This window comes from Chanos chanos, chromosome 4 (genome assembly GCF_902362185.1).
Source record: "Chanos chanos chromosome 4, fChaCha1.1, whole genome shotgun sequence".
Classification (NCBI taxonomy): domain Eukaryota; kingdom Metazoa; phylum Chordata; class Actinopteri; order Gonorynchiformes; family Chanidae; genus Chanos; species Chanos chanos.
Window position 1 is genome coordinate 50,548,076 of NC_044498.1, and position 70,471 is coordinate 50,618,546.

Here is a 70,471-nt window from a genome sequence, read left to right on the forward strand (position 1 = left end):
TCATATTTCCTTGACCTAAAACTATAGTAACATCTGGAGACTCATGCAGAGCATTCAAAAATGTAGCAACACACTTTTTTTTTGTTTGTTTGTTTTTTTACCCATTCATACCTTTCAATACCTGCTCACGCATTTTTGTCCTGTGTTCGAGGTATATTTTAGCAAACTACAAGCTGGTTCATCGTCACCCCTTAGACTCTAATTTCTGTTTGCTGACGGAAAAACGACACATATACAACATCTCGTTTATTTCTTCTCTCTGTTGAAAGTATCAACCTGAGACCGACACAGAGAAAGACATTTTCTCCCTTAGACAGCTGGACCACTCTAAAACACTAAAGAGCTCTTTCAGATCACTGAGGGTTCAAGACCCCTGAAATTCCACGGAGAGTTTATTTGCTTTACAGCCTGCTGGCAAGGCTGGGCTTTCACTTCCAGTCTTAAGCTTAAATGCAGCTTGAACGAGTTAATACTTAAGTCCTTTGTCATATCTAAGCAATTTACTTCTAGTAAGCTATGGAATATGACTCTCTGTGATTGATGATTTTCTTTGACTGACAGATCATCTTTAGGCTTTACTATATATAGGAAAATACCCAGCAATGGGAGATTATTCAGCAATGGGAAACTGGGGGAAAAAAAGACAATAAAATGATTTATTTACTTGAGTGAAGCACAATGAATGCTTCACAAAAAAAAAAAGATTTTCTATAATGGCTAAAGCAAAGAGACAAAGATACAGATACAAGTTTTATTTTCAAATGCTCTTACATGACAATAGATGCATTGACTTAGGGCAGGCTTGACCTTTGGTGACCCTGATGCTGTGGAGACTGAGAGAGAGAGAGAGAGAGAGAGAGAGACTGTTCTTTCCTTATCTGGTGTTCTCCTATTCCAGGTCTAACTATAAATTACCACTTCAACTATATGGTGAATGCCACAAAGTGGTAGTCTACAATTCTAACACTTGGTGTCAAACCAAACTACATCACGAGTCGAATTCCTAACGTTATGAATCTTTCAGCAAGGCTCACTACTTCCAAAATAACACGGTTCTAAAAAAAAAAAAGGGAAAGAAAAGAAAAGAAAAGAAAAGAAAAAGAAAAAGAAAAAAAAAACTGGGTAGGACGTACCCAGCTGTTGCCACAGTTCTGTTTTCCGATTAAACGTCATGTTCTCCAAACTGTAATCCAACATCATTAAAAGCAACGTACGTTCACATGGCAACTTCTCATTTGTATTTGTATTAAAAATGTTTCTGTGGTTAGGCCAACGGTCGCTAAGATAAAATGTATGTAAAAACCTTTTCCACTGTTCGGATCTGTCAAATGAGTAAATTATCTCCACAAAGCATATCATTTAGGAAAAGACACAATTTTCAAGCCGTCAGTGAATGATAGTGTGCACTGGAAGTAAATCTAAACCAATTACGTGAGCTTGTTACGAGCACAGCCATCAAACTGTCAGGTTCTCCGGCTCAACTGAGATCTTAAAATATTCAAGAACCACTGGAGCATTTGACAAATCTGATGATCTGCTCAAGCAGAAACGGACATCACTCTGTTTATCATCCTCATACAAATTACGCTAATGGCTGCTTTCAAAAGCCTTAAAGTGGCGTTACACCAATATGTGAGCAGGATATGGAAGGAATAATTTTATTAATCCGGTGGCGTTCAACAATTTAACTTTTTTTTCTGAAGGGGGTATAGTCTTTGGGTATAACGATGCCATCTGTTTGCCAATGTTACCCAAATTCCTGTGTTTCGGTTGGACTGAGCCACACATATTGGAGAGGAGAGTCAATCTGTTTTTCGTTTCGGCAGATTTTGCACTTCACAGTCAGGTTACTGAACACTACAACGCTAAGGTTAGGGACATGTCCAAGTCGTGTCGTTTGCTAAACTGAAGTAATTCGGTACCGTTTAGAGTGTGTTACATACTGTAGGGACGTCAGCGTCAGTGCACGCAGAGGTTGTGGGCTGCGGGTCTCGAGGGAGCGTCTCTGCTCTGTGTTTTTGTCTTGTTTCATTACTGAGTGCTTTGCGGTTCAATAGTGCATGATAACGTCTCCTGGGAGACAGACGCTGTTTAGTGTGAGTTACCCTTAGGAGATAAATCCGCTATCACCGATGACAAGCTTCCTGGCGCTGCCTAGGCCTGCAGGCTGGTGAGCAGGGGTTGGTTTGAGGATGGAGGGGGGAGGTGAGGTTGGTATGAGGGGTGGAACACACTTGTCAAAGGAACATCACAACAGTTGCAGAAAACGTTAAAGGGACATGGCATCAACTGGTTTCTCCCTGAAAACGGGAAGTGTTTCTCCATATTTGTACAGAGCAAATTCACCGACTTTTTTAACACCAGCGAATTTTAAGGGTCCAGCGCTGGTCCTGACCATACCAGAAAATAAACACTCTGATTTATACAAATGAATTTACCGTCAAGGCTACTTAGTCTGCGTGACTAGGGAGGATATTTCAAACAGATTTTGAGGGAAATAGCGACTTAGCCGCTGATCTGAAGGGAGTGTGGTGGCATCTAATAAAACGCCAAGTGTAATTTTAAAATGGAAGAACTGTTCTCAGTTGCATTTGCACGTTATTACAAAGTAGCTACTCATACAACACAGGGTAAGTACACTTTAGAGTTGTCTGTTGAGTAGTTCATATTATGTTATTGCAGGGGCGTTAGGGCAATCACTAAGAGGTAATATCATCATCAGCTACTACAAAACGCAACGGATTTTAACCTGAGGAATATTTTAAGGAAAAATATCAACAAAGGTTCAGATTTTTCTTCTTCATAAAAACAATGGTAATTGTTTTAAATATCTCTTTAGTGACGACTGAAAGCTTTACTTTAAGCTGTGCACTGCGTGGGTTATTAGTCTTCGGTCCAAGACTTGTCACTATGAAGTAGCTGCAGTGTAAAAAAAAAAAAAAAAAAGAAGAAGAAGAAGAAGAAGAAGAAGAAGAAGAAGAAAGCACCTTAAGATGAATGAGAAACTCTGAACTGTTCTGACGTGGAATTTCTAGTGAAACTCCTAAAGCAGAAGGGGGCTGATTTTCAATTCAAACCAAGTCAGATTTTTTTTTTACTATTTTTACATAGAAGTTCAGAGTCAGTCATACGTCTTCGCCGCTGGTAATAAGGATTTCGTTGTACGACGCTACGAAACCAATAAAACGCCAAATCACGCAGTGGAGTCTTTTATCACTGAAACTGTTGTTCTTATTAACAAATTAATGATTTGCCTGAAGCCTGTGTTTTCCATAAAGGGAAGTCGTACCTTAGACCTCGTAGATCCACTGAAGCATACACCTCATGAAAGGGTCACTCGCGGGTCCCTTTGCATCCCGCATGGTCGCGCAACAGCACACACTGTTCTTTTGTAGGCAGCGCAGAGACCCCAAAACCCAGTCACTCCTCGTGTGCAACTTAAGTGCTTTATATCAGACTTATTTTTTATCTCATCATTTACTTTTGCTCCGAATGTGACTTTTACACCACCTTAGATCGTTTTCGTTCCCATGAATTGTGCGACAAATTGAGTCTTCGGAAAGTTTAAAAAAAGTTAACTTTCTGTCTAGTCAATGAAGAGTGACGCAAATGAACTCAGTCTTCTTTTGATGCACTGGTTCTACAAGGAGACGGGACGGCTGATAAACATGTTCCCTTTTTCGAGGTATAGTTCCCGTCTCTTGTGCTTGTTCCTATCTTGAGACCAGCGAGTAAGCATGTCCACTCCTCAATGCTCTCTACGTTTTGGATATCCTGGAAACGTGGTCACGTGATTAAAAAAGACCCTTGTTGGGAGTACGACTGCTCACAAGGGTTTTTCTGTTTGAGGAAAGTGCCTCTAGTCCTACCTACGTGGATGCTGTTTTGCGGAAAGCCGTCACGGCTCGTGGATGAGAGATAAGCATTGCCTGGTTTGCAACAGCCCCCTGTCTGTATTCACCTTTTTCTGAGTCTTTAAACATATTTTAAATTGGCACAGAGAAAGATTTCTCCCAGTAGCTGAGCTTGGCAACATTTTGAATTGTTTAATAACACAAAATTAACCAGCGAAGTTGGTTATTTTGGGTTGAGAAAATTAGTCTATTCGGTTAGGATAGCCAATCTGAATGACCATATTAGGTTAATAGTGAAAATTTAAATGTCAAATATTTAATGGAAAACACTTTTGAAGTTATGGGGCGTTATGCGGGTAAAATAAGCAGTCGTAGATATATATTGTAGCTCTAAGTTATTTCAGATGTTTGCGCCTCTTATATGAGATTCCCTGTGCGGGGGCGTACGGGTTCTGCTTTTTGCGATGAAGTTTTGCGGAGTTTATACTAATTAACCAGATAAAGGTAATGAATGACGATTTTATCTTAAAGAACATATGTGCTCTCATATGCAGTCCCGGCTTTTGTGCAGCATATTGTCTAAACTGCAAGACCTCCTTTCTGCTGTCATTTTTTACTTTTTTCAGTCAGTGGTTCTCGCAGAGATGGCCGTCAGTACACATTTATCGGACGTTTGTGCACACTTCAATACTGCAACACACCACTTGGGGGCATTAATGGATCGAGTTGTAAACATTACCAATCATGTCTGCCGCCTCAGTTGACAGTCTGTAGCCTATTGCCCAGATTACTCATGGTAATGTGTTAATATGCACTTTGTGCTGAGTTACGTTATTCTTACCAGTACTTCCCATTTTGAGGGTAGGGAGGGGTAAACAGTAACCATGAAAACATCTATCTGTTATCCGGGAGGATACAACAGTAACATTGACTATTCAAACTATAAGTTCATGTGTGTTGAGATCTGAACACCGATCAGAAAGAGACTAATAAATTACTGTCTGTGTAAGTCTCAACTGATAGCACAGTGCTGAGTTTGCTCACTTCATTTAATGGATAGAAACTAGATTCCTATTTTTCAACATGAACTCTGCTTTGTAGCTCCATTACCACAATATGGACTGTAGACAATGTGTCATAACTGTTAACAGTTCGCTAAACTGGAAGCAAGCCCCTGTACAAGTCTTTGTGTGATGTCAGTTTATTAACAGGTAATGTAATATAGAGGATTAATGAATTTGCTTTGCCTTTCTAGATTGTTCTTTGCAACAAATCTTGTGTTGCACATCTGTTTCCAAAGTATGCGTCTCCTCCACCTCTCCCTCAGTTTGACCTTGTTCTGTCTTATCTGGATTATTCTGAAGATGTAATAATATCTCAGGAAGAGACATCATGATGTTTGGCCCATGGTTCTGCTTGTAATTGTGCCTTCAGCATGTCACAAACATTTCGCAGGTTCTCAGCCAAAGTCTGTGTGAGGTCAGCCTGTTTTTCTTCAGTACAGTACTTTCAGTACTTAACTCCAAACTCATGTTAAGAAATCTCCCTGTTAAACAGGACAGCTGTTAACACTGGCTAACTGTCAAACTGAAATGCTACATGGCTTTTTTTTTTTTCAAAACATGACAACAAAGTTGTACATAGGTGTTTACAGGGTCAACTTCAAGACTACTTCTCATGGTAGTAATTTTTATTTAATTAAATTGTTTAATCTTTTATTTATTTTTTGCTTTCTTTGCACTTTTGATCACAGCTGTTTAGCTGGATTGTTAGGTGAGGGTTTCAATATTGAAGTAGACCAGAGAGTGTCAACTGAAAAACCCTGTAACACAAGGCTGTTATTCCCTTTGAATCATGGATAAATATGTTCTAAATATGAAACATGGGTATTATAATGAAAACAGCATATACAAGATTAAGGTTACCAGAGTCCGGTCAAGAGCAGATGAGCTTTTAAAATACCTTTTTTTTTCTAATTTCCAAGAGAAGTGTGTTAACATATAGGTCAATTGTGCATCAGTAACGTGGATTATATACCAGAATCCATATTTCTGAAGTATGAGTGAAATATGTGCTCATGTGTTTGTTTTGAATATTTCCCATGGGTGAATCTAAACCACCCCGTGACAGAGAGAAAGACATTTAACCTCCTTACCATGCACAGATGAGATTTGTATGTAAGAAGATGACAGGAAGTGTGCTCTGAAACTATACACAACAACAGTAAAAATAACAACAACAACAACAACAACAACAACAACAGCACTAAAACAGTCATATGGTGAAAACGCAGTGCAGTGCTGTAACACTGCGTTTTGTTTTTTGTTGGGGGTTTTTTTGGGGGGGGGGGGGGGGACACGTGGGGGTGTTACCGAGGTGTGTGCTGTCCTTGGTCTGCCCGGCCGTCAGACGCTGCTCCCCCTTCTCTTGTGTTTCCCAACACACTCAGCCCTACACGCGCTACAAGATGACGGAGGATTAGAGTGGGTTAATCTGCTTGCCTGCCATCTGCCTGCTGCACACACACACACACACACACACACACAAACTGAGACCTAAGAGCAAAGCCACTGTGAACAAATATCAGTGAAGGTAACGTGGCAGGTCTAACACTTTCACCTACATCTCTCTGCAGAGGAAAAAAAACATTATATTTCATTAAGTGAACTGTGTACTGTGTGTGGAGATAAATGAAATATCATCACACATGCTCTTTTATGATTGTCTTCATGAGAGAGTGAGAGCATCTGAATCATTTGCTTCATTAAATAATTAAGTAATTAATTCTGAGTTTGTATTTATGGAGATTAAGTGTTTTTTTCTCTGGGCTTTTTCCCTTATTTTTGTGGGAGACAAACACAGAGGAATCAGTGGACATCTTTACTGGGGGGCTACGTTCCTCGCTAGGCAGAGCTTATGTTTGCAGTGGGGTGACAGGAAGATAACAAAAAAGAAAACCTTAAAACATTTTCCTTTGTTATTTATTTGTTTGTTTGTTTGTTGAGCTAAAATATAATGGTTCTTCAGTTGAGGCTGTGGCTGGTTAATAGCTGTTGTTGATGGCTGAGGGTGTTACGTAACTGTGAGGCTTAACTGTGGAATTCTCTTCTCCTCGTAATGGCAGTGGGACAATCAGTCAAACTGATCTGCTTATTTTCCCAAACGGAAAAGCACTCAGGTCCAACTGTGTGGCTCTGAATAGGACAGGACATGAATTTATACTCATTCTGTGAGATCATAATGTTTCCAATAGAGTTCAAACAAGGTGTTGTGCTGTGCAAACCACTCCTTCAGTGTTAAAGCTTTAATACTAGTAGATTTATCTTTATAATGATATAAGCTCATTTCTGAAAGCATCTTACCCTTGTCCACAAACCGAATATTGTTCTCTTGGGGGAACTCAGCAACATGAGAAAATTTACATAGGCATTCGATCAATTATTTAAATCCAAAAGAGTCCAAGGACTGGAGACTTAAAATGTGGAGTTCTTAAAACTTAAAACAGTTCCCATGTCCTGTTTCCGTATTTTCCCGACTGCGCTCACATAAATACTATATATGTCTACTATATACAAAAACGTCTGTTATACCAATATGGTGATACAAGAAGAAGAAGAAGAAGAAGAAGAAGAAGAAGAAAAAGTGCTTTATTTGTCACACACACACCGAGCAGTGAGCAGTTAAATGAAGCCTCTGCATTTAACCCATCCTATACACCAGTGAACGCATACACACACACACACACACACACACACACACACACACACGTGCGCACACACACACACATACACACACACACACACACACACACAGACACACACACACACACACACACACACACACACACGTGCGCACACACACACACATACACACACACACACACACACACACACACACACACACACACACACACACACTAGAGCAGTGAGCACACACACTATGAGCTAGGAGCAGTGGGCAGTGGGCTCAGGGACCAACTCCAAGTCATTTTGCCGGTGCCTTGGTCAAGGTCACTGACAGGAGTATTAACCCTAGCATGCTCCGGAGGAAACCGGAGCACCCAGAGGAAACCCACGCAAACATGGGGAGAACATGCAAACTCCACACAGGACCGGGAACAGCTGGGATTCAAACCCGAACCTATGAGGCAGCAGTGCTAACCACTGAGCCACCATGAAGCCCATGTTAATATACATGTTGATAATCTTATAATGTTAAAGGTGTGACAACCAGTAAATTGCAATGTACTGGATTCCATGTCCAATACACCACTTTCTTTTGTCAAAATCACTAAAATTAATCAAATTTTGTCATATCAGCTGTGCTGAGTCACTTATGATGGGCAGTGTCCTGGCAGAGTATGGACTTTCACTACAGAAAGAAAAGGAAAAAAAAATACAAACTTTTCCATTGTGATGTTGACCTTCCTGTGGATCATTAAAAACTTGCATGAATTTAAGAAGTATAGCATCATTTTACAGCCCCTCACCCCAGAATAGACTTACCACCTATATTTTACTATGTCATTCAACATCCATGAATTTTACCTATGCTCTGCTTACCTGTGAGGTTTTTTCTTTCTTTTTTTTTTTTTTTGGTCTGTCAGAACTTTAAAATAGCCTGTTTCTTTTTTGCGAGTGGAGCATTCTAAACATAGACACTTCTTTGACATGGTTCCAGAGAGCCTTGGGTGACAAGCCCTGTGTCTCTTGCCTTGGCTAACCTGTATGGTGCCAGCCTATCCATCCTGCCACTACAGGCGCATCGCTAAACTTGTCAGGCACAAAGCACAGACCATCTAACCCTTTTTTAACCTCTCTAGAGCTAAATAATTTCATTATAGAACATGAAATCTCAAACAAAATGACCGAGGGTCATAGAAAACTCAATGGTACCAACTCTCAGTCTATATGTGGAATATAGCTCTCAGGCTATATATATGGAATGAAACACATTATAAAGGTTGGAAGTTCTCAGAAAAGCACTCCTGTTTTCGCTTGTTAAAGAGAGCATGTTTTCAAATGCCCCATTAAAATCTTGAAATGAGGTGTCATGACTTCGAGTGTAGCGTACAGCACTTTGAGTTAGCCTTCTGGCTGGCACTCAATTGCTCTGTCAAAGGTGAACACGGAACGATGGAGTCTAAAAATGCTCCTCGGGTTAAGACGTGTCATTGGATTAGCCTCCTCGCATCTGCTTTAGCTAGCTCCCATCCGCAATAAACACTCTCAGAAGGTCTCCTGCTTAGCTCCTTCCTGTAGCGCTCTCCTCAGTTTGTCGCAACTTGCTTTTGCTCCTTAGGATGAAGAATGTTAAGAGAATTCATATTTCACTGCTTCTTCTGGTAGTACAGTTCTGCCTCGGTGAGTGCCTGCTTTTCTGTCTCTTGTTTCTCTCATTAACGCCAAAGACCCCTTACCAGTTCGTTTTCAAGTGAGTGAACATATTTGGAAGTATGTATTTCTCCTGTAGCCTACTGTGCTCTGATGTGAACTTTTATATTACATCTGCTTGTTCTCTTTCTGACTTTGCTCCATCTGTTTACCTGCTCGGCAGCAGCATGTGAGTATGTCAAGTGTAGTGGCTTGGGGGGTAAAACAATCACAAATAATCCTTTGACGAAATTTTAATACATGTTTTTTTTGTAAAAGCAAAAACTCCAAAGTGCCAATTCCTGAAAAATGAGACTAGCATATGAATGGGATGGATGCATATTGTTAAAACACTGGTTATTTGTGTGGAGATGACGTAAGTCTACCTTAACGTAATCCTATCCTGGTCAAGTGGATTGACAACTGAGGCCATTAGAATCAATACATTCAGGTGCACAGACTGTGGGCAAATACTCTTACTCTTTCTACCTTAAGTCTTACAGCCACAAATGATAGAATAGTAATTATTTGTATGTGAATATGAGTTCACATAAACTCACATCGATATTTATTCCTCCGCAGCACAAAGTGACTATGCCCCGTATTTCTATGACAACGGGCCAAACAGCAACAGTGGGAACATGGCATTGTTCAGTCTGTCAGAAGATACGCCGAAGGGTAAGAATTTTCACAAAGAGAGAGAGAGAGAAAAAAACAAAAAACATTTAAAACACAGTCACACGTATAATGAAAAAAACACCATCACTCATGTAACGATCACACCAAAATCTCATTGTGCATGGTGTAGGAAACAGTGGACCACTACTACACTGGAAATCAGGAGTATAACGTTTGAAACTAGATCACGTTAACCAGCTTTAAGCAGACTAAACAAACGTGTGTGCACACAGACACACTGACAACTCATTAGAGGACTTAGACTGTTTGATGTCACATGTTGACGTCCGCCCCCATTTGCTGGCATTAAATGGCATTAAAATGGCGGCCGCGTCTACCATTGTCAGCGCAACTCCGGTGCTCTGGTAATTCTCAGTAAAAACTGTTATATTTACATTAAAAAAAAAAAAAACCTTGTGTGGTTGAACAAATTGATTTGACCGGCTGTCTGTTGCCTGTTGTTTGACCCACAGGAACACAGATATATGTTCTGAATGGTACTGACCCAGAGGGCCATCCGGTTAAATATGGACTGTCCTTTGAGCCAGGATCCAAAGAATATTTTCGAGTTGATCCCAAAACCGGAACCGTAACTCTGGTAGAGGAACTTGACAGAGAGGTAAACGGCACAGAACGGTTTAATTCAGAGAAGTAAAAAAAAAAAAACTAAGAGCTTAAAACAGAAAGGATCAGAACTCATAAAATAAAGACCATTGATTCTCTCTTTTGCTGTTTTTTTTTTTCTTTTTTCTTTTAGGCTCAAGATGAAATTGAAATCTTTGTTAGCATTTCAGACGGCCTTAATAAAGTAAGTGGAGCGTCACAGAGAGACATTCTGGTCCTTTTAATCTCTTTATAAAAGCTGTATGATGAAGTTTGTCCAGCTGTTATTCATTAATGAGTATGGTGAGTTGGTATTTCAGCAGGGTTTTGTTTTGTTGCTATGGTGTAAAAGATTCTCTTAAATTCAATGACATTCCAGGTAGTTGAGAAAGTGCGGGTTTTCGTAATGGATGCCAATGATGAGAGACCACAGTTTCAGAACATGCCCTCAATCGTTGACGTGCCAGAGGTGACAGCTGCTGTTTACATTACTTTTATATTCCACCCTGTTGTTTACATTACTTTTATATTCCATCCTGTTGTTTACATTACTTTTATATTCCACCCTGTTCTTTACATTACTTTTATATTCCATCCTGTTGTTTACATTACTTTTATATTCTATCCTGTTGTTTTACATTACTTTTATATTCCATCCTGTTGTTTACATTACTTTTATATTCCACCCTGTTGTTTACATTACTTTTATATTCTATCCTGTAGTTTACATTACTTTTATATTCCATCCTGTTGTTTACATTACTTTTATATTCCACCCTGTTGTTTACATCACTTTTATATTCTATCCTGTTGTTTACATCACTTTTATATTCCACCCTGTTGTTTACATTACTTTTATATTCCACCCTGTTGTTTACATTACTTTTATATTCCATCCTGTTGTTTACATTACTTTTATATTCTATCCTTCTTTACATTACTTTTATATTCTATCCTGTTGTTTACATTACTTTTATATTCTACCCTGTAGTTTACATTACTTTTATATTCCACCCTGTTTTTTACATTACTTTTATATTCTATCCTGTAGTTTGCATTACTTTTATATTCCACCCTGTTGTTTACATCACTTTTATATTCTATCCTGTTGTTTACATCACTTTTATATTCCACCCTGTTGTTTTACATTACTTTTATATTCCACCCTGTTGTTTACATTACTTTTATATTCCATCCTGTTGTTTACATTACTTTTATATTCTATCCTTCTTTACATTACTTTTATATTCTATCCTGTTGTTTACATTACTTTTATATTCTACCCTGTAGTTTACATTACTTTTATATTCCACCCTGTTTTTTACATTACTTTTATATTCTATCCTGTAGTTTGCATTACTTTTATATTCCATCCTGTTGTTTTACATTACTTTTATATTCCACCCTGTTGTTTACATTACTTTTATATTCTATCCTGTTGTTTACATTACTTTTATATTCCATCCTGTTGTTTACATTACTTTTATATTCTATCCTTCTTTACATTACTTTTATATTCTATCCTGTGTTTTGGGGTGACATCTGCATTCCCCGATTACTTTTCTACACGTTAACCTCACTGATAAACAGCTCTGTATGGAATTGTATGGTACCCTTTGTAAGAACTATGTGCTGTGTGTCTTGTATGCAGAACACAGTGTCTGGGAGCAGTATTTACAAAGTGCAGGCGGTGGACAGAGACACGGGATCAGGGGGGTCCGTCACCTACTTCCTCCAGGTAACATCTGGCAGTAGAAAAGCCAAGCTTTAGAGACTTCCTGCAAACCCACAGGTCATCAGAGGTGCCTGCCTAAGTGCTTGTGCTACACAAAAAATGTTTCTCTCTCTCTCTTTCTCTCTCTCTCTTTCTCTCTCTCTCTCTCTCTCTCTCTCCTCTCTCTCTCTCTGTGAGAAAGCCCTTAACAGAAAATCCCTCTAAAATGGAAAGATTGAGAGGGTAATCTGGTCATGATGAAAATAATAGTGCCATATAAGCACATTTGATGTCTAACTAAATAGCACAGTCTGATAGGCTGCTGTGCCTTGCTTGGTGCTTTGGGATTAAATTACAATTACATTTGTGTTAGGTACTAAGGGCTTTGGCATTGCTTGTCAGATTGCCCGAGATGGGTATTAGTACCGAATGGCAAACAGCTGGCGGTCAGTGACACAGCACTGAAGGACATCTGGACACAAGAGATTTTACCTGCCTTTTTGTTTCCACTCACACAGTATAGCCAGAGTACACTGGCACACATGTCTTTTCCAGTATACACTCAGGAATGACACTGACATCGTCTATGGAGCAAACACTCTATGTATAACTTTTGTAGATGCATTAGACAAAAAAAAAAAAAAAAACAACAAAAAAAAACATGTTGCGTCAGCTCCAACTACACACTTAATCCTCCAGAATAAAATAAAATATAATACATTTCTGCCTGTTTTGTGGTATCTAGAGCAACGACCCTAACAGCAAGTTCGCCATTGACCGACATAGCGGAGTTCTGCGAATAAAACCAGGTCAGGTCCTCGACTATGAGAAATCCAAGACACACTTCGTCACTGTGGTGGCAAAGGTGAGAGAAGCAAAGGAACTGATTTTTACCAAAATGGTAGATGGCCTGTTTATTCTTTTCTTCACATATCACAGTGTCTTTGAAAAAGTGTACGACCTTTACAAGTCAGTAAGATTCAACAACACATCTGCTCAGCTGCTATTCATTCACCATATTCAGTCTCAAAATCGGTTCAGTACCATCACAAATATGATAATGGATTCTAATACTCATTGGCTCGTAGCTTTGTGGAGAAATACAGTTTAAAGAGATGTTATATCAATCAATAACGTGGAATTACATGCACAGAATATTAATTTCCAATTTTATCAAAATGTCCACTGTCTTTAGGATGGAGGTGGGAGTTACAAAGGAAGGCAGCAGGTGATGTCATCGTCTGCTACCTTAACGATTAATGTGATTGACTTTCAAGACACCCCTCCCATTTTTGTGGGTACACCTTACTTTGGCTACGTTTATGAAGTCTCTTCACTGGTAAGAACTCATTACTTTTCTCTCTGAGTCTCGAACCTATGTCTCGGTCATTTCCAAGTGCTCTTACTGTTTAAATAGCTTCAGTGTAAGATGTTGCACTTACATTAGAGGACTGCTGGATTTTGGACACTGCCCTGCACATCTAATCCCTGTTTTATATACTGCGTGGATCTGGTTTAGTGAGCTAGCTAGAAACCCAGATCTGTTGAACTGCACAGATGTGCCTGTGTAAGTGAGCAGGCTGTGATCTAAAGTGATCAGCTTATTAAGATTATGTTGTGTTACTATATCCATGACCTCAAGTCCAGGACTTCACATCGTATGTAAACAACATTTTAACAGTCCATGTGACAACACACACACACACACACACACACACACACACAAAAAAAAACAAAACTGTGAGCTGCATTTGTCCAGTAGTGTCCTCAAATATTTTTTGTTTGTTTGTTTGTTTGTTTTTCACAAAATTAGTGAATAATATTTCTTTTGTACATAATTATACATTCTTTATTGCCAAGATGTTCACTTAGACAAAAACACTTATGACTGGATTTAAGTGCTGCTTTGTGCTTGATTTTGCGTGTGTGTGTGTGTGTGTGTGTGTGTGTTTTTGTAGGGGTCTGAAATATTCACTGTTTTTGCCAAGGATGGAGATGTGGGAAATCCTAACCCAATCATTTATACAATTGAATCAGGTATTTTCCATCATTTCCCCGTAATGACCAAAAAGCCCTAGGAAAGGGACAAGTATGTGTTAATACACATGCCAATTTGACCAAGCACTGATGTGGTAGCATTATTATCTGGTTATGTATGTAATTGTTCGTTTAATTCAAATTCAGTGTTGTCCATACTCCACTTTAATGTTTTGTGCTGACATGTTGTCACATGACTTGTGTCAGTACAGGTGCAGATGGTGCCTTCAACATCAACAAATCAAGTGGATGTATTAAGCTGCTGTCCTACCCGGCCCATCTAAGGAAAGAAATATACACCATAAAAGTCAAGGTATGTTCTATGCTTTCATTTATATGTTCAAACCTTTAAACTATTTTTTTTAAACTGTTTTTTTTTTCCTGAGAACGAATTGTTAAGTTGAAGGATGTTCTCTTCTCTTCTCTTGATCTCTCGTTTGTGACAAGGTCTCTACCATAAAGCCAATTACGGTCAACGCTAATCCAATTACAAAATCAAACTCTAACCAAAAGGATTTAGAGAACTGGTTGGTCACACCAGCTAAACATAAGAGGGCTAGAGCATTCCAGTCAGACCAAATAGTCAGAGTGTTTTTAAAAAAAATCAGTGCTCTCTCGTGTTGAGGACGGGACCATGATTTGTAACACAGCTCTGCTGTGGAGACTTAGAGATGCTGAAACATTTGTTTCAGGCTTCAGAGGTGAATTCGGAGGGATACCCCATGGACTTCGCCCTCACAACCGTCACCATTCGGGTGGTTGACCTGAACAACCACCCCCCCACCTTCTTTGGAGATAATGGGCCGCAGAACATGTTTGAGTTGACCATGTATGAGCATCCTCCAGAGGGAGAGATACTGAGGGGCCTGAAGATTATGGTTAATGACTCAGACCAGGTGGGTTTCCCAGCATTCCTTGCTGCCTGGAAAAGGGGTTTATTTTTAGTAGTACTGGGAGGGAAAACAGAACATTTGCAATAAAGGAAATTGAGAATGGATCTAAATATCCAAATAACTGATTTCTTATGGATTTTTTTTATCACGCATGTATATTGTATTGCATACATATGATAAAAGCAACTTAACCCATGTAACAGAGTGATTGAATATATCTTATGGAGTATTTTCATATGTTAAGTGTGTAGAATATTAGGATCAGATTAGTGCATATTACGTATAAATGTATATATATATAAATCTCTATAATTTATATATGTAATTCTTGGTCATAATAGAAAATGTTCTTTTTTTAATGTTACATAAATAAGAAGAACCAGTCAAAACAAGCAGGTGTTGTGTTTTAAGCTTCTGTCATATTATGCAAGCATTTTTTTTTCAGGTTAGATTTTCAGACAGATAAATCAAACAAACCATTTGGATAAAATATTATGGAATTAAAATTCACCTGCGCTGTTAAGTAACGGTTACGGCATCGTTCAGCAAACATGTGTATGCAGCATTAATAAAGAGTACTGTTTGTTATTTGAGTTAAATTAAGCTGCTATATGTAATCTAAGATTATATTGTGGTTTCCAGGGAGCAAATGCAAAATTTCACTTGAGACTGGTGGGTCCTGGCCGAATGTTACGGGTCGTCCCTCAAACGGTTCTTAACGAAGCGCAAGTCACCATCTTAGTGGAAGACTCTGCTGCAATAGACTATGAAAAATCACAGTTCCTAACATTTAAGGTAATTGACTTAGTAGTAGTACTAGGAATTAACTACTTTTTTTGCGTAACATCCCCAAATTATTGCGTCAATAAAACTGCACAGTTGCTGCGAACATCTGGTTGATGAATACAAAGTAAGCACTAACTGAAATAATTTTGTTCCCTTGTAAGCTTCTTGCGGTAGAAATCGACACTCCGGAAAGATTCAGTGCCACTGCTGACATCGTCATTCATCTATTGGATACCAATGATAACGCTCCCAAATTCTCCTCGGATTTTTATATCGCACGCATTCCCGAAAACTCCCCCGGTGGCTCCAACGTCGTGTCTGTCACAGTGAGTATAAACGGCCATAAACCTTCCACTACAAATCCACCAAAAATAGACAGATTAGGTAATAAACGACATACATGTGCGTCATTCGTTACAGACTGACAAGGTAGCAGTTTTTTTGGGGATAAATCGCTGGGGTGAAATTTTAATATCCTTAAATATCAAAAATTTGAGGAAGGATAAGAATCTAAAAACATGCGCCATACACAAGTGTTAGCTAAAAGGCCTAAACCGAGGTAAGCCGCCAGATGCTGGTCATTTTCATTCTGTTGTGTAACACTAATGTCCCAGATGTGTGTGTAGCTTTTCTTTTTTTGTGTGGGAGCGTAGCACATTCACTGTAGTTACGCTGCACTGTGTAGTCATTTGGTTTTTCCAGAACTATCTATGCTTGGACAAAAAATTAAATAAATAAATAAATAATGGACTCATTTTGACAGTCGTCTGTTATGCACTCTCTAACATCATGGTTTGTGCAGTACTGAAGCCTGGTTATTATGGCATATTTGTCTGAAGTAGAGTGCTCTTCACCAATGTATTTAACACGTCTGTTGAAACTAAACGTATCGCCAACCTTCAGCTAAATATCCCCACCACAGCTGTACTGAACTCAACATAGTCGTCTGATCCCAATAAGCTCAGTTGTTTCATAATCGTAATAAAGAATGCTTAAGATGGAATAGATGTTCCACAGATGCTCTAATGTTTCTAATTTGAGAGATACCATGAGTGTGTGTGTGTGAGAGTGAGAGAAAGAGAGAGAGAGAGAGGAGAGAGAGAGAGAGAGAGAAAGAGAGAGAAAGAGAGAGAAAGAGAGAGAGAGAGAGAGAAAAAAAGAGAGAGAGAGAGAGAGAGTTTGTAGATACGGTCACAACTGTGACCCTTGGCTCAGTTTGAACTTCATCAGTGGATGGAGTGAGATCGGCTTCTCTTTGCGACTTATCCTCCGGCCCGAGTGTGAATGCACCAGGCGGGGGGGGGGGGGGGGGCGGTGGGGGGTGCTATCTGGACCCCTCAGGCCACTCCAATCAGATATAAATCACCCAGCATGGCTTGACCTTGGCCACAGGCAAACTGTACAGCCATTTGGGTAGGGCAGGGGATAGAGTAAGTCCGATTAAAATGACACACTACGTCATAACGACGGTGACGTTTATTTTTCATTCATCCCTGAAAATCATTGGGGAGGGCTGTCATATTACGCGATGCTTGCCGTTCGCAAGCCCCTCTTTTAAAACTGTTTCTGCAGCGGTGATGTTTATTTTTACCCAAATCTCCTTACATTGTCTCACAGGCCACAGATCCAGACTCAGGCCTTTGGGGTGAAGTCAAATACTCCATCTACGGCTCAGGCGCAGACCTGTGAGTAGAACTGCTCTTGTTCTCCTCTCTGTCCCTCTCTGTTCCACCTTTTTTCTTTCTGTTATTATCTGAAAAAGTTGTAGAGACCAATAAGCGATGACCCAAACCTGGCGTGGAGCCCGTCACCTGGAGTAACACCGTATAAAAAAAGAATGATCATTTAAGCATGGTCATTAAAGCTCAAACACACAATCCCAACTAAGCATGAGCAAAACACGTCCTTACATCACCTTATACAGTTGTCAGGCTTTCATTCACTAGACAGCAAGATGTTCCGTAAACGTAACAAAGTTCTAAGATCCAGTCTGATTTTCAGCGTAAGAACGGGAACAGGTTCTTGATTGGCTTTGAGTCTGTGATTTGGCAGGAAAATGTGTTGACATTTCCTAGTTTTTATTTCAGAAACCCAAGATTTCCTCATGTGCCTCGAGTATTTCAAATTCAGGTTAGATCAACAAGTGAGGAGAAAGAACCTGTGCACTATCCCGTTTGGATAAAAACAGACCTCAGAGGAATTCTCAAAGACCTTAAAAGACCTCACAATTCTCCTCAGGTCTGTTTTTGACTGAATAAATATGGTATGCAGGTCTTCTCCAACTCCCGTTCAGTACAAACTGACTCACCTAAATCTATCTCTTAGCACAGGCGTAGCATCCAACTTTGTATATTTTTTACCCTTTTATTTAATGCACATCAAAATGTCAAGCTTCAGTCATTATGTGAATGATTTTTTTATGAGTAATGATAACTAATAAATGATAACAGCAGTAAAAATAAATATATCAACAACACACATAAACTGAAAAGGGTCGAGTTCATCACCTCAGGGTGCTCTAAGTCCTCTAAAATAAATCTCAAAGTAAGACCAGGGGGAATCTGAAATTCCTTTGATTCATATCTGCTGCGTCGATGTTGTTTTTGGACTGGACTCACAGGCTCCTCTCTGACTAAGGCATGTGAGTCCTACTGAGGATTTTATAGGATTTTGTTTCATTTTGTCTCTATCCCGCCCTTTATTAGATTCAAAACAGGGAACATAAATCATTGAAGTATTCTCATAGTCGGGCAGGTTCTGTCCACAGTCTGCTCTCTCTCTCTCTCTCTCTCTCTCTCTCTCTCCCTCTCTCTCTATCTATCTATTTATCTATCTTTCAATTTCTGTCTTTCTGTCTCTGTCTCTCTCTCTCCCTCTCTGTCTCTGTCTCTATCTATCTGTCTCTCTGTCTCTCTGTCTCTCTGTCTGTCCCTCTCTCTTAGTAAATCTTCTTTTGACCTTTAAAAAATTTATACCAGAATGAATTCATACCCTCATATATTCACAGGATGTCTTGTTGACTTGGATGATACAATATGCAAATACAAACCATATGAATTCAGAAGAACAGTGCCTTTAGCCAGCTTAAAGACAGCTTAAATTGGCCACTTGGCAGAACAGACATGTAAAATCTGTCTCTTGTTTTTTTTTTATTATTATTCAGTAAGCCTTTGACTGAAGTCTCCAGCTGGTCTGGAACCCCTAAACTCAGGGGCTGATCTTTGCCTAATGCAGACCCAGAGGGTCCAAACATATAAAAAAAAAGTTTTTGATGATGGCAATGAGCTTCTTTAATACTTGCCTGTTCTCTTTGACTTCCACACCATTATAATTGAGTTTTGACCCTACTGAATGTTGTCTGATTATGTAAGTGCATGTGGTATCAGGCTTTTTTTAAATTCGTTATGAAGATGACAGTGACTCTGTCTAATTGTCTTAAAATGAATTTCATTGTATTCACGCATGACACTGTCAAATATTGGTCATTTATCCATATGCTTTCTGTTTGGTCACTCAAAATCACTTTCTTTATCGGCTCTCAATAGAATCACTAAACACTGAATGAACATTTTTTTTTTCTTAAATAAGCCACACCATTTAATATGCATGTAAAATAAGTCTTGTGTAGTCTCTCTAAAGCCACGGACTGAGACATTTCTAGACCAAACTGTTACTCTGCCCACACACAACACAAACAGGCATCTGGGCCTCTTTCTTGGCTAAGCCTCTAATGAGATTTGAGGAGGAAATAGATTGTTCTCCTGCGCATGTTACATCTTCAGTTAACCAGCATTGTGCCATCTGAAACAGAAAGGAGATTCTAATGGGTTATGTCTACAGTACACATAAAAAAAAAACGTCTGCAAAAAACAAAAAGAAAGAAAGAAAAGAAAGAAAGAAAAATGGAAATCGACTACACAGTTTGGGAAACCAAGCAAAATGTTTTCTGAGGGAGATATTTTAAATCTTAAATATGCAGCCGTTAAGGATATTAATAATAATAATAATAATAATGATAATAATAATAATAATAATAATACTGTAGTTAGACTAGGGATGAGGTAACTATATATGAGGGACATTGAAACTGGCTGAAATACTTTGCTCTGTTTCAATACTCAGCTATACTGAAAAGACCAGGTCTGACCCTAAGGTGTATAAATGCATTCCACTGACATCATGTGCTCAGATTTGCTAATCCAGATTTATTTGTTAGGCCGTAAAACCATGTCTGTCCTAATCTCAAATTTCGTGGATGCGTATGAAGTGGCCGTCCGCCCGCTGGCCGCGCTCGCTCGTAACCCGACTTTTTTGTTTGGACAGGTTTCTCATCCAGCCCGATTCTGGAATCATCTACACTCAGCCGTGGGCGAGCCTGGACGCCGAAGTGAAGTCCAAATACAACTTCTACGTGAAGGCCGAGGATACGGAGGGCAAGTACAGCCTCGCAGAAGTCTTTGTCACCATCTTAGACCTGAATGACCATCCACCAGAGTTCAACAAGGACTTTTTGGAAAAGACGATGGTCATTGGGGCACCGGTAAAAATAGAGGTCAGTGCTTTACGAGAATACTCAAAGCGATTGGTGCAGAAAAAGCATTTAACTGTGTGTGATTCTCCATGTGCGCGTGTTACATGACTTTGCGCCTGTGTTTGGAATCAGGCTGTGGACGAGGACGCAGAAGAACCCAACAACGTCATCGAGTATTCTATCATGAAAGCAGATCCGGACAACATCTTTGACATCAACGCAGACACGGGAGAAATCAAACTAAAGCCCTACATCAAATCCATGGACATCGTACAGAACATCACCAACCAAAAGGACTGCACCTGGTCTGTGGTGGTCCAGGCCCGGGACAGGGGGTCTCCATCGTTCAGCACCACCACAGTGGTGAAGATTGACATCACGGAAGCGGTAAGCCTACGTGGTCAATGCTATTGTACTGCTCTACCTAACTCTCTTATGCTTATCCCATTATACCATTATGCCAGGATCTTATTGTCCCACAGATTTGTACTGTAACAGTTGTCGGGTAACCATGACATTTAATACCTGTGTTTTTAAGTCAGTGTCTAAACGCTAGGCTGTATGTGTTGCTCTGAGCAATATGCATAGGATGTGAATTATATGGTACTACACCAGATGTGAATCACAAAAGCTCCAAGGAGTAGAGGAAATTTAAATTCTTAAAGCCAAAGTTTAATTTGTTTACATAAACCATAAACCTGAAAGAGTTAGGATAACACCCGCAAAAAAAAAAAAAAAATCTTAAACCAATGTCTTCAAAGTACGTTAAGTCACAAGACCCAAATGTCTGCCGTAAGATCCTTGTAAGAATTAAATTCGATTAAAATACTTAAATAAAAAAGTTCTAGGTCTGTTGCTTAAAGATTTTTTATTATCCTAACTTTTGTCAGTTTACAGTGCATTAAATACGTTGCAGATCTTTAAGTTTAAATATTCGTTGTATTGTGCTTACAGATCAAATCCAGAATCATTTCGTACTTCTTGAGCCTAAGAACTCGACCGTGGACTGTGTTCTTCATATGTTTGAGCATTGTCATCTTCGTCATCTCACTGACAGTTTTTATTTCTTCCATTATATACTGGAACACTGTGAGAAAGTCCCGGGTCCAGCCACAGGGCAAGATCAGAAAGATTGTTCGGAGGCCCCAACCATGAAACATTCTCCAAATACTCTCCAGTTTTCTTGGATTTGACTCAGTGACAGCACAGAAATGCAGTACTTTTGTATATTTTCATCTCATTGTTGTTATGGCACGGAAAGATTCAGTCTGTAAAAGAGTACAGGAGCACAATCTAAAATAAAAGCTTTTCTTCTCCATTGTACTGATTCCTCCAGCGACCACTTTACCCCCCCCCCTCCACCCTCCCCCCAAAAACACCACTGATATATTTTGATCTTTGCTTCACAAATATACCCAGACTTTCTCCATTACCTGTTCCTCCATCCAGGCCCCTAGCAACTGAGTTATGTTGTACGGGACTGCATGGTGTCAGTTCTGGGTGCCCCCTTCAAGTCTTCTGATCTTGTCTTAATGAGGAATAAAGCTCCATAAGAGCACCGTTGCAATTCCAAATTTGCGATCTCAGAATACATAAAACACATTTTAAAAAAAAACACACAAAAAATGTTTTCGTCAAAACAATTAACAGTCACCCTTAACTGCCAGATGAATACAGACAGCACACAGTTTGAATTGAATTTAGCTACTATCTCTGCCCCCCAATCAGCCAAAAAGGTGTTGAGTTGGATGCTACACGCTAGTGCGATGCTAGCATACTTTGCGGTGACGATGATACGTATGTTAGTGTTAGATTCGTATTGTAGTTTAGTGTGGCTACCTGTCTTACGCTTGCTCTGTGTCTCTGGCCAAGTGATGAGAAGCCTTTTTTCTATCATTTCAGCCCAATGGACTTGATTTCTCTTTGTGCTCTTTTACAGACGCAACTCAGAGGACCTTTGGCGTCCTTTTTAATGCAAAGTAGGGACAATCCCATGCAAATCCTAGGCTTGATCGCTGCTGTCATTGTTATCATGGTGTTTGTGACAGTCTTGATCTCAACGGCTATGTTCTTACGCAACAAAAAGTCCAACAGGATTCTACCCTCCCGTCGTATCATCCGGAGGAGGCCCAAGCGCCGCAGGCAGTGGAACTTTCAGAACCCTTTCAGACAGCCGAACAACGAAGAAGGGTTCCCCGAGAAAGAACCCAAGGCTCCGACGGTCGAGAACGTCAACTGTAACAACAACATCGGCGTTAGCCTCTATCGACCCCCACCGCCACCGCCGTCTGCCCCAGCTGTGCCCAGTTCGTTGTCTTGCCTTCCCAGGCCGGGGGACAGACACTGGAAGACTACTACCGTTCCCGGGTCAACGAAGAGGAAGCCTGTCAGGACCAAAGAGAACCACGTCAACACTGCGCTGGTGTCTGAGCTCAAAATGAGACTGGAACAGAAAAGAATGATGAATCAGTATTAGGACTCTCTGTCTTTCTTGGGGTTTTTTTTTTTTTTTGTGAACACAAAGAGTCTTTATGAACGCACACGTCTATGTATACCACTGTTTTTGCGTTGGTTTGTCACCACTGTTGTAAACATGTGTAGGCCTACCAGGTGTCTCCTGTGTTCATAGACGGTCACGTTTCCATCTGAGCAGGATGATTTGCTCAAGTGATAAGCACAAGCACAAGCACAAGTACAAGCGAGCGATGATTAGAAGATCCCAACAAGCAGGATTGCGCTCTGGGTTCACAGCCAGCCGGCCGGTCAAGCCTCTTACTGCATGTTTTCTAATGCTCTCCAAGCTGAGCCACGGAGAGGTTCAGGCTGGATAGGCAGGTCTGGGAAAATAGCAGGACAGGCTAGCCCAGGTTTAAAACTGACACGCTTACTAATCAGTATATAATTACACTAAGTGCTGCCCTCTACTGGGTGAGGAAAGCTGGGTAAGTTCTCCGCTCGGGCAAACAGTTTGTCTCAAAATGAAAACCTCTTCAAAAAAGTTGTTTTTTAACCTAATCAGTAGTCTGGTAGTTAAGCAGTCAGCTTTATAAGGAAAACTTCATTTACAAATACAGTCAGTTTCACCTCTTCAAAACTTACTCATTTAGACTGGTAGCAGTTCAGGGTTAAGGACTTGGTAAATGGCTGGCAATGGTTACTCTGAGCTGTTAGTGTTTTGCATTTTCCAGGGGAGAAAACAACAACAAAAAAAGGTTTCATTTTTTGATGAATTCAGATTGATTACTACTGTGTGCCCACATCTTGTCATATTTATCTTAACGAAATAAACTTTGTTTATAATATGTAATATAAACTTAGAAACTTAATTAGATCATTGAAAATGGTGTTTGGGATGATAAATTCATTGAAAGGGAGTGGTGCAGGTACCTAGAAGTCAGAAAGGTTTTCTAGTCCTCAGTACATTGGCACGGGGACTCTGTAAGTTGGAAGAATTACTACAATGCCAAAATGTTTACAGCGATCTCTGGTTTACAGGAACTTTGTATTGGTCTGTGATGCTTTTAAACTTCTGTACAGACAAAATTAATATTTAATAGACTTTCCAAAAGATCCTAAGTAAAATACCCTACATTACACTTCTCCTGTCATTTAGTCTTGTATGAAGTTAATCATTTCAGTGTGTCATTTGTCTGTATCACTTCTGATGTTCTGAATGTCACTCATTTCAGATTATTTGAAATATAATTGCTGTATAACCATATGTCTTGTCTTCTGTGTTTTGTTTCACTTGAAAATGACAGATAAAGACAGTAATTGTAACGGGACTAGACACCAGTCTATATAATTTATGGTATCTAGATCCTGTCAGTAAAAGATTGCAGCCCCTATCATACACACAACTGCCAAACGTATGGAAATACCCAAATAAATTCTCTTAATATGGTGTTGGGCCACTAGAGCAGTTTCAGTGCACCTTCACGTAGGTTCCACAATGTCCTTGAATTCCACTGGAGTCATAGGACAATATTCCAGCTTGTGAAATTTCATTGCTGGGCGATACGTTGGTGCTCCTCTAGGATCTCCCATAAGTGTCCAGTCGGGTTGAGATCTGGTTACTGGGGTGGCCAGTGCAAATGGTTTTAGAAACCCTTCAGCGACCACTCGAGATCTGTAGATGGGAGCTCTGTCATCCTGGAAGAGACCACTCCCATCAGGACAGAAATGGTTCACAAAGGGATTACGGTGATTGCTCAGAATGGCTTTGTACACATAGGCATTTACTTTGCCCTCTGAGAGGTTTAGTGGATCTAAACCATGGCAGGACCAAATGCGCTCCACACCATAGACCAACAGAGCTGGCAGAATGCTTCACAGTGGCAAACGAGCATTCGGACCTGTCACTCACACATACACTCATCCTGTTGTTAGGCTCATGCTGCAGGATGCATATAAGGCGCATCTACATTTAAAACATACAAGACCAAATCCTTTGAACAATTGTTTAACGAAGTAGATCCTGTATGCACAATCTTATAAAGAATATTTCTCTAGGTTTCACATGTATCTCATGTCATCCATTTTCCATATAAATCATTACACAATCTTAATGCCTACCAAATGCAGAAACATGTGCATAATGAATTTAAAAAAGCGCTTTTGCAGTTAGCCCTGTATAATGCATTAAACACAAATAAATACTTCGGCACATATAAAGCCAAAACCTGATTTTTTTTCTTTTAATATCGAGCCATTGGTCATCGGTGTTGGTTTTGTATGTTATAATGACAACTGGCATACTTCAGATAAATGTTAATATATTTTCTTCAACCAGTATATATTTTGCCATACAAAGGATTAAGGATATTAAGGATTAAGAGAATGCATTTTAGATCAGGTTGAATTCAGCTATTTCTGTGAAGGCAGTCAGTGTATTCACTCCACTTTTTTTTAATCTCTTGTGACACCTCTGATATAATGCATACTATTCTTAAAAATACATCAATCCAGTTCATAATTGAAAATTCCACTACAGTGAAGTGAAAAAGAAAGCACATCCTAATTCAGTTCTGTGGTTTTACATATCTGAGCATTAGTAATAATCATCTGACTTCTAACATTAGACATGTCTAGCTTGAAATAACAGATTTCACTGTTGATAATTGTTTAAAATTGTAGGATCCATGTGGGAAAAATGAAGCACATCCTTAGTGCTTCCATAGGAATTGAGAAGGCAGTTAGCAGCCAGCTGCTGCAAATCAAATGCACTTGATTAGATGATTGACAGGAAGTGCGACCACCTTTATAACAGCAGAACTTTTGGCCACAGTGGTGATCTGGAGCATTCAGGTTTGTGTTAACGCCATGCCAGGGAGAAAAGACACTGATAATGATCTCAGTGAAGCAACTTCTGCTTCTTATCAAGCTGGGAAGGGCCATAAAGTCATTTCCAAACAATTCTGCAATGAGAAGGATTCTTTACAAATAGAGAACATTCCAGACATTTGGTAATCTTCCCGGGAGTGGACATCACAGAAAATTCACCAAAGGTCAGGCTGTGTAATGCTCAGAGAATTCACAACGAACCCAAGAGCTACATCTAGGAAACTGTAGGCCTTGGTTAACGGGTTAAATGTTAAAGTTCATGACACTATGACTGGAAAAAGAGTGAAAAATTATAGCTTTCATGAAGGGTAACCAGAAGAAAGTTACTTCTCTCCGAAAAGAAAAAATATGGCACTCCTTAGGTTTTGCAAAGTTGCATCTGAACAAACTGCAAGATTTCTGGAACAATGTTCTTTTGGACAAACGTGGACAAAAGTAGAGATGTTTGGTTATAAGGCTCAATGCCATATTTGACAAAAAAACCAAAACAAAACACAGTGTATCACCACAAACACCTCATACCAGCTGTCAACCAGGGTGATGATTTGGGTTTGCATTGCCGCCACACTACCTGGTCACCTTGCAGTCATCGAGTCCACTGTTAAGTCCTGTGTTCCAGAGGCAAATGTGAGACTAACAGCTGAAGCTTTGTTGAAATAGGGTTATGCAACAGGACTGTGATCCCGAGTACACCAGCAAATCTACAGCTGAACAGCTAAAAAAAGGAAAGATTCAGGGGTTTTGGGATGGCCACGTCAAAATCCAGACCTCAACCGTACTCAGATGCTGTGGCGGGACTTTGACAGAGCAGTGTATAAATAAATGCCCTCAAACATCAGCGAACTAAACCGTGTTGTGCAAAAGAGAGGGCTAAAATTCCTCTCTAATGATGTGAGAGACTGATAAACTCATACAAAAAGCAACTGTGCTGAGTAATTGATACTCAGGGTTATTCTTCAAGGTAGTTAATCATGAGATGTACTCACTGTTTCCCACATGGCTGCGGCATGGTGGCTTATGTTACGTATTCATATGACATTGTGTTATATATATGACATAGTGGAATCTGTTTTGTGTTGTTTGTCATTGGGTCAGGTTTATGTCAGAGGTTAGAGGTTACATTTACCTCATTTTAGGAGCTGGTAAAGACCTGATACATTAAACCATGCAAATGAAGGAGGGTGTGCTTCGTTTTCTCATCACTGTATGTATATGTGTGTGTGTGTGTGTGTGTGTGTGTGTCTGTGTGTATATTCTTGCACTGATTCAGAACACATAAGCACACACACACACACACACACACATACACACACACACACACACATATGTATGCACATGTCCATACATACTAATCAGATATTGCAGGGAACTAATTCCAATGCAGTGTTCAAGTAGATCACTTCAGCTAGCCTGTACTGTGCAGAACAAAAATTCAGACTGACACTGCGACTGCTTTAGGATATGTATTTGCTTTAGCACAGCCCCCCAGGCACAGTTTAGAAACACTGCTAAAGGTCGCCAACACTCACTGTCAATTTCAGCCGTTTATGAATGAGCAGAAACCAGTGCTACTCCGCAAATTCTTTCTTTTTTGTTTTCAGTTGCTCCTGCATACAAGCCCAACACCCCAGCCCTCAAGAACAATGTCTTACGAGTCCATTCTGAACAGAGACTGTGGAATCAGCATTAGGTGGAGAAAAAAAAAGCACAAACGGGCATGGAATTATGGCATGTGTGTGCGGAGGGGGGGGGGCGAGTGGGATTACCAGGGGTTTTTTAGAGAGGATTACAAAGTTGCAAAGTGTATTGATGCACCAGGATAAAAGAAAGGCACGCCAAACAAACTAAAGATGCATGCAGATTCATTTAGGGCTTTTGCAAAGTTCCCTTCGGAAACCATTTGCTGAGGTCACACACTTTTTTTTTTTTTTTAACATAAAATCATACATGACCTCAGGGGACCATGCATAGATGCTCTCACAAAGTTTATGTGGGATTTATGCTCTAAAAGAAGTCAACAGCCCAGAACACAGAAATACCTTCACATAACAGATAACGACAAACACACAACACAACCACATACCCCCCTCTCCTTTTTAAAATACAGTGTGGTGACTGAGGTCAAATCGGCCAGTGACAGCATCTGTTAGACAAAACCAACTGGTGTTAATACAGAGACGATAATTGACATAACTGCCCCAAAGCAACGGTGCGAATACTCCGTGTCAGGGAAATTACCTCATTAGGCCGTCGTCATGTCGCATGACATTCGACAACGTGACGGTAGGTTTCTAAGCACGTCAGTATATTGGAATACAAAGTAATCCATTATTTTTGACAACACGTCAAACTGAGTACATCCACAGAAAATGACAGATGCACACACAAAGTGTTAAAGCCAGATCTGTTGAAAGCTTAAGGGGGTTTTTGTGGTGGAGATGACCACATTATGTGATTATGTGAGCACTGGTGTGTAGCTATCGCATCAAATGAACAATAACACAACTATCTGAATGACAGTCCGCCATCTGCTAGTGTTGGTCATTACAGATAACCCTAACACACATCTGGTCAGTTCGTTTCTCTCACACACACTCTGCTCGTGGGGAAAAAAAAAAAAACGAAACACACACAACCAGCGTCCCACATCTGCTTAACTGATGCAGAGTGCTAGATTAAGTTTTGTGCAATGAAAAATAGAACACTAAGCCAAACAGAAATGCATTTCAGAAAGCAAACATATACGGAATTGACACAAATCCACCACCAAAATGCACCACATTTTTTTTTAAATTATTATTTATTTTATTACGTTGTGTTATAATTTAACTACTTGAATTTCAAGTAGTTGTATGAACTAAATAGCCACATTACCGGTCAGAAAACCTCCTTAGATTGTCATATCACCATGACTAGGCCAATGTGATGTCATTCGCAGAAAGAGCTTTCTTGTCCTAACCCTGTCCAGCAAACCTGTTTAACAGTGAAGGAAATCAATGAGACCAAACATGTCGTTTTGGTCGGTTCATCCATGGGTTCACAGCGTTAAAGACCTTTTTTTCAAGTCTAGAGTCTGCACACTGGTAAATTTAAACATTGTTTTTATTTCTCAGTGAGGGAAAGAGGCAACGAACAGACAGGGGTAACGGAATAGGTAAATTCCAAGCATAGCTTTAGCTGTGCTTTAGAAAAGTGTTTTCAAGCATTTCAAAGAACTTAACAACATATCCTTGTTGAACACAATATTAAGAAAGACCATGACAGACTCACTTCGGATGAAACATTAATTTGTTTAATTCCTGGTGTGGTAGTTCTATTAACAGCCTTACCAGCACCATACATTTATAATGTATTCCAATTTGCCAGTAAATGAGAAAAGATTAAAACAATCAAACAGTAAAAGATGTATAAAGTACTGACATCGTGTGGGTCATGCAGACCTCTACCCTTCTGAAGAGGTTTGAACAGGTATATGGTACAGCATTTTAATTTGGTTTTAGACTACAGCACTCATACTGTACAGTAAAACCATTGCATAATAAAACAATGACGGGCTATTCCAGTTTAATAAACACATGGGGACATACACGCCAAGGCATTTAACAATCAAACAAATGGGTCTCGACCAGAAAACATCGCGCACGAATTCATTCACAATAAAATCAAACCTCCCCTCCCCCCTTTTTCAGAAAAACGGGTAGTAATTTTAAATCTATGAGCACGTCACCATACATCTGCACACTGAGCTCAGTGCTGTTTTTTTCTTTCCCCTCCCCACAGATGTTTCCATAAAACACAATATAGATATTGAAGATCATTTGGATGGCTCAACATTATGTAACATGTGAACATGAGGGGGAAAACAGCATTGACTTTCTGATCGCTTGCATCCAATCATCAATGTATCGCCTGCAGCATTATTTCCATATGTTTCTGCTGTCTTTTGTGTTCAAGAACAATTACCAGAGTAAAAATGATTCATCAGTCAGATGTTATGACTAGACGCAATCTCATCTTTTCCAGCAGCGTACGTATTAATTAATGGATTTGCTCTTTGCTGGTGGATCAACTTCACAGCTTTTGAACGTTCAAGGAGGATGATTTTCACAGTGTAATTAAAACTGAAAACCGCCTGGGCTCTCCCTTGAGTATTAATCATCTTAGAGAGATGACGGTCAGTAGAGTTCAGCTCTAGGCTTGCGGTCAGCTTTGGCCTTTTGAACTCTGTCATCCGATCGCCTTCTGGCTTTACGGTCCTCGCTGGACTCTTTGCAAAGGCCCTCGTCACTGGCCGCCTGGAGACTGTCGAACGTGCCCTGTCTTTCGTCGGGCCTGCTTAAGTGCTGCGACCGCCTCCGGTTCTTCCACATCTCCGAGCAGCGGTCGAAGCAGTTAAACTTCATGTCGGTGGTGCAGGCGTACATGCCAGCCGGCACGGCCAACACCATGGCGCACACGATGACGACGATGTGAACGAGCTTTTCCCTCTGCTCCCTCTCGCTGATGGCGCTGCCAGTCACAAAGATGATGCACTGCCCGCTTCTGGGCGCTTGATTCTTCAGCGTCACGCAGATTTCGTACTTCGTGGCCGGCCTGAGGTCCGTGACCGAGTAGGTGTTGATTCCCGGGCCGATGTAGATCAGCTCCTTCTTAGCCGCGTCGTACGGTCCGAAGTGGACGGTGAACCAGGTCTCGGCCGGTTTCTCAAGCGCGGCGTACCAGTCGATTGAGATGCCGTAGATGGTCTGCTTGGCGATCCGGATGTCGATGTAGACGTTTTCGTCGGCGGCCGCTGGAGGGAAGGCTGGAGAGAGAGGCATCCCCTCATTCGGAGCTTTGACGTCCACGAGAACGCTGACGGAGGTGTTGCCGATGAAGTTGTTGGCAGTGCAGGTGTAGACCCCACGGTCGGCCAGATGAATAGATGGAATGATGAGCTGAGACTTGATTGTGTCCTCATCCACGTGGATCTGAGTCTCTGAGGATATCAGTCAAAACAGAGTTATTAATATTCCGACACATGGCATTTCGAGGGGAGGTTCACCGCTTCTGGCATATGGGCTTATTATAATTCTACCTCAATGTTTGTCAGTACATCAGATGCTTTCTCGATCAAACAATTTTTCAGATTTTTTGCTTTTTCTTTCCCAAAAACACTTTTTTTTTGTATTAAAAAAATGCATACTGGCATGATTTATTAGGACTCTATCTATCAGAAAGATGGTCGGATGATCTGATTATTAAAAAGACCTATTAGGAAATCTATTAGCAATGGGTTTTGAGTGATGTGTATTCACACTTTTTTCTTACAGGAGACAGAACAAGGGAGCATCTTTTATCACTGCTCTAAGACAGAATAAGGATTGTACCATTTTTCACCAAGTCAGTCACACACTCATACACTTACTGATTATTAAAATGTAAAACACAGAATACATTGGTCAATATTGTTCCACAGAAATAACACCCCCCCCCCAAAAAAAAACATACTGACAATGTAAATACCAAGAATGAAAGTGGGGCCATGTGCATACAAGGGTCAACTTCCCTTGTGAAGTGATGACAGCTCTTTTCATTGTCAATAAGTGGAGTTATCATTGCTGCAGGTGACATGGGTTCAAAATATGACATTTCAAATGGCTATCAGGACACTGAAATGTATGCTTGCTTTTCAAAGGACACTTAATACCCTCCTGCTGTTACAATTATAATTCATAGAATGGACAATATTTTGAAAACTGATAAAGGATTTGACGTTTAGGGGAGATGCTACTAAGACACTGCAATTATATATCGTACTGTGTACAACGAGAACAAAAACATAAGTGGGATATTAAGCTGTTCATCAAGTTTTTTTAAAAAATGTCCGGCTTCCTTGTAGCTAACACTGAGAGCTGTTCTGACTTCATCGTGGTGCATAGTCAACTGTGCGTAATGCTAGTGTACATGTCCCATGAGTGGCAGTGTAACAAGTGACTATTAAAGTTAAAGGCACGTGTTCCAAGCCAAGATTCGTGCACTAGGCTTAACGGTTTACCCTAATGGTGTTTACTTTGATGCGTAGCTTAGACACATTCTGTGAACGATACTGCAATGTACACAGCAACGTTAATCACTTAATTTGCAGGAAAACATATCAGGCTAAATATAAAGAAAACGCATGTTTTCTGCATGAACCTTACCATGGAATCCTCTTAGTATCTTAAGAGCATATGTCCACCAGACAGCAGGCTCGGGTCTGGCCATAGCTAAGCAAGAAAGAGTGATATTTTCACCCGACGCCGCGGTGACGTTGGTGACAGGGGCAGTAGCCACGGGTTTCGCGCACGGTTCCAAATCCACTTCGTGGAAAAACTTGCCTTCTCTGAACTTTGGGCCGGAACATGACAAATACGAGTTCATGAGGATGACAGGAGGACTTAACGATGTGACGAATTCAACGAAACCTTTCAGGCGACAGTCACAAATCCAAGGATTTTCATGTAACGCCAAAACTACATTTGGTCTGTATGTCTCTCGCTCTTCGTTTTGAACGACTGCTTGATACAAAGGCCAGTTCCAGAAAACATCCTTAGATATCACTGTGAGCTGATTGAACGACAGGTCTAAATAAGTAAGATTTGGCAAGAATTTCAACGCGTACTCAGGTATAACGTCTAAGAGGTTGTGCTTCAGATCCAGGACTTTTAGGGCAGGCGTGTCCTCGAAAGCTGTCCATGGTATTGAACGGAGTTTGTTCCCCTGTAGTCTGAGTTCCGTCAGATTAGTCAAACCCTCTAAAAACTTTATATTGACGATGGTGATGTCGTTGAAATTTAACCAGAGATTTTCCAGTGCTTTGTTCCGTGAAAACGCAGCCCCGGGTATTTCACTAAAATGTGATTTCTCTATGCGGATTTTTGTAAACTCTTCGGGGATCATTTCTTGGATCCCATTTAACGTAGTCTCCATGCACAGAAGTGACCTGGAAAGACAAAGAGAAGTATCTGACAAACTGAATCCGAAACTATTGACGTCAGAGGGTTGTACGATGATGTAAAATGTTGTATGTGAGTTTGATAATTGCTGTTTGGGCCCCGATCTACAGCAGGAACCCTGTTCAGCACCTTCGCCCACTGATAACGGCTAGTATTATATAGGCCTACGCTACTCGAATAAAAAAGTACGGCTTACCTCCCATAACGGTCGGTCGTGCACGTGCACTCAGGCAAACACTGTGAAAAAATCTGACTCACAAACACAACCAGTAAGCTTATGAAAAATGCGATACAGAGGGTATCCATTGTCCCTTAAAATTCACGACCTGCACAGACTTTAAACAAGACATGTATACCGGTGAAGTTCAAGAAAGCCTATTAACAGTAATCCCTGACGTACTTCCTAATGCAGTGGATGACACCTTAGGGTTGGAAACACCACAACAAACAAACGGTTTGTGGTCTCACTGCTATTTCTGTTCCAGCTTCCAGCTGTTGTCTGCTGTCAGTATAACTACAACCAGTACAACTACCGGCACCTTTACCACTGCTATATTATGGCAAGAACCCACTACTACCACAAAGGCGTGTTTTCCTTTTCGTCTTACCACGAGCAGTAGCCTATTTGCAGCAGTAAGCAGAAGATGTGTCTTTTATACATATATAATACATGTATAATCATGGTCCGTTGAACTGATTAGTATATAACGAACTAAGTCACAAAAATAAATATAGGTTGTTATAGTTACAGGCTGAATCCTTTCCCCTGTGGTTGGGTCCTTTGTAATTCACTTACACCTGAGTTCTATTCTCAAACCTGGACCTGGAAAAGCATACAAAGAACATGAGTTACACCTCTATGCTTATAATATAAAATCTTTTATTTTCATGTGGTGAAACTTCACAGAAATGTTGAGGAAATAAAGGATGTGACGTAGGGACAGATCAGTGGGACAAGTCACACACATTAAAAACATGAAGATATAATATAATATTCAATACCGATGAGAAAGACATTTGTGGAAACCTTAACAGTTTTCATCATACAGCATCATTTTTCAATCTGTTGACAAAATATGTACAGTTTAAATCTCTTTGTTGGAATTAAAGAGTTCAACCAAAGGACAATTCAGAGACTTACTTACAATTCATGTACATATTGTTTATAAAAGTAAAGCAAAATAATAATTAAAATATGTCAGGACATGTATAGACATTGACTTGAGTTTTTCATTCATTTCTTTAGTTTCCCTTTGTGCAATACTTTCAGAGCAGTGTCTGTGTAGGGGATAAGGTATATTTTTGTGCGTATTCCCATAATTGCTCAGCCACCGCCGAACCACTAGCCGAATGGCTTAGTCTTGAAACCAAGTCCATATTCTTATTAACAACAGAGCAACAAGAATAAAGGGGGGGTGGAGCTTCTCCCTTTCTCTTGTGCCTCTCGTTACTAATGTAGAGCATCCTTAGGCGCCTTTATGGGCGCCCTCCCAGGCGGTACTGTTGGTGCAGGCTATGTGCACTCAAGTACTGAGGCTGGGAATGGAAACTGAGGCTAGGTGGCGGGACAGTGGCTGAGGGGAATTGTCAGCAGAAGTATTCGTTCGGTTGTCCCTCAATTTTAGCCGTGGACTCCGAGTCCAAGCTGGACCTGGCTGAAAGCAGTCTGTTGGACTCCTCTGGGTTCAGTCTGGTCAGATACTCCCCCTCTAAGCCTTTGGCTTTGGTGCCAGGGGAGAGAGTCTCAAACGTGACATATGAATCCTGAATGTTTTTCGAGTTTTTGCCCAGAAATTTCTGGATTTTTCTTTTAAGCGCCCCGCAGCAGACGATCACCGTCAGGGGCACGGCGATCACGCAGGCCACCGTGATTACAACCACATTAATGAGCTTTTGGGTCCCATTAGCGCTAGCTGCCGCATCTGTTGAGAAGATTACACACTGCTCCTTTTTGGGGATCAGGCCCTTGACGCACACACAGGCAATGTATTTGGTTTTTGGAACCAGGCCCTCAATGATGATCCTGTTGTTGCCAGGACTGACATTAATCCTCCGCATGTCCCTCTCCCCAAACACGGCATAGAGGACGCTGAACGCCGTGGTGTTCTTGGCTTTAGGGGCTCTCCAGTTCAGGCAGACGGTGTAGTCCGTGTCCCCTATCACTTTGACCGAGCGAACCACCCTGTCGGGGTCTTGCTGCAGCGAGGACGTGTTGGCCGCGAGGTTGCTCAGATTGGTTTTCTCCAGGTCCAGAAGACCGTCGGTCGTTTGCGCGTTTGTTCCGCTGTCTGCAGTGCCGTACCCCACAGAATCTGGGTAGGGGCCAGTGTATGCCAGTGGTGCAAGAGGGGGTGTGGCAGGGGTTGTTGCAGGGGTGACATATCTGGCAACCAGTTTTTCCTGATAGGCTGCCTTAACAAGGGGGTTTGGCTTCTTCCCTTTAACATTCTTTACATTGCTACCATCACTAGTGCTCTTATCATTACCACTAGTGCTACTGCTGCTGCTGGTATTACTGCTACTGCTCTCACTGCTGCTACTGCCGCTGCTTGTAGATTGATTCTCTGCCTTTGGAGAGTCAGTAATGATCAAAGAAATGACCGCCTCTGCACTTCCAGCATAATTTGTGGCTTTACAGATGTACTTCCCAGAGTCGCGGAAGGAGACCGCCGGAACACTCAGAATAGACCAAACGATTCCCTCCTTGGAATTCTCTTGCTGAACTGTGAAATGAGAGGACACACAAAATAACAAACTGATTGATCAACAAATGTCAAGACTGGGCTGAGTGCGTCGTAAAGGCGTCAGTGCTAAATTCAGTGTAAATTCAGTGCAAATTAGTTTACACAGTTTTACTCTCACTAAAGTGGGACCGTGTGAGGCAGCCAGTGTTGTGTCATTCGGTGCGACGGCATGCGCCCCACGCTAGCTCTTTATGTAATTATCGTGCATTAGTACATGCATCAGGCTAATGCGTCTTATCAGGCCGCGGGTTGTGCTGACTCACCTGTCCCGTTCAGCGGTTTCCCATCTGCCCTTCTCCAGGCCAGCTCAGGGATAGGGACCCCGATGGTGCCGCAGCGCAGGAGCACGTTATTGCCCACTGCGCTCCTGACGCGGGCCACGGCCGTGTGGACTCTCGGTCCCTGGCATCGCCTAACCTCTGCGTCGCTAAACAAGACTCCTGACAGACTCTCGGGTTCAGCACACCTCAACCTGGTGTCGATAAAGGCCACCGACAGAGACGGAGCTTTCTGGAACTGGACCAGGTCGTACAGCCGACAGTCACAAAGCCAAGGGTTGTCATGCAGACCTTGGGAACAAGACCAGAATGCATTTTTAAATCCTATGATGCTATTGATGGCTTAATTATTGATGGCTCATGTTCTTGTCCATTAAACAAATATGAATTATGACACAACTGTGCTAAATCATTTTTAGTTTTGAATGCAATGTCAGTTTTTATTACACTATAGTATGCATGGTATTATTCTTTATTATACTAATACTAATAATACTACTACTACTAATAGTAATAATTATAATAATAATAATAATAATAATAATAATAATAATAATAGTTATTATTATTATTATTATTATTATTATTATTATTATTATTTAACACGCTGCAGCTTCTATTGTCATGCGAACATTAAAGCGTTACAAATGGATTATTCGGAAAGACATTTACCAAGGATCATTTTTGAACCCTCTGTGCCTTGGACAGGTTTAACCGCTAACCATGTAGTAAGCAGCTCTGACGGCATCGTTAGAAGGTTGTTGCTGGATAGGTCCAAATATGTCAAGTTTTTAATGTACAGTGTAGCCTCAGATGGGATAGAGGAGAGCTGGTTGTTGTGCAGGTCTAGCAGTCTCAGACTAGGCATGTCCACAACCGATTCCCATGGAAACGAAGTAAGTGCATTGCCATCCAGTCGCAGCTCTTCCAAGTTGTACAAGCCGCGGAAACTGTCGGCGTTCAGTGAGGACAAAACATTAAAAGACATCCACAGAAATTCCAGATTGGAGAGGTAGTTAAAAGCTTCGCTCGGGATCCTTTTGATCGCGGTTTTCTCTATTCTCAGTTTGGAGGTGTCGACAGGGAAGCTCGCAGGTACCACAGAGATTTCAGGGTCATTACAAATGACGCTCCTGTAACAAAATATGAGCGTGAAAGACAGATGTCATGACAAATGGCACACACCCTGCGATATTGTCGATATGAAGAAAATTCTTTCCTTCAGCACTTTAAAACAGCAATGAACCATGCTATTTTTGAAGCGAGAGGAGTCAAATAATAAGCTGAAAATAGCTCATGGGCAAGAAATCACAGCTAGATGGTACAAAGTTGTTACGCTTTACAAATCTGTACGGCACTGGAACAACATTAAAATACGATCAATTAAAAGTTAGTAAATATGACAGAATTCAAATGTTATTCCTGTGAAAACTACTGATTACTATCCAAAAATGGGGCATCTGTATGTTCACAAGAGAATAAGTTATTCCCAAAATCCCATTAAATTGTTTGGAAAATTACAATATGTAAATGTTCAACTCACCTCGCGCGAGAGCCATCACTCAGATTATGATAAAAGCAGCTGCACTGAGATGGACAAGAGCTCCGCACGAGAGGAAACGCACTCGGCGCCAGCAAGACACCCCAAAGAATGGCAAACATCATTTTGCCCCCAGCTCTCCGACCGACACCCCCACGGATTCTACTTGTAATTGAGAATACCTGCTCTCGCAATTTATCGAGAAATCAGCAACATAGCATCGTCTCTCTGCCTCGATGTCCCATAGTGATCTGACTGCCACGAGTCCCTCAGATAAAAAGGATAGACAAGGATTACTGAAAAGACACGCGTTATTTTCATTTGGATGCGTATTGAATCCGATAGGCTTGACGTGGTTGAAAATACTTCCGAATTGGTCATGATGCAGGCTGCTGTCTGTTTGCTTTTTTTTTTCTCTCTCCTTCTTTTTTTTTTCACCCACCACAAGCTGTGGGCATTTCAGCCGTGTCCTAAATTGAGCTGTTGATTCCAATGCATAACTTACTCCACAAGGTGGCCGCTGAATATAGTGTGATGAATTTCTGAGTTAATTGTACGAAAGTTCCGTCAATCTTCTCCCACTCAGTTATTCATGCAGTACAGGGTCAGAATTGTCATATTTTATGAACTGACTCTTAAACTTTAGTCTTCTGTCAGTCTTTAACCGGAGACGTGGCAGTATTATTCTAACTTTCACTGATTTCACTGGGAATTTGCACTTGAAGATTTTTTCCTCCCGATGATGTATCTGGAGCTCATATGATAATTATAATAGTAAGATTTACAGTGTTGTTTTCAATGTTTTGCAGACTTTTGATTATCTGTTGCAACAGAGAAGGATTCCAGATAGTATTTCAAAAATAAAACAAACATTTCTCGATTGGCATGGCTACAGTTTTTCAGCGCTCGTGTTGAAATAATATTTACATCAGCAAAACACAGAAAAGTTAACACAGGCACTGAAGACCGAAGCAGTTTTGTTGCAAAACACACTAAATCACTCAAAACCTTAAACAGCTGGCTTGTAAGCAAAAGAGAAAAAAAACAGTGTGCACCACTTATCTGCTGATGAACACATCGTTGCACACAGTCACTCTGGAATGGTAGGAAAAAATATCAGAGCATTTTGTCTTCAGAACAACATGCATCTTCAGTGTATGAAGTCTTGAAGCAAGGGCTGGGTGTTGATGCAGAACTAGGAATTAAATATTTCATTAATTAATTTACCAATTGCAGAACCACAGATAAAACATGCCACATCATTTTTACAAGAAAGTCTATCTGTCACTGATAGACTGACTGAGTGATTGACCGGTCGATAGATTGACTGGTTGATTGATTGACTGACTGACTGACTGATTGAGGCAATGCTAATTTTTTTTTTATATATAAATATTATCCTTTTGAGTGGTTTATGTTTTGGTGTTGACAGATCCACACATGTATTGAGCACAAAACAGCTGTTGCTATGTCCAGTGCCATAATTAAAAACACTCCATTTGGTGATTTGTACAGACATTTTGTACAGACTTTTGCAAAAATGAGTTTAGCATAAAGAATTGTGTGTACCAGTATGAGACAAGATTTTTGAATGAAAACAACAATACATAATTTGCCATGTGAAAAAAAGCTGCTGGTTTACATATTTAGATTTTATAGTTGTCATCATGAGGCTTCAGTCATGTATCAAATAGAAGAAAAACAACTGTGTGACTGAGGAAAGACTCAGGGTAAGATTAGGCGGGATCATTTGTCAGGTCTTGGATGCTATGATAGGCAGTAAGGATGTCACTCTGCCATAAGCCAACCAGTTTAGCTTCCTGTGTCACGTACATGTCCAAACTGAGTGATAAGAGAAATGTACACACAGAGTGAGCCATGGCGAATGTATCCAGAATAAACTCTTTAGTGTGTGTCCCTTTAGTGCTAAAGACCGACAAATGTATCATATGTTTTCACTGATTAAAAACTCAGCTTAAATCATTTAGCTGAAAATAACTTCCAGAGACAAAAGAACTGTTTGTAATACAGTTAATACCATCCAGTAAAGCAGAGAGCAGTACAGCCCTAAGGTAATAGGATGTTATTTTTCCTCTCCACCCATCTGCATGAACAAAGAGAGCCGTGCCAATGATAATAGTGATATTTGATACAGGTGGCACATGGCATCGTTATTTACCAAATCTAGGTTTACACTTCAGCCATTTCAACTGTGGCCCGAACATCACAGGGGTAATGAGATGTAAATAAAGACTGCTGTTAATGCTTTGTGTTCGTTTAAGAGTTTTGTTGTTTTCCCAGCAAAGTCTCAAAAAAAAAAAAAAAAAAGCTGCAGAATCACACACAAGCCAGCTCAGTATGACTTGCTGAAAATGGCTAAGTTGATGACTTCACAAAGCTTTGAGCTGAGAGCTAAAATTACACCTCAGTTATTCAGGTCACGCCGTTCCTTACCGTGTACTGTTATATCCCCTAACATTACAGACACGTGTGTCTGGTTTAACTTTAATCATACATGCAGTAATTCTGTAAAGGTTTTTGTTTGTTAGTTTTTGTTCTGTTTGACCGCACTGAAGTCTACCGCACACGCCTTTGCCTGAACATGGTGAAGACCCAGTATTCCACTCCAATAAGCTCTCTGTACCTGTCAGCCCTCATATTACCAACAAAGTCTACTTACTGTATAGAACGTTCCGGTTTATTGTGGAAACCTGCAGAATGTACAAACTAAAGCACTTGTTGATGAAGAAACATGGAGGGTCCCTATAATGCGAGTAGAAGTTAATCTTATTTTCTGTGGCAAAAAAAAAGAAAGAAATAAAACCCCAAAGCCCTCTTTTTTTTTTTTTTTTTTTTTTTTTTGGAACGTATTTCATGTATATACTACGAGTGTGCTATAAAGAATGAGTGCACATGAAAAACTGCATGAGCTACTGTGCTTGACAAAGGGAAGGGTTTTCCCCAGATGAAATTAGTTCCATTTAACTTCTAAATGAAAAACAGGTGGTTTGGAACATTTAATAAATGATTATGCAGTGGAAAGAGCTGAACTGAACTACAGCTGGTAATTACTGTTAGGTACTCGGGGTATACTTGCTGGTGCTTTGCTTCTTTATGTAGACGACACATGAAATGTCACATTCATTACTCACAGAAGCATTGCAGGTCATCTCAGGACAAAAGAACGTCTGACTTACTTTTAACACAACTTCATGTCCTCAGTCTTGTCACTGTTCTAATGACTGTCTCCTATGTATTCCAAGAGCAACAGTATAGAGAGAAGTTCTGCACATACATGACTAATTGAATCATTAAACTCTATGAAACTTGTTATAACTTCTTAGTCCACTTCAGAGAAAGTGCAGTGTATCATAGTAACACATCCATTCAGCCAAGATGGGGGGGGGGGGGTCGTAATCAAGATCATGAAAACGATACCCAAGTGCTAAGAATATAAAAAGGCTGATATTCAGCTGATAAAGCACTTCTCTCTGATTTTCCACTTTTCTTATACATCTATATGATATTTCTCAACGCTCACAATCTCATAATCTCGTAGCAGAAGCAGAGTTCTCCAAACAATATGAGCCTTTGTTTTCTCCTCTGGATGGAATGAAAAGCCTCCAGTTCAGATTGTGCAATTTTAAATGCTCCTTTTTAACAGTGGATCATATAGTTTTCTTAGAGTCCCGTATAGATTTTTTGTTGATCTGTCTTTTTGCGGTGTATTAAAATATTAAGAATTCGTATTTTCTCTTGATTTAAAACACGCCCTGATAATGAGCAATAAACTTTCATGTTCTATTTTTATTTTGTTATCAAATAAGCACTGTAGGGGGAAAACTTCGTAAAGTTGGTATTTATGACATCAGTGGCTCTGCTGTGCCAAATACTTGGTGATTTGTGGAAAATTAGGTCAGTATTCCAGATTTGCTCCATGGTCCAAAATAAAATCCTACGCCTGATTTTTGTTTTAAAACTTAATAACTGAACCAACGTCATTCGTAGATTAAGGCTGTTAACAGTATCACTGCACAGCAAATCATTTCACACACGTTTTGAAATGTTCCATGTCTGCCTATGTTTACTGTAACATTACGGTACCAGAAGGCAACACCGTATCGCTGATTACAATCACCCGTGTTCTACACTGCGTCTCCTCTTCATACTCTCTATCAAGCCTAAATGAGAGAGAGAGAGAGAGAGATTCATGACAAATCTATGATTTATATGTCACGCGTTTCCCACATATGACGCCTGGTCGACTTTCTGTCATAACTGTGTACGTGAAAAGTAAAATTGTTCTTTCATTTTGATAATACAGCGCCTTCACGCCAGAACTAAGTTGCGAGATGAGTCTGAATGGTATATGTCAAAGTCAGTGCTCGGGCACCTGTTGGACAGCGGACGGGTAGCAAAAAGAAAAAAAAAACTCATTCTCAAGTGCAGAGTCAGTCCTATGTCCTCGCAGGCTCTCGCGAAACGGTAGTCAGCTTCGGATACAAAAGACTTGTTGTGTAATCAAAGAGCGCTTTACTGTCGCATTGTGTAAATACGTATTAAGGGGCAATGCTTGGTGTTGTTATGTTCATTAACACATTCTTCTGCGGATTGGGGCGAAGAGCGAGAGCTTTACATAATTACGTGCATGCTTTTTCACGTGAAATGGCCCTTTAAAAGAAGGCTTCGTTTGATCACACTAGGGCACATCAAGAACGAGCGCACTGGGAAGAGTGGTCTGTGATTTCTGCACAGTTTTGTGTCAAAATCGCTTTCAAAATGGTTACTTCCTATCCTTTACCGGAGGGATTCTCTGACTTCGATGTGTTCTCCTTGGGGTCTTGTCTTCTCGTGGAGGGTAAGAGATTCCTTAATAATGGAATTCGTTTTAAAAGATTCAGTCATTCTCACGATCGAGCTAGATAGGTAGGTTACTCCCTTTGAATGAGGATGCTTCTAGTGCAGTTTACTCCGGGGAGTGATGTATTCCGTTCTCGTTTCAACGTGACATGAAACGGAGTAACGGTTTGGTAGATTTTGTGCTATTTACAAATGAAACGTGGTCCAATGTTGCATAACTGTCCTGTGCCGTCCGTTTGCAAGCAGACCTGGTGCTTTTGTCTATTTATGGAAACGCGCTCTGAATATTTGTATTGTGTTTGATGTTTCCCCCGAAGGTCTCCTTGGATTTTTCCTGAATGCTGTCACGGTTGTTGCTTTCCTTAAAATACGAGAATTACGGACCCCAAGTAATTTCCTTGTGTTTAGTTTGGCTTTGGCTGATATGGGAATTTCTATGAATGCCACCGTTGCCGCATTTTCAAGCTTTCTGAGGTGAGCGTCCGGTTTTTTTTTCTTTTTCTTTGCATCCTTTGGACCTGGGTTATACCGGATTGTTACGCCAGGATAACCCTATTGTGAATACAATGATCAGTAGCACGCAAAGAATAAAGAATAGTGTTTTTTTTTTTATCTTGCACCCACGACAGTCTATTATAATTATCTACACTGTTTCAACAATGGATTACACTTTGCCAATTTCTCATTTGGAACCTGAGGTCAGAGGTTAGATAGATTGAAAGGGCACAGTGAGGGAGAATGATGGGGACTCAGCACTCTTCTCCATTATGAAATCTGGACGCACTGTTTAGAAACAGTCTGCAGTGGATGCCACAGGGGGGAGGGGTTAATACTCCTGCCGAGAGAATCACTGCCTGTATTCTGTTTGTAGGCTGTTGTAGGCTGCAGCTCTTAAGTTCACCAGTTTACTTTTTACAAGAGTGAAAAGGATGTAAAGGTCTATAAAGGGTCAATGATTTCACACCATATTGATGCTTATCTATCTCTTAAGCTGTTATGTGTGAAATTAGATAGAGGAAGGATAGAAGATGCTGAGTATGTTGAGGGTATGAGAGATACATTAACCCTCATATGTTGTGTAAATTGATGTTTCAGATACTGGCCTTATGGATCAGATGGGTGCCAGACCCATGGTTTCCAGGGCTTCGTGACTGCTTTGGCCAGTATCCACTTCATTGCCGCCATAGCCTGGGACAGATATCACCAGTACTGCACCAGTAAGTGACCAGACCAGGGACAGGCTTTCAGTAAAACCTATCTCTCCCTCTCACAAACCGTCAGCTGTATGAGATTATCTTTGAAAGAGATTATCTTTGGCCCACCCAGAACCAAAAGGGACCACCCTGTCACACCTCTTATACTAAAGGGTCTCTATGAATGGCTATTACACTTAATCGGGTTCAGTTCAGATGCTGTCAGTCACGACAGTCGTCTGGGTCAAGTTGTATTCATCCCTCGAATGTAAAATATCGGACTCAGCCGAGCTGACTTTTCAACAACAAAAAAAAGGCTCTTGTGATTTGATATTGTTTGTAATTATTGTGAAGAAATTATGGAGTAGTGTATTTATAAACAATCCACCGCCCATCCAGATCTAAAGGAGGTTAAACATAGGGAGCGAAGACATGCTGCTTTCCAGTATAGTCCTTTGTTGTTTAAAAACACCTGTAGACACAATCTGTCTTCTGTGTCACGTGAAGGAACGAAGCTGCAGTGGAGCACGGCCATCACCTTGGTGATCTTCATCTGGCTGTTCACTGCCTTCTGGTCAGCAATGCCTCTGATTGGCTGGGGAGAGTATGACTACGAACCTCTGAGGACCTGCTGCACTCTGGACTACAGCAAGGGCGACAGGCAAGTCAGAGCACTCGCCTCAGCCAGCGTGCTTGTCTGAGCCCCGGATTACGGACCCGGTGGCTTAATCATGTGACCATCAGTGTGTGTGTGTGTGTGTGTGTGTGTGTCTGAGCTTACTGAAGTATTTACAACCACTCTCTTCAATTCAGTGGGACTACACACACACACACACAGATACAACACTGAGTCATGCAGTACAAATATAAAGCCACACACATAATAAGGACCCAGACAGCCGTGTGGGCTGTTTGTTTTCTGTTCTATTTTTTTTCTTCTTTTTTTTTGCCATTTGTTTTGGGGGGGGTGTTTTCTTTTCTTTTTTGATGTATTACACACTCTACATCATTTGACAAATAACGTTACGTGTTTTTCACCGTTCGTCGCAGGAACTACGTGTCCTACTTGATCCCTATGTCCATCTTCAACATGGCCATCCAGGTGTTTGTGGTGCTGTCCTCCTACCAGGCCATCGACAAGAAGTTCAAGAAAACAGGCCAGGCCAAGGTGAGCAGCTCTCAGCCCCCGGCAGCAGCAGCGTCAGTTTAGCGTGTCCAGACAGTGGGCATCAACACATGGCCAATGTGGATTTCCTCCTCTGGAGGTTGCATAAGCCTCATTATTCACGGTTGGTGGGCAGGGCCGAGAGACCTTGTGCCTTGGAGCACAACAACATCTAAACCGCAGAAACACTGGGCTCTTCTCTGGAGCAGAGCTATTACATAACCGTCAAAACACAGCACAGAGTCACACACACACACACACACACAGAGGCACAGACACACGCACACACACCCCAGTACCTCTGCCCAGTGATCAACCGCAACCTCCCTGCCCTCTGCCAGCGTCACTGCTCACGTGAACCCCATTCACTGTGAAGAGCTATTAGACCAGTTTAATAGGCTGGTTGTAGTAGATGAACTATCGTTTTATTGTGGTTGGTGATGCAGTAAACGTTTTAAGCAGGAAATTAAAAAAAGAATGGATGAGTGGTGCTTAAAATTCTTTTATGAGCTTGCAGGAATGCGATTTCCATCCTTTCATGCGGTTCTACAGGCAAATCTCATTACCTTCAGCAGTACATGGCAGTACATTTTATTTTTGGTGGAAGGTTCGATGTTTTGGTTTATTAGAGATCATTATGACATTGTAAGTAAGCTCCGTAGTATGACTTAACTTGATCTACATCCATAACATGTGACATGAAAGACATGAATTAGAGCCCTGTGACCAACGTCACTTTGGGGTTTTTTTTGTTTGTCTGTTTGTTTGTTTGGGTTTTTTATTCATTCATTTATAAATTTTTTTTAATCTCTACACGCAGTTCAACTGCAGCACCCCACTGAAGACCATGCTGCTCTGTTGGGGACCCTATGGAATTCTGGCTTTCTATGCCGCCGTGGAGAACGCCAACCTGGTTTCTCCCAAACTGAGAATGGTAACTGAACCTTTGACAAGTGTTTGCCATCAAAGCTGTGCAGCTGAACAAAACATTGACCAGCGGCTGACATGTCAATTGTTTTAATCAGCTTATACGTTCTTTTTGGCAAAGGAATGTGCAGGAAAGTAGATTATTTGAATCGTGATTCGTTTGTAAGCCCCTCATGTGAATAACTTTGGTCTACACGTAGTCAGTATTGGCGTACATTTATCAAACTGCACCGTGCATGACTTGACGTGAACACATTCCACAGACGCGGGTCTGGTAAATGCTCACAGCTTTGACACAGGTGTAAGAGCCTGAATGAGATTGAGATGAGACTTGAGATGATTACTAGACTTAATGTGAAAGAAGAGCTATACTGTTTGTTTATCCTAAACGTGTTCCTGTTTTTTTCATCTTTTTTTTGTAGATGGCTCCCATTCTGGCCAAGACTTCTCCCACCTTCAACGTGTTTGTTTACGCCCTGGGTAACGAGAACTACAGGGGCGGCATCTGGCAGTTCCTCACAGGGCAGAAGATCGAAACACCTCAAATTGAAAACAAGTCCAAATAAACTAAACATTCGATAATCACACATTATGTCCTCGGTAGTTTGTGAACAGGTATGACGTTCCCACGCTGAATGTCCATGTGTTGTAATTCCTGCCTTTGTCTGCTCAGTTTTTAGCTGCTGTGTGATGCTGTTCTATAGTAGGAGTGTTGTGTGTGTGTAAAGTGCTTGTGATTGGTAGGGCAGGTCTGTCATGTTTAATACAGGCCACTTCAATGAGGTTTTGAAGTGGCTAAATGCATTTTGAATGGCACACTGACACAGCTCTGCAGAAGTGCTCCCAGTAGATAAACTGTCCATAAACACAGGCCTGACTCTGGTGTCATTTAAAGTGGGATGCTCTCCAACAGCTCTATGTTACACAGTTAGGCCAATATCTCTTTTCAGCGTGTTAGTGTACCACAATGAACAGTGAACACTGTTTATCGGTTAGGATTCGAAAACCCGATGACTGTTTGTTTGAATGTAGAAGGAAGAACAAAGCACAAAACTGACATGCAAGGTATAATCTGAATGTCATTTTAGCCTGTTTAATCCAGATTATGCTATACATTAGAATATATACTAGAAATCTATATGAAAGGACTGTTTATTTCCCGGTGGAGTCCATATGGCGTTCTTAAGGATCTGTTCCTTGTTTGTTCAGAGATAAAGTCCATGAGTGAGCTTCAAGGCAGAATGGGGAGGAAAGGGGGGTGACATATTCTAATCCCACAAACAAAGGTGCTTTTCATGAAAACACATTCCTCTTGGTACTCCAGATTAGCAGAGAGGATGAGATTATGCATAAGACGTACCATGAATTAGATGTGCTTTCAGGCCCCATATCCAGTTTTACACAGCATGTCTCCCACAACTTAGGTCAACACATTGTAGTGTTTTTAGATGCTGTGATGCCGGTTTAAAAGTATGTTGAACAAATATTCCAGTTAGAACTCTCAGGTAGATCAACATGCTAAAACCATGTCGCTAATGTTTGTAAGGAGCTCAGAAAACGAGCGAGAACCGATCGGATTGGTTTAAATGAAACATCAGCCAATGGGAGACTCTAGGGGGAGGGGCTTAGAGTCTTTCATTTCAACCAAGCCCCGGTATTCCCAAAGGATAGAATACCAGCGATTGGTTCACTAACTTTCGTGAACTTTTCAATGTTATCGAAATCACATTGAAAGCTTATATTAGACCACAAGGTCATAACACACAGGAGAAAGCTGATTATCATATAATCTCTCGAAAGCAGGGTCTCAAATCAGCATAACAAGACATTACATACACGTAAAGCAAAGGACTGCAGAGTAAGATGAGATCAAAAATAAAAAAGATCAAATGATTAAAGGCTATAGAACAAGGTTACGAGATTACTGCAGATTACAAGTTTACTTAAAGATAGATGTTGAATATAACTTTACTCCATGGTTCTCTGTTAGTATTGTCAGATGTCAGTGAATAGAACAGAGGAGTGAGTTCTGGGAAGTGAAAGTAAAAACATTATCTTGATAAATATAAATGGTTGCAAAGAAGTAATAAGACAACATTTGTATTTGAGTCATTCAGGGGTCATTATCATCTTTGAGACATTCTTGCAAATTTAATTACTGCAGGGTAGTTTAAAAACAATCCCACTCAACAATGTGGTTTCAGTCACGCGTATACGGTGAAGAGAGTGCCCTTTTTTATTATTATAAACCAATTACAAATAAAGTCTACATTTAGCTCAACAGAAAAGTTGCATAAAAAAATTACATGTTAGTCCTATCATACAAACTGCTGATTTTGGTCAATCTCACCGTTTAATTAAAAAAAAAAAACATTAGAAGAACATGTGAGCCCAGGACACTGCATATACAGCCAAAGATTAGGATGTTGCAAAACTGGTATAGGATCAAAAGAAAAGAGAGGGTGAGAGTCTAATTTGCCTGTTATACCCAAGTTTTCTGTAGCCACCAGTGAATCTCAGGAGCAATCAGTGATTTTCAGAAGTCAGGAGACAGAGAGAGAAATCCATCATTTTCAGTAGTCAGGAGACAGAGAGAGAAATCTGTAATTTTCAGTAGTCAGAAAACAGCTGGAGAAAGCAGTGATTTTTGATTTGCTTAAAAGGCTTGAGTGATGCAACTTTTCAGCAAAAGCTTCCCTTGTTTTGATCAGGAAATTCATGAGCTTTCAAACATTGTGGGTTTAATAAAACAAAGTTTAGAAAAATCTTTGCATTTACATCTGTATACAACTTACAGGTCTTCAGGATATTACTTTTAAACATGACCCATATAAACTTTCCTCTAAATTTATGGTTCTTTTAAAAAATTGTGACAAGTCATCAGGTGGTGAAATAAAGCCTGTAGAAGCTTTTCTACATTTCTGTAACAGTTTTCCTCAAACAGTCTTTATTTGACATGATAGGGTGTAAAGTAGATTGTTTTGTGTATATGGGTTCATCTGGTTTTGTGACTTTGTAAATTTGTACTCCCTTAGACGGATGTTCTTTTATTTGTGGTCTCAATGCCGATTAACACTGTGAAACTGCGGTATGATATATATCTATGATTACATATAAAGGTTCATATTTAAAGCGTTTAAAGCACACATACCCAAATGGACAGTATGTATGAGTATGTGGATGTATAGACACCTGCTTGTGGAAATGAATGCTTAATCAATGTCTCTAAATTGTTTATGTTGTTCTACTATTGTTTTTAATTGTCTGTGTCTGTATCTATGCTGGAGTGTCTATCACAAGTCTGATGTGTGTTGTATATTTTTTTTCCTGAAGTATCTGCTTAACTACACTCAAAGCCTGAAGTTCGTATGATGCCTTCATAATGACAGTAGATTGTCCCATGCAGTGACAAAGGCAATGATGGTGGACACATGTCTGGTTCTCTGTAATGATGTATCTGAGTGCTCTCTCTTTAGGCCTTAAATTTAGGCTAAGAGGATTTCACAGGACTTCCACTAAAACGTCGTATGCATTCTCAGAAAGACACATTATCCATACGATTCTTTTGAGTGGCCAAATGCCTCCTCTTTTTCAGAGAACGGATTGTTTTAAGCAAGTCGGCACACTGTCCGTCGAATAAAGGTTACAAAGCTGACTAAATGAAGACCATTCTTTTCTGGAGGATCCTCCACTTGCATAACTCGCGCTAGAGCACATTTTTGGCAGTTCAAGCACACACATTATCGTAAAATATAGCCTGTTTCCACATCAGGAAATATCTTTCAAAGAGACCGAATGAGTGAGAGAATAAATGACACACAATGTGGCCATATTCTGCAGTTTGTTTTGACATTACAAAAGGCTGGTTTTGCTTTGTACTGTGAATAGTTAAACGAAGCTTGAGATTCTTGCTACAGAGTCTTATCTGGTTTGTAATTTAGCTTCAAATGACCTGAAAATGAAGTGACCTCAAACTGACCTTGAATTGATTTGAATTTTGCCTTGTAAATACTCAAAGCAACGCCCTAATCAGTTGGTAGATCGAAATTCACAGGCTTGGCTTGTAAAAAGAGACACTGTTTTGAAAAGGTCTTTTTCTGCCTAAACATGAGTTAAGAAATCGTGATGAAATGAGGTGCCGTATCTCGCCTGGTGAGGCGTGTAAGCGTTGAGATAAGATAAACCCTGGGGGATTCTTGACTTTTATCGATGACTGGGAGTCAGAGGAGTCTTTCAGCGGCCACATGTGTGGAAAACACTGAACCACTGTCTCCAGAGCAATTCCCTGTTATCTGCAAAACTGCTCAGCCTAACAGCTTAAAACAACCAGTACAGCGTCATTTTCACAATCACGGCCCTCGGTGACTTCTGTCTGCAACACTATGATACTACGCTGCCTTACAATAGTGTATTGTTGTCTTTGATATAAATAGCCCTTTCTTAACTTCAGCCAGTCACATAAGGATAAGTTATTGCTTTGTTTTTGTTTTGTTTTTGGGTTTGTTTGTTTTTTTCATGCAACTCAGCACTTCACTGGGTTTAATAAGCATGGATATAATTTGTCCGTGCCTAAATGTGACCATTATACACAGCCCAGCCCGTGAAGGCTTGTAAGACAGCAGAACATTTTGATTTCATTGGTTCTTTGTTTGTTTGGCTGACATTATGTAACATTAAGAGATTTTCCCAGGGTGCTGAACTTTGCAGAGGACGTCAGACAGGCATCTGAAAAAAAAAAAAGCCATCCTGCAAAGTCTTGTCTGTGTTCTAACCACAGTGTCTGAGCACCATGGCTCAACTCACAATTTTAGAGTCATGGTGTACTCATGGCACCAGGAGGATGAAAGCATTCTGACTGCATACTTGAGCTGTTTTTATGAAGCCACTGTTGAGTTCCAAGGCTTTGGGGGTGCGTGTATTTCTGACCAGAGAATATTCTCTATTAATCCCAGCTCATTAATGAATACTGCACTCTCTCCATCCAGTCTCTAACAGCAGTTGCTGTCCTATTTGTGATATCACCCAAAGTGGTCGCTGTCATCATAGTTTTTTTTGCAAAACAAACAAACAAACAAACAAACACATGCTGAAATATTTGCAAAACACGTTAAGTCTTGGGTTACTCGATTTTCACGCAACTTTTTCGGAGCACAGTTCAATTGTGTGTGTTATTTCCAAGTCAGTCTGAATATAATAAAGCACTTTTTTTTCTTTTTTTTTTGGACGGAGAAGACGGGATGCTAATGTCAGCCAGCAACTAACGATAAACATTTGATTCTTATTTCTGACCCTAGACAAGGACAGGTCCTTGGATCTCAGAGCGTGGAGTGAGGCTGTATGGAGAAAGCACTGGAAGTCAGCACTGACAAAGCAGGGAAACCTTGTAACTCGATCCATATTTTAATGCGAACCAGCAAACTACGAGCAGACTAAAGCGTAACGAGGCTTCTCTCTCTATCCCTCTTTTTTGTCAGAGTAACAAGCACCCCTGACGAAACTGGGTCCCTCACAGAGATGTCCAATTAACGCAATGTATGTAGTCTAAACTTCAAGTCTCAGAGCTGGAGTTTGAACTGTTAACTGCAGTGTGGGTGAGCACCACTGAGCAATATGACCATATATGGGTTACTGAACTAAGGCGTTTTGTTTATAAAAAGAGAAATGTTAAGAGAGGGAGAGAGGTATTGTTGGTATTTTTGTTTGATATGAGATGAATGTAATCAGGAAGCGCTTTTTGAAACCTGCCAAATCGTCGTCCCAGACGGCCACTAAAAAACACAGAGATTCATTCGGATTTTTTTTAAAGAACAAGAATCTAAAGTCTTGGAATCCAAGTCTCAAAAGTCTAAGATTATATTACGCTTTGATGTCAAATCTCTCGGGGGAGACTACAGTTTTTTCCCATCTCTCTCTCCCACCCCTCTTACAGAAATATTTTGAAGACTTAGACTGGAGAAATCCATGTATTTTTACTTCTCTGTGGATTACAGCTAGTACACCAATGAACATTTTATATGGACCATTTTTTAAGAAGATTACAAAGCAATATGGTGTCAGATGAGGTGAAGTTTAAAGGTGAGAACTAACAAATGCTAAAAATGTACTGGCCTATCTTTCATAAAAATTCATTAAAAACAAGAAGCTCACATAATCATAATTTTTCCCTAATCTCTCATCCTGAAGCACAAACTGTCAACATCTGTTTTAAACCCAATTTTATGATAAAAGTGTGTGTGTGTGTGTGTGTGTGTGTGTGGTGCTCTTATTGTGGTTACTGATAACACACGGCCAATAAAAAAAACAAGAACATGGTTTAAAATGTAATGTTCTGGGAAAAAAAGCCTAAACATATCTAAACATAACATCTAACCCCGAACAAAAGCAATGCTCAGTAACATATGCTCAAACAATATGCCTTACGCTCACGACACGTCAGCAGCAAGAGCTCCGTAATCAGGCCCCGATTCTAAAGCTTTCTGATCAGCTGTTTTTGAGGCAGAAGATCAGAGTGAAAAGTCAATCTGGATGTCGACCGGCCCGCGTTCTTTCCTTTCATTACCGTTCTTGCGAATCATAGTTGACGCTGATTATGCAATCCTTGCGCGAACAGTTGTCAATGGAAAGCGTTTGCTCAAATCTGCCGAAACGTTCATTTACGTCAACAATGTTATGACGTCATGAACAGACACTGTTCAGCTTCAATCAGTTTCGAAAAGCAGAAATGAGGCAGACTGAGCGTATTGCTGGTGAAAACATCTTGAGGATTATGTCAGTAGAACTCAATATTAAACATCCAAAATGTTTGACAAGTGACGAAATAATTCATTACGGATGTTCTAAGACTAAAAAAAGAAGCTTTTTTATTTTTCTTTTTTTATCTTTTACAAAATATCATTTTTAATGGATTAGGAGTGGAGTGTAATCTGGATTAGTGACGTTTGCGTCACTGTTCTTTAGAGAGACCTCTCTTCTCTGATTCATTAAACCATTCCTTTCTGACCACAAAGCTGCGATATAAGCCATTTGTTCATTTTACATTGAACTCTAAGATTGACAGAAAAGCCGCAGACATGTATTTCCTCAGGCCTCTCAGAACTGCTCAGAGACAATATTGTAGTAGTGGGAACACGTAATAAAAAAATTAAAAAAAAAAAAAACTTTTTAGACTCACTCCGTCAAAATCTACCTGACAGCTCTTTCAGAAAAAAGCCTGGTTGTAAGACCAGTTGAAAGGGAAGATAACAAATCCTCAAATCCTTAAACAATGTCATTCCCGAGCAATTCAACAGTAATACTACTCTAATGGAGAGACTGCTGTGTCTCATGTCATTACAGTGACTCAGACAATGAACAAACAAGAGTCTGCTGGTTTCAGAGTCTGATTGTCAGCTGACTTCAGTTTTAAAAGAGAGAGATGGACTCTCAGTAATAAAATCATTTATATAATGCTCTTTTTCATTATCAGCACAAGAAGAATAAGAATTGTTTCATTTTAGTAAACTGATATTGACTGAGTAGATTATTAACAGAAGGTCATCATGCAGGACTGCAGGGCAGAGTCCTCTGACCAGTGTTAAATTAACTTGTAGAGTGATATTTTGTCCCAGTCTGGACCAGTGTGGGGCAAAGCAACACTCCACAGAGTTAATTTAATAATGGTGCAATGTGAGTGTACCCAGTGTTCCTGTAAGGACAGAAATGATCTGAAATCTTTTAAGAGCTGTATCAAATATGACATATTTACGCAGTAACTATGTACAGCCCACCCCTACCCTGCAATCTTCTCTCAAATATGTTATCAGTGTAGTAGCAAAGCATACAACTATTAATAACAACTATTAATTATGTAATAGCATATTTACATTTTATACAGTATAGTACAAGTTATAATTTATTACATTATTAGGTAGACACATCACTCAGTGGTAACAAAACACTTATAATAAAGTAATGTATATATATATATATATATACAGAGATGTTTGTGTAGTAGCAGACTGATGATGTGAAAAAAGTTGTATCAGCTATGTGTGTTTTTTTAAGTAACTGGTTAGACTGAAATCCTAGCCAGGCACCATTAATGAAATTGAATTCCACTGGCAAGGACGACATAATCTTATGTTTACATTTCATTCAATCGCCAGGATTAAACGTTCTTAATCAGCTCCTGCGTGTTTCCTCCTCATACAGCACGGCTGAAATTCACCGAACATGTCAAACATTTCTGTGTTGTCTCACTGATGGAAAAAAAAAAAAAGAAAACAACCTCTCTGAAGGTGAAGCCTGGCAGGAAGCCAAAACAGATTCAAAAACGAGATTATGGAGGGTTCTGAGATCGATGTGTTGCATCAGTTTGACAGCTTCGTCTCTCTCACTTTTTGATTCATGTGTTGTGATTTATCAAATATTTATAGATTTTCATTTACAGCTCAAAAGGAAAGAAACAGAGGAATTGGAAGAATGAAGTCACTGCAGGATTTTTTTTATATATATATATAAACAGATTGATATATAAATGGCTGCTGGACATTTGAAATGTGGATGTTAAGGTCAAAGGTCTATCTATCTATCTATCTATCCATCTATCTATCTATCTATCTATCTATCTATCTATCTATCTATCTATCTATCTATCTATCTATCTATCTATCTATCTATCTATCTATCTATCTAAATGAGGCGGGGTAGGGAGAGAGAGAGAGGAGTAGAGAGGTGGTGTAGGGAGAGAGAGAGGAGTAGATAGGTGGGGTAGGGAGAGAGAGAGAGGAGTAGAGAGGTGGGGTAGGGGGAGAGAGAGAGGAGTAGAGAGGTGGGGTAGGGGTAGGGAGAGAGGAGTAGAGAGGTGGGGTATGGGGAGAGAGAGAGGAGTAGAGAGGTGGGGTATGGGGAGAGAGAGAGGAGTAGAGAGATGGGGTAGGGGGAGAGAGAGATGAGTAGAGAGGTGGGGTGGGGGAGAGAGAGAGGAGTAGATAGGTGGGGTAGGGGGAGAGAGAGAGGAGTAGAGAGGTGGGGTAGGGGGAGAGAGAGAGGAGTAGAGAGGTGGGGTAGGGAGAGAGAGGAGTAGAGAGGTGGGGTAGGGAGAGATAGAGGAGTAGAGAGGTGGGGTAGGGAGAGAGAGAGGAGTAGAGAGATGGGGTAGGGGGAGAGAGAGAGGAGTAGATAGGTGGGGTAGGGGGAGAGAGAGAGGAGTAGAGAGGTGGGGTAGGGGGAGAGAGAGAGGAGTAGAGAGGTGGGGTAGGGAGAGAGAGAGGAGTAGAGAGGTGGGGTAGGGGGAGAGAGAGAGGAGTAGAGAGGTGGGGTAGGGGGAGAGAGAGAGGAGTAGAGAGGTGGGGTAGGGAGAGAGAGAGGAGTAGAGAGGTGGGGTAGGGGGAGAGAGAGAGGAGTAGAGAGGTGGGGTAGGGAGAGAGAGAGGAGTAGAGAGGTGGGGTAGGGGGAGAGAGAGGAGTAGAGAGGTGGGGTAGGGGGAGAGAGAGAGGAGCAGAGAGGTGGGGTAGGGGGAGAGAGAGAGGAGTAGAGAGGTGGGGTAGGGAGAGAGAGAGGAGTAGAGAGGTGGGGTAGGGAGAGATAGAGGAGTAGAGAGGTGGGGTAGGGAGAGAGAGAGGAGTAGAGAGGTGGGGTAGGGGGAGAGAGAGGAGTAGAGAGGTGGGGTAGGGGGAGAGAGAGAGGAGTAGAGAGGTGGGGTAGGGAGAGAGAGAGGAGTAGAGAGGTGGGGTAGGGAGAGAGAGAGGAGTAGAGAGGTGGGGTAGGGGGAGAGAGAGGAGTAGAGAGGTGGGGTAGGGGGAGAGAGAGAGGAGCAGAGAGGTGGGGTAGGGAGAGAGAGAGGAGTAGAGAGGTGGGGTAGGGGGAGAGAGAGAGGAGTAGAGAGGTGGGCTAGGGGGAGAGTGAGAGGAGTAGAGAGGTGGGGTAGGGAGAGAGAGAGGAGTAGAGAGGTGGAGTAGGGGGAGAGAGAGAGGAGCAGAGAGGTGGGGTAGGGGGAGAGAGAGAGGAGCAGAGAGGTGGGGTAGGGGGAGAGAGAGAGGAGTAGAGAGGTGGGGTAGGGAGAGAAAGAGGAGTAGAGAGGTGGGGTAGGGAGAGATAGAGGAGTAGAGAGGTGGGGTAGGGAGAGAGAGAGGAGTAGAGAGGTGGGGTAGGGGGAGAGAGAGGAGTAGAGAGGTGGGGTAGGGGGAGAGAGAGAGGAGTAGAGAGGTGGGGTAGGGGGAGAGAGAGAGGAGTAGAGAGGTGGGTAGGGAGAGAGAGAGGAGTAGAGAGGTGGGGTAGGGGGAGAGAGAGAGGAGTAGAGAGGTGGGGTAGGGAGAGAGAGAGGAGTAGAGAGGTGGGGTAGGGAGAGAGAGAGGAGTAGAGAGGTGGAGTAGGGGGAGAGAGAGAGGAGCAGAGAGGTGGGGTAGGGAGAGAGAGAGGAGTAGAGAGGTGGGGTAGGGAGAGATAGAGGAGTAGAGAGGTGGGGTAGGGAGAGAGAGAGGAGTAGAGAGGTGGGGTAGGGAGAGAGAGAGGAGTAGAGAGGTGGGGTGGGGGAGAGAGAGAGGAGTAGAGAGGTGGGGTAGGGGGAGAGAGAGAGGAGTAGAGAGGTGGGGTAGGGAGAGAGAGAGGAGTAGAGAGGTGGGGTAGGGGGAGAGAGAGGAGTAGAGAGGTGGGGTAGGGGGAGAGAGAGAGGAGTAGAGAGGTGGGGTAGGGGGAGAGAGAGAGGAGTAGAGAGGTGGGGTAGGGGGAGAGAGAGAGGAGTAGAGAGGTGGAGTAGGGGGAGAGAGAGAGGAGTAGAGAGGTGGGGTAGGGGGAGAGAGAGGAGTAGAGAGGTGGGGTAGGGAGAGAGAGAGGAGTAGTGAGGTGGGGTAGGGAGAGAGAGAGAGGAGTAGAGAGGTGGAGTAGGGAGAGAGAGAGAGGAGTAGAGATGTGGGGTAGGGGGGAGAGAGAGGAGTAGAGATGTGGAGTAGGGGGGAGAGAGAGGAGTAGAGATGTGGGGTAGGGAGAGAGAGAGAGGAGTAGAGAGGTGGGGTAGGGGGAGAGAGAGGAGTAGAGATGTGGGGTAGGGGGAGAGAGAGAGGAGTAGAGAGGTGGGGTAGGGAGAGAGAGAGGGATACAGAGGTGGGGCAGGGGGAGAGAGAGGAGTAGAGAGGTGGGGTAGGGGGAGAGAGAGAGGGATACAGAGGTGGGGTAGGGGGAGAGAGAGAGGAGTAGAGAGGTGGGGTAGGGGGAGAGAGAGAGGAGTAGAGAGGTGGGGTAGGGAGAGAGAGAGGAGTAGAGAGGTGGGGTAGGGGGAGAGAGAGGAGTAGAGAGGTGGGGTAGGGGGAGAGAGAGAGGAGTAGAGAGGTGGGGTAGGGGGAGAGAGAGAGGAGTAGAGAGGTGGAGTAGGGGGAGAGAGAGAGGAGTAGAGAGGTGGGGTAGGGGGAGAGAGAGGAGTAGAGAGGTGGGGTAGAGAGAGAGAGAGGAGTAGTGAGGTGGGGTAGGGAGAGAGAGAGAGGAGTAGAGAGGTGGAGTAGGGAGAGAGAGAGAGGAGTAGAGATGTGGGGTAGGGGGGAGAGAGAGGAGTAGAGATGTGGAGTAGGGGGGAGAGAGAGGAGTAGAGATGTGGGGTAGGGAGAGAGAGAGAGGAGTAGAGAGGTGGGGTAGGGGGAGAGAGAGAGGAGCAGAGAGGTGGGGTAGGGGGAGAGAGAGAGGAGCAGAGAGGTGGGGTAGGGAGAGAGAGAGGAGTAGAGAGGTGGGGTAGGGAGAGAGAGAGGAGTAGAGAGGTGGGGTAGGGAGAGAGAGAGGAGTAGAGAGGTGGAGTAGGGGGAGAGAGAGAGGAGCAGAGAGGTGGGGTAGGGAGAGAGAGAGGAGTAGAGAGGTGGGGTAGGGAGAGATAGAGGAGTAGAGAGGTGGGGTAGGGAGAGAGAGAGGAGTAGAGAGGTGGGGTAGGGAGAGAGAGAGGAGTAGAGAGGTGGAGTAGGGGGAGAGAGAGAGGAGCAGAGAGGTGGGGTAGGGAGAGAGAGAGGAGTAGAGAGGTGGGGTAGGGGGAGAGAGAGAGGAGTAGAGAGGTGGGGTAGGGAGAGAGAGAGGAGTAGAGAGGTGGGGTAGGGAGAGAGAGAGGAGTAGAGAGGTGGAGTAGGGGGAGAGAGAGAGGAGCAGAGAGGTGGGGTAGGGAGAGAGAGAGGAGTAGAGAGGTGGGGTAGGGAGAGAGAGAGGAGTAGAGAGGTGGGGTAGGGAGAGATAGAGGAGTAGAGAGGTGGGGTAGGGAGAGAGAGAGGAGTAGAGAGGTGGGGTAGGGGGAGAGAGAGGAGTAGAGAGGTGGGGTAGGGGGAGAGAGAGAGGAGTAGAGAGGTGGGGTAGGGGGAGAGAGAGAGGAGTAGAGAGGTGGGGTAGGGAGAGAGAGAGGAGTAGAGAGGTGGGGTAGGGAGAGAGAGAGGAGTAGAGAGGTGGAGTAGGGGGAGAGAGAGAGGAGCAGAGAGGTGGGGTAGGGAGAGAGAGAGGGATACAGAGGTGGGGCAGGGGGAGAGAGAGGAGTAGAGAGGTGGGGTAGGGGGAGAGAGAGAGGGATACAGAGGTGGGGTAGGGGGAGAGAGAGAGGAGTAGAGAGGTGGGGTAGGGGGAGAGAGAGAGGAGTAGAGAGGTGGGGTAGGGAGAGAGAGAGGAGTAGAGAGGTGGGGTAGGGGGAGAGAGAGGAGTAGAGAGGTGGGGTAGGGGGAGAGAGAGAGGAGTAGAGAGGTGGGGTAGGGGGAGAGAGAGAGGAGTAGAGAGGTGGGGTAGGGGGAGAGAGAGAGGAGTAGAGAGGTGGAGTAGGGGGAGAGAGAGAGGAGTAGAGAGGTGGGGTAGGGGGAGAGAGAGGAGTAGAGAGGTGGGGTAGGGAGAGAGAGAGGAGTAGTGAGGTGGGGTAGGGAGAGAGAGAGAGGAGTAGAGAGGTGGAGTAGGGAGAGAGAGAGAGGAGTAGAGATGTGGGGTAGGGGGGAGAGAGAGGAGTAGAGATGTGGAGTAGGGGGGAGAGAGAGGAGTAGAGATGTGGGGTAGGGGGAGAGAGAGAGGGATACAGAGGTGGGGTAGGGGGAGAGAGAGAGGAGTAGAGAGGTGGGGTAGGGGGAGAGAGAGAGGAGTAGAGAGGTGGGGTAGGGAGAGAGAGAGGAGTAGAGAGGTGGGGTAGGGGGAGAGAGAGGAGTAGAGAGGTGGGGTAGGGGGAGAGAGAGAGGAGTAGAGAGGTGGGGTAGGGGGAGAGAGAGAGGAGTAGAGAGGTGGAGTAGGGGGAGAGAGAGAGGAGTAGAGAGGTGGGGTAGGGGGAGAGAGAGGAGTAGAGAGGTGGGGTAGGGAGAGAGAGAGGAGTAGTGAGGTGGGGTAGGGAGAGAGAGAGAGGAGTAGAGAGGTGGAGTAGGGAGAGAGAGAGAGGAGTAGAGATGTGGGGTAGGGGGGAGAGAGAGGAGTAGAGATGTGGAGTAGGGGGGAGAGAGAGGAGTAGAGATGTGGGGTAGGGAGAGAGAGAGAGGAGTAGAGAGGTGGGGTAGGGGGAGAGAGAGAGGAGCAGAGAGGTGGGGTAGGGGGAGAGAGAGAGGAGCAGAGAGGTGGGGTAGGGGGAGAGAGAGAGGAGTAGAGAGGTGGGGTAGGGAGAGAGAGAGGAGTAGAGAGGTGGGGTAGGGAGAGATAGAGGAGTAGAGAGGTGGGGTAGAGAGAGAGAGAGGAGTAGAGAGGTGGGGTAGGGGGAGAGAGAGAGGAGTAGAGAGGTGGGGTAGGGAGAGAGAGAGGAGTAGAGAGGTGGGGTAGGGGGAGAGAGAGGAGTAGAGAGGTGGGGTAGGGGGAGAGAGAGAGGAGTAGAGAGGTGGGGTAGGGGGAGAGAGAGAGGAGTAGAGAGGTGGGGTAGGGGGAGAGAGAGAGGAGTAGAGAGGTGGAGTAGGGGGAGAGAGAGAGGAGTAGAGAGGTGGGGTAGGGGGAGAGAGAGGAGTAGAGAGGTGGGGTAGGGAGAGAGAGAGGAGTAGTGAGGTGGGGTAGGGAGAGAGAGAGAGGAGTAGAGAGGTGGAGTAGGGAGAGAGAGAGAGGAGTAGAGATGTGGGGTAGGGGGGAGAGAGAGGAGTAGAGATGTGGAGTAGGGGGGAGAGAGAGGAGTAGAGATGTGGGGTAGGGAGAGAGAGAGAGGAGTAGAGAGGTGGGGTAGGGGGAGAGAGAGGAGTAGAGATGTGGGGTAGGGGGAGAGAGAGAGGAGTAGAGAGGTGGGGTAGGGGGAGAGAGAGAGGAGTAGAGAGGTGGGGTAGGGGGAGAGAGAGGAGTAGAGAGGTGGGGTAGGGGGAGAGAGAGGAGTAGAGAGGTGGGGTAGGGGGAGAGAGAGGAGTAGAGAGGTGGAGTAGGGGGAGAGAGAGGAGTAGAGATGTGGGGTAGGGAGAGAGAGAGGAGAAGAGAGGTGGGGTAGGGGGAGAGAGAGGAGAATGTTTATGTTTGTTATGCTTACTGTTAATTATATTTATGTTCATCCTTCATTCATTTTTACACAGATAATTACTGTTTTATGTTACTTTTTATTCATAGCAAAGATTAAGATCCCAAATTGAATTACGTTGTTTCTGCATTCAACACATAAAATAAATTCCACTGTATTCTACATCTGTCTGGCCTTGTCTCCTGTTTAGCTCTGTGATGTCATATCCTGTGGTGTGACACGAGTACAAAGGGAAAATAGCAGTGCTTTATAAAGCTTCAATCTGTTTACTCTCAAATGATTTATCAAAACATTGTATCATTTCATTATAATAACAATGAGATGCATTTCCATCAGGATTTGAACGCATTACAAATATTTTCTACAGGATTGTGAGGCAAAAATGCTGGTGTGTCAAGATGCTTGTTGAAAAATAACTATGAATTCTATAGATATGTAAAAATATATGTGATATGTTGAAAATGATAGATAGATAGATAGATAGATAGATAGATAGATAGATAGATAGATAGATAGATAGATAGATAGATAGATATGTGTGTGTGTGTGTGTGTGTGTGTGTGTGTGTGTGTGTGTGTGTGTGTGTGTGTGTGTCTGTGTGTGTGTGTGTGTGTGTGTGTGTTTACCCGTTACATTTGATAAACACTTGAAAGGACAAGCAGAGGTCATAACATGATCGAATGCACTGTTTAATTCTGCTTTTTTTAAAGTAGAGTTTTAGCCACAGTAGCACAGAGGTTTTGTGTGGACAACAAACACTAAGACTCTGGTGATCCACAGAAAATTACGCCGCCCTGATCATGCATCTCCAGAGCTTGGTTTCAAATCAGATCAAAGTGGAAGCTCAGGAAAAAAAAAAAAACAGCAAAAAACGCTGATCCCCAGTGGAGCCAATCCATTTAGGAGGCGGTGCTGACCCCCCTACACACCCCCAGTCCCCCACTGCCCCCGCCCCCCCCGTCCTTCCCCCACTGCCGTTACGCCTCCTTCTCCTGTCCTCCTGTACTGCGGCTCGAACACAGAATTAAAACCATATTATTCCCAATGGATGAAAAGACAACAATGACAGACCAGGGTAAAGGACTAGCCACATGCACATACACACACAAAAAGACATACACACACACACACACACACACACACACACACACGCATATATAATTTTATATATATATATATATGTGTGTGTGTGTGTGTGTGTGTGTGTGTATAGAGAGAGAGAGAGAGGGAGAGAGAGAGAGAGAGATCCAGTGAGTAACAGCACTATACTCACAACAGCAGTGAAAAGAGACCACACTTGATTACAAAGCTGTATTTATCCAATTCACGTAATACCAATTCACACAATATTACAACTGTTATCCAGTGCATCCTTACCATCTCTATCACATATCATAATTACTTCCCAGGGAGTTAAATCCATCTATCCATGTTATATCTCTCATATAATAAAGTGATTTCTTTAATAAACAGAGTTCTCTCCCTCTGTGAGTTCGGTGAAAATGCTTTGATCTCCTTCTCAAAATATAAACGTATGTACAAGCCAAGACAACACATGGCAGAGTATACTCATGTTTAGAGGAGAAAGCTTCTGTAAGCATGTAAAATCTTAAAAGAACGCACTTTTCAGCTCAGTTTTGAGTGCACTGGGTTGAGATGCAAAATAAAACACTTACTCTTCTTGCCTTGTAACAGTGTGTCTGAATCAGATGACTGCATCGCAGTCTCGGACGAGGGTGGGCAGTTTCGCCGTCAGTCATCGAGAACTGTCCATAAAGGTCAACCCAGAGTGGAATACTCTGGTTAGACTGCAGTTTATTAACTCTTTACTGTATCTATGAATGTGTGCTTCTGAGGAAGGCTGTGTAAAGAACGCAGGCAGTGATCTTGAGAGAAATCATTCAGCCACGCAAATCAAACTTCACCCTGATCTCAGTAACCTGATGGGTGCCTGTGTGTCATGCACCAGAGGAAACCCACAGGCCTGAGTGTCTGTTTCCCACAGTGAAGGGTTCTGGCAGCCCTGTTCTGGTTGTATGGTGCATTTTCCCAAAACGGTTCAGGTCCCTTCAGACTCTCACAGGGCAAGGTCAACGCCATTATGAATCATCACCTTCTTCCCATAGTTATGCATTGCTATACTTTTGGGAGTGATCTCCTCCTGGATGACAATACCCTGAACCACAGGGCACAAGCCATGACTGAATAGTCTGATGAGCATGAAAGCTATGTAAATCGAATGCCGCTGCTTTCGTACTTCCCTGTAGGGGCTCCACAGAGGTACAGTGTCTAAGCTAAGACATGCTGGCACTGTACTGCTGGCATTGGATGGCCTAGTACCCTCTTACAATATTATACGTGGGATTTTTCTTCATTTTGGCAGTTAACTGTATTTAAATCAATATCAATTTGGAACTAAATTTACTTATATTTTATTTACTTAATGTTGTTTTGCTATTGTAACTGAGGCACTTGGTGTATGATTGAGGCATTTAGTGTATAAATTCATTCTCTGTAGTACCACTCTCACCTTTTAATGGTAAAACCATTTAGACTGACTCAGACTTAATTTGAGGCCGTAATTTTTCCCTACCGTAGTAGCCCACTTACATGCAAGAACAGTGACATCTAGTGTCAAGAGGTAAAAATTGCAATTTCAAACTCGAAATGCTTTCTTCCAAACTGAATAGGCTACACGTGCAGAGCGGCGCGAGAGCGGGCTGAGACTAAATGATGAAGTTTGTGGTGAGCATCCTGCAGCCTTAGCAACGCGGCAGAGGACGGAATTGTGATTAAACATAGCACAGCGAAATTATTTAATGAATGTTAAACTAATTCAAGTAATTTAATAAACCGAACAATTTCAAGAGATAATTTGTGTCCTCAGGGTTGAAGTTGGGATACAGACATACTTAAAGCTGTAATTGTACCAGATTAAACTAATTAACAAGTAAAATATTGGAGGACCACTGTTCCTCCGCACATAATCACTAATCCCTGTACAGTGCAATTTAAAAAATAACCATTACTGTACTTGAATAATAAATACATATTGGAAGTAAACAGAACCAAAACTAACAAAAACGCAACTTGGAAGAGATGTTCACTGCGGAAGACAGTGATTTAGACGCTGATAATCGATGAAAAATCGTTAGGCCACTTTTGACCAGAATATTGATTGTTTGCTTAAATTTATGGTTCTGAAGCTTCGGCCAGTCATCAAAAAAATTACATGAGAGCAGATAGAGCGCGTGTTTAGTGGAAAAGCAACCGTAACTTTCTGCTTCATGAACCGCTAGATGTCGTTAAGGTTCTTCTACCAGAAGGGACACTCCAGGCTTGCGGTGTGCTGATACGTGTAAACGGAAGATGGTGCCACAGTCCAGTGAACGAAACTTGGACCTCCTGCCGAATTAGGAGGTAAATAAATAAATAAATAAGATTGTTCAGCGTCGGCCTGTCGCTTACATTCATGTGGTGTAAGCAGTTCCATTTAGTCTCTGTCAGTTATTTTTCCGAGACTGGCAGACGTGATTGCTTCATTGCATGAGGAGCTGTCCATCCGAATGTGGTGCTGGATTTTGAATTAAGCCCTTCACCAAAGTCAGACGCAAAGCGTAACATAAGGTATACAGAAGGTTTATTGTACCGACAATTTGAAACTCAAGCTGTTAGTTCAAGACTAATACTTCCCCCTTTCTGTTCCTACCACAAATTCTCCAATTAACATGATTTATCTGTGCTGGTGAAATTTTAGAACATTCGTGCTAATTCAAACAAATCCACACCCTTAAACGTATATCGACGTTCAGAATATATCATTCCCTCTTTATATGGGGACGCGTAAGGACTAGGAAGCAAGTAAGTCCCAGGCCATCAGCTGGTGAGTAAAAAGATCAAATGGTCGTGGACCGTAGAGATTTCAAATGAAAAAAAAAAGAGTGTGTCTCCTGCAAACCTGGTTATTTTTAATACAATGGTTTCTTTCTTTCTCTCTTTCTTTCTTTCTTTCTTTCTTTTTTTATTTGACCATTTCCATTAAAAAATCAAAATATAAACAGCAGACGGCTGGAAAATACAAAATACATTAAATTTAATGTAAATGAACAAATATTAGATAATAGAGTTTCGTCTATAAAAACTCTCTCATCACTTATTATTGAATTGGATGCCGTGACTAAGCCAACCGAGCTGTATTAAGTCGTGGGATCAAAGTTAATGCACTGCCTAAAGTTCTCGAGCACCAGTTTGACGTGTTAAATTAGCATAAAAGACGCAGCTGGTTGGGGAACCACTGGGAGGCAGGCAAGCGGTGCGTCACAACCCTTAGAAAAAAAGGGAGCGATTTTTTTTTTCAATCAACAAACTTGCGAGTGTGTTCCTTTACTATAGGCAACGGAGCAAGGAGCAGGATGATGAAGCGGTACACAAGTGTCTGAGTCTTTTTTAATGTAGGAGACGCGACGGTTGGAAGACTTACCAACAACAATCCCTAAAAAACGACTGCGCGTGCTATGGGGGGAGCGCAGGTGAATTTCTAAATTGGTTGCGAGTATTTGAGCTAACTTGGTTCTCGGCATAAAAGGACATAATATAATGAACAACACTGGCTGACCAAGTCGAAACGCGTCCAAGTCACGACGAGTGAGGAAATGCGAAAGCCATGAAGGACTGCGGCACGCTGAGGTGAAGCAGAAAAAAAAAGTTGGTCTACTCATTGATGCTTGAATATTCAGTGAGTACAGTGGACAAGAGAATCAAATGCATACAGTCAGAGCGCATTTCAGGAGAGCATAGCGCGCTTTAGAAGAGAGCTTCTTGGCTTTGTCTGAAACAAGAAAAGTGTTCCGGAGATAAGAATCATGGCTTCAGAGGGATCTGGTGGTTTGGCTCAATCTGCCGCTGTTAAGTTATCAGAGATGGGCGAAAGAACTAAACAGTTAGGTACAGCAATTCAAGATCCAAATCGACAAAGAAGGATAATTCTTGTCATTGTATGTGTGGCACTTTTGTTAGATAACATGCTTTACATGGTAATAGTGCCGATTGTACCAGATTATCTTGCGCGTCTAGAAAAAGAGTCAGAGAAGGCTCAAGCAGAGATGCATACGAATACCTCAAACAGCACGCTAGATCAAACACAAAAAGATAACCTCGATGTGCAGATAGGAGTTTTATTTGCATCAAAAGCCATCTTGCAGCTTTTAGTCAATCCTTTGACAGGGACATTTATAGACCGTGTTGGGTACGACATTCCTCTCTTGATTGGGCTTTCGATCATGTTTCTTTCAACCTGTATGTTTGCTTTTGCTGAAAATTACGCAACTTTGTTCGTGGCGCGCAGTTTACAAGGTCTCGGATCTGCGTTTGCAGACACGTCTGGGATAGCCATGATCGCTGATAAATACACGGAGGAGGGAGAAAGAAGTCGAGCCCTTGGCATTGCCCTAGCGTTTATCTCTTTTGGAAGCCTGGTCGCACCCCCCTTTGGAGGGGTACTTTATGAGTTTGCCGGGAAACGGGTGCCGTTCATCGTGCTTGCCTGCATATGTTTCGCGGACGGTATGCTGTGTCTGACGGTTCTCAAGCCGTTCTCCAGCAGGACTCGAGAGAACATGCCAGTGGGCACCCCAATATACAGACTTATGATTGATCCCTACATAGCAGTGGTAGCTGGTGCTTTGACGACGTGCAACATCCCGCTGGCTTTCCTGGAGCCTACCATTGCCAACTGGATGGAGGAGACCATGGACGCTTCTGAATGGCAGATCGGACTGACTTGGTTGCCACCGTTTTTCCCTCACATCTTAGGTGTCTATGTAACTGTCAAACTGGCTGCCCAATATCCTCACCTGCAGTGGTTCTACGGAGCCCTCGGTATGGTTATAATCGGTGCCAGCTCCTGCACAGTTCCGGCATGTAAAAACTTTGGGGAGCTGATAGTTCCCTTATGTGGCATCTGCTTTGGCATCGCCTTGGTGGACACGGCGTTGTTACCCACACTTGCGTTTCTGGTTGATGTACGTCACGTATCCGTGTATGGCAGTGTGTACGCCATCGCGGATATTTCATATTGTGTCGCCTATGCCTTGGGCCCCGTGGTGGCCGGAAAAATTGTCCACGACCTCGGCTTTGTGCAACTCAATTTGGGTATGGGCCTGGCTAATGTGCTTTACGCGCCGGCGCTGCTGCTGCTGCGCAACGTGTGCTTAATGAAACCTTCCCATTCAGAGAGAAACATGCTGCTGGAAGAGGGGGCCACTGGACTTTACGATACCATTAAAATGGAGGAACGTCAAAGCAAGAAGAAGGGCTACAGTTCATCAGCTGGCAACTGTGTGCCCGTTGATGAGAACGGCACGTTTGGTGGAAATACAAGGCCATACTCTGAGGACGAGACGTCTGAACCAGAATACATATAAACTGATAGCTCTCTCTCTAACTCTCAACCCATCACTGTATATCTTATTGAATTAAAACAATCCTGTTAGGCTGATGGAAACCTATATTTCAATGCCAACACAGCAGTGTGGTATGTCTGTCGGTGTGATGTATATCACTGTATCATTCGTTTCAGGTAAACCCTTTGTGTCTGAGGACTAACTCCGGAATAGTTACCATGCAATTCGAGTGTCATCAACGGTCCGATTTGAACCCAGACTGATTCTAAATTAGGTTTATCCTACAGAACACGTCTTAAAAGATGAATCAACGAGGAATCTGCCTGCACTATTGTATATCATTGTAAAGAGTGTTTCAAATAGTATTCAGGGATAAATGGCACATATAAATCAAAGAAGATAAAAATAAGCGCGTCTAACAGTAATTGCATAGACAGACTAGGATAATTTTGCCAGATTTGTGCTGCTATGACTAATATGCAATATGTCACATGACACTTTTTTGGTGGGGGGCGGGAAGGGGGGGATAGAACTGACATGAATCCTGCGTCTCATTGTTTGTGTTCTGTATTTGTTTGGGGTTTATTTCTGGAATGCATAGATGTAAAATATGAAGTAAACTGTACATACATGTATATCATGTAAATAATTAAAAGTATAGTACGTGAACATATATCTTCATTTCGTAAATATTTGTGCGTCCCCTGTATTTGTCCTTTTTTAATTTTTTTTCTCCACTTACAGATGATTCGCAAACTGATTATATTCGGAGTCCAGCAATCACTAGTGTGCTCGTGACGACTAAATGTTTAAATCATAGTGTAATATTCGTTTGTTCCGGTTGATTCAATATACAATTTCTATGAGTGCTCCAGTTTCTCTGAAAAACGTCGAGAGATCAATTTGATAGTGAAAGCACTTCTTACAAACCGAAGGAAGTCATTTTCGTTCAAATAGCATGAAATAAGACATTTTAAACGCGTTGATACGGGAACCCGTAAAATCAAAGCCCGAACTAAATGTATGGCCATAGTCTTTATAAAGTAATCTTAAAGAAACAATTAATGAAGACAATTGGTTTGAGCGATAGGTTACATGTTTGTCCAGTAATTATTTTGAGTCTTTAAAACACCTATTTACGGTTAATTTACTTCCAAAATTTATCTCTGATAAAGAACAGGCATTAATACTGTGAATTTGTATAACTGCAGACCCGCTAAGAAAAACGAAAAACAGCACTGTTTTCCCTCGGGATGTTATTGGCCACTTGTAGGCTGCCACTTCCCAAAATGCGAATCATTCAGTTTATATATGCCACAACGATTTCAGCTCCATAAAAGAAAAAAAAGAGAGAGACTGTAAGCAGTTAATTAAGAAATATGTAGTTCGCTCATCCGGCGTTATAAAGTCATGAAAAAATAGACGCTGACAGTTCACTAGGTTGTAATGTCTTGATATTGTCACTTCAAGACAATCTCCAGTGAAATGTGTCTGCAAATTTTGGCTCGAGCACTCAGCGACAAGCCTATATGAGGTGGGCCGGGTACGCAAGCGGCAAAAATTAAGTGCTCCACGAATGGATCAGCATGGGAGGAGCTTTCTTGTTGGCAGGGCGAAGTAGTGGTTTCCACCTACCAGCATCTTTATTGAGTACAGCGAGGAACTCCTGGCGCGCACTGAATGGGACACAACCCGTGCATAGTGTGCGGCGGGATGGGAATAGGGGTGCACCTGTAGTCCTTTTGGAAGACATGACCAGTATTACCTTTCCTAAATAGAAAACCTAACGTAGCTGACAGAAGCAATGCACCTGAATAAACTTTTGGATCCTCCGCAGGAATCGTCAGCGCATCTGATCTGATTGGTAAGTGGTCAAAGAACTTTTTTTAAGCATTGTAAATGTACTACACCTGTTCGTCTTCGATATACTTCTCCCAATGTGTTTTTAGTATTAATATATTATAGCTTAAATCAGACTGTATAATAATGATTCAGAACTTTATGACTTATAAAGAAAGCTGAGGAAATAATGAAATCTAAATCCAATCACAGTATAACAATACTTTAATCTGTTATGTTCGAAGGGAAATTAAGTGAATTATTCAACAGCTTGCTTGGTCAAATTGTCTGACTATGGACAGACACTTGCAAGGCATGGGAGGAAAAAATGTAAATTTATGTAAGATTTTTTTGTGTCTTTTTTCATACGTTCAGAGGGGAGATTCTCTCTGGGTTTCTTTATCTTGTCTGACTGGGCTCGAGAACTTTGAGAATGCCGGTTTTGGAACGAATACCATCAAGAGACAACGAAGATGCCAGGGTAATATCGTATTATTCATGTGCGTTATTATATAGTTAATTTTTGTCATCGTGGAATCGGTCCTTCTGCCTGAAACTAAATCCTTCACAGTTCTCTATTTTAGGCTATTTGAAGGGTTAAGTATCATTTCGCAAAAATATTTGATAGTGTGTGAGCTTCATACAGAGGACATGGATATGGAGAAAAACAGCAAGTCAGAGGTTTGATTTCATCTCAACTCTTGTATAATTTTCAAGGCAATTTGCTTCATTTAGATCTTAATGCAGTCATCTGGGCAATCCCCCAAGCAACAGTAACGTTCACAGATAAACCTAGTGCCAAATAAAGGTAGTTTTAATTCTTAATGTGTCCTCGAGCATTTAGAATATAAAACATTTTACCTCTGCTCCGCAGAAACCTCATACAAGAGAAATCAGATAATACAGCAGATTCATCAGCTCATGAAACAATGCCAAGGGAAACAGAGAAAAGAAAACAGATGCTGCAGAACTAGACGTCCTCCCAGACGCGGTGAAATATGAATGAAGGAGTGTTCTCTCTCTCTTTTTTCTGTGGTTCTCATCTCAATATGTTGATTTAGGGCCTACCCAAGCTGCCGGTGCCCGCTCTGAAGCAGACACTGGACACGTATTTGAGATGCGTGAGACACCTGGTCTCCGAGGAGCAGTTCAGAAGAACTCAGTCTATTGTGGAGAAGTTTGGAGCCCCCGGGGGAGAGGGAGAGTTCCTACAGAAGAAACTTCTAGAGAGGAGGGATGTCAAGGCCAACTGGGTAAGGCTTGTTACACCGCGTACAGAATCTGTCAGTATCCTCTTTAAATGTGTACTTGGATAATGAGCCTGTGGGAGGACATATGTAGAAGAGGTTGTATCTTTGAGGATTTTCATATAGCCCAAATCATATAAGTAATATAAATATCTAAGCTGATTTCTCAGCTCATGTATTTATCTTTGAGTATTCATAAATGTTAAAATGTAGATTTATCCGTTTGCTTATCTGAACTGTTCATAATGTGAAGCACATTTGCTCATGGCACTAAATGTGAGGAAATAATATGTGTTCGTTCCCACCAAATGCATGTTCCTTTCATCAGTTACTCGACATCGAAATACCTCTACAGTTAAACACTTCATTATTTGGAGGTAAACCGATCTATTACATTTGGAAAGAGAAATTTATTTCACGTCCTAAACCACAGCAAAGGTAGCCGACTTCGTGAAATAGCACAGCATTAGTGACAGTCAGGTACAAAATGACAGAAAATGATATGTGTCTACTTAACTGTGCTGAAGACAGGAAAAAAAAACAAAAAAACAAAACTATGTTTAAAAACTTTGGTTTTCTCAGGTATATGACTACTGGCTTGAAGACATGTATTTAAATAACAGGTTAGCATTACCTGTCAACTCCAGTCCCGTCATGGTCTTTCCAAAGCAGAACTTCAGGACCCAGAGTGATGCGCTCAGGTAAGACACCTTCGGACACTGGGACACTTTAAAACTGATATGACTGCCATGACATCCATCTTACGTTCCTTTAATCAGACAATTAGACTGAAAAAGTGTAATGAAAAGTAAAAAGCTCGTTTAAGACTCCTTACATAACTGCCAAACAACGGGGTTGAAAAGGGTCTGATCCCAACTTTTTTACACTGTTCAGAATATATTGCCTTCTGACTGTTGTATGTTTATCTGACATAAATTCTGTCAGATCATAAATACACAGGGGACCGTTAAGGAATTTCACACATTCTAAAGTTAAAAATGTCTAAGGGCTGCAAAAAAAAAAGATCTTTTCAGACCCATACATGTAACTTGGCAAGAATCTCTCAATATTCAGTATTCCTTCATCGTTTAAAAGAACCACACAGG

General features: G+C 41.8%; 6 protein-coding genes across 6 annotated transcripts in view; 4 read left to right on the forward strand and 2 right to left on the reverse strand.

Moving 5' to 3' along the window:
- Window positions 1-9,156: 9,156 nt before the first annotated feature.
- Window positions 9,157-22,944, forward strand: cdhr1a (cadherin-related family member 1a). Its single transcript, XM_030772848.1, has 17 exons — window positions 9,157-9,206; window positions 9,795-9,904; window positions 10,378-10,523; window positions 10,662-10,712; window positions 10,887-10,976; window positions 12,159-12,245; window positions 12,967-13,086; window positions 13,417-13,560; window positions 14,180-14,258; window positions 14,471-14,571; window positions 14,951-15,154; window positions 15,794-15,946; window positions 16,099-16,263; window positions 17,555-17,622; window positions 20,261-20,489; window positions 20,601-20,855; window positions 22,408-22,944. Exons 1-17 carry the CDS (start codon window positions 9,157-9,159, stop codon window positions 22,942-22,944), a joined length of 2,589 nt encoding a protein of 862 aa, XP_030628708.1.
- Window positions 22,945-29,986: 7,042 nt separating this feature from the next.
- lrit2 (leucine-rich repeat, immunoglobulin-like and transmembrane domains 2) lies at window positions 29,987-33,094 on the reverse strand. Its single transcript, XM_030772953.1, has 3 exons — window positions 32,985-33,094; window positions 31,994-32,775; window positions 29,987-30,789 (listed from the first exon to the last, which is right to left on the reverse strand). The coding sequence occupies exons 1-3, from the start codon at window positions 33,092-33,094 to the stop codon at window positions 29,987-29,989; spliced, it is 1,695 nt and encodes a 564-aa protein (XP_030628813.1).
- Window positions 33,095-34,375: 1,281 nt separating this feature from the next.
- On the reverse strand, window positions 34,376-37,475 carry lrit1a (leucine-rich repeat, immunoglobulin-like and transmembrane domains 1a). Its single transcript, XM_030772876.1, has 5 exons — window positions 37,354-37,475; window positions 36,483-36,943; window positions 35,796-36,101; window positions 35,343-35,511; window positions 34,376-35,249 (listed from the first exon to the last, which is right to left on the reverse strand). Exons 1-5 carry the CDS (start codon window positions 37,473-37,475, stop codon window positions 34,376-34,378), a joined length of 1,932 nt encoding a protein of 643 aa, XP_030628736.1.
- A 4,654-nt stretch (window positions 37,476-42,129) lies between these two features.
- rgra (retinal G protein coupled receptor a) lies at window positions 42,130-46,061 on the forward strand. Its single transcript, XM_030772821.1, has 7 exons — window positions 42,130-42,208; window positions 42,528-42,684; window positions 43,306-43,427; window positions 43,911-44,064; window positions 44,454-44,571; window positions 45,389-45,502; window positions 45,918-46,061. Exons 1-7 carry the CDS (start codon window positions 42,130-42,132, stop codon window positions 46,059-46,061), a joined length of 888 nt encoding a protein of 295 aa, XP_030628681.1.
- An 18,679-nt stretch (window positions 46,062-64,740) lies between these two features.
- Window positions 64,741-66,300, forward strand: slc18a3a (solute carrier family 18 member 3a). Its single transcript, XM_030772955.1, has one exon. It carries the CDS (start codon window positions 64,741-64,743, stop codon window positions 66,298-66,300), a length of 1,560 nt encoding a protein of 519 aa, XP_030628815.1.
- A 2,251-nt stretch (window positions 66,301-68,551) lies between these two features.
- The window catches only part of chata (choline O-acetyltransferase a), a 7,302-nt gene continuing 5,382 nt past the window's right edge, over window positions 68,552-70,471 (forward strand). The window contains exons 1-3 of the mRNA XM_030772426.1: window positions 68,552-68,599; window positions 69,180-69,371; window positions 69,948-70,066. Of these exons, the coding sequence (XP_030628286.1) occupies window positions 68,552-68,599; window positions 69,180-69,371; window positions 69,948-70,066 (359 nt within the window). The remainder of the gene's footprint in view (window positions 68,600-69,179; window positions 69,372-69,947; window positions 70,067-70,471) is intronic.

Excerpts from the sequence above, each read along its gene's own strand:
- cdhr1a (XM_030772848.1), top strand. The coding sequence starts at position 9,157 with ATGAAGAATGTTAAGAGAATTCATATTTCACTGCTTCTTCTGGTAGTA. Across the intron at positions 14,259-14,470 it reads CATTTATACAATTGAATCAG|GTGCAGATGGTGCCTTCAAC; the intron begins GTATTTTCCATC and ends GTGTCAGTACAG. Across the intron at positions 17,623-20,260 it reads TACGGCTCAGGCGCAGACCT|GTTTCTCATCCAGCCCGATT; the intron begins GTGAGTAGAACT and ends TTGTTTGGACAG.
- lrit2 (XM_030772953.1), bottom strand. The coding sequence starts at position 33,094 with ATGGATACCCTCTGTATCGCATTTTTCATAAGCTTACTGGTTGTGTTT. Across the intron at positions 32,776-32,984 it reads ACGACCGACCGTTATGGGAG|GTCACTTCTGTGCATGGAGA; the intron begins GTAAGCCGTACT and ends TTGTCTTTCCAG. Across the intron at positions 30,790-31,993 it reads GATACTAAGAGGATTCCATG|AGACTCAGATCCACGTGGAT; the intron begins GTAAGGTTCATG and ends TGATATCCTCAG.
- lrit1a (XM_030772876.1), bottom strand. The coding sequence starts at position 37,475 with ATGATGTTTGCCATTCTTTGGGGTGTCTTGCTGGCGCCGAGTGCGTTT. Across the intron at positions 36,944-37,353 it reads AGTGATGGCTCTCGCGCGAG|GAGCGTCATTTGTAATGACC; the intron begins GTGAGTTGAACA and ends ATTTTGTTACAG. Across the intron at positions 36,102-36,482 it reads GGGTTCAAAAATGATCCTTG|GTCTGCATGACAACCCTTGG; the intron begins GTAAATGTCTTT and ends CTTGTTCCCAAG.
- rgra (XM_030772821.1), top strand. The coding sequence starts at position 42,130 with ATGGTTACTTCCTATCCTTTACCGGAGGGATTCTCTGACTTCGATGTG. Across the intron at positions 42,685-43,305 it reads GCATTTTCAAGCTTTCTGAG|ATACTGGCCTTATGGATCAG; the intron begins GTGAGCGTCCGG and ends TTGATGTTTCAG. Across the intron at positions 44,065-44,453 it reads GACTACAGCAAGGGCGACAG|GAACTACGTGTCCTACTTGA; the intron begins GCAAGTCAGAGC and ends CGTTCGTCGCAG.
- slc18a3a (XM_030772955.1), top strand. The coding sequence starts at position 64,741 with ATGGCTTCAGAGGGATCTGGTGGTTTGGCTCAATCTGCCGCTGTTAAG.